Source organism: Echiichthys vipera (assembly GCF_963691815.1).
Source record: "Echiichthys vipera genome assembly, chromosome: 6".
Classification (NCBI taxonomy): Eukaryota; Metazoa; Chordata; class Actinopteri; order Perciformes; family Trachinidae; genus Echiichthys; species Echiichthys vipera.
Genome location: NC_139831.1, coordinates 31,575,512 through 31,647,600, shown reverse-complemented (window position 1 = coordinate 31,647,600; position 72,089 = coordinate 31,575,512). Strand labels below are relative to the sequence as shown.

The window sequence follows — 72,089 nt, the reverse complement described above, 5'->3', positions numbered from 1 at the left end:
TCTTACAGTTAATTGAGTCCTGAATATTGTGACATTACAAACATAAAATTTAAAATTAAATATTACAATCTGGATATTTTAGTGAAGATAAACATCTGCAAAGTTTTAATGGAAACAAAAATTAAATGCAACTTTAATAAAAAATTTCATGAAGCCCTTTATAACCGGGTGACGTGAAATTTCAAAATAAAAGTAGTTGACTGTAGAAAAGGATGATACTTAAAGTCAGTCCAAGAGCACAACAGTCCTGTGACTGATGCATCCTCTAGAAAGGTCAAGTATAACATAAAACATAAAAAATCTGATTTGCAAAATAACACTAGATTAAAAAAAAAAAAAATTTTGGCAGGTGATGAACATCCAACCTGAACAATGCATCTCTGCTGGTTTAGAACAAGGACCGCAACCAGATGTTTACACTGAATGAAGAATCATGCAAACCATGCTGCATCCAACACTCACACACACACATTTATAAAATTGTATTTAAACAACCTAAATCCAGTACGTACTGAAGCATAAACACTGAACTGAAATGTGGCGACTATAGAAATTATGGGGACATTTAATTGCTACAGTCGTAATCTCTTCGCCTCTCCGGGAACCATTGCCTTATCGTGGTGGAGAGGTTTGTGTGTCCCTGTGAACCTGAGGGCTGTGTTGTCTGGAGCTTAATGCTCCTGGTAGGGTCTCCCATGGCAAAGTGGTCTCAGGCGAGGGGCCGGACTAAGAATGGTTCACAAAGACTCAATGGACAAACAACGAAGAGGAAGAGAGACCCTGCCCGGAGGAAGCCCGGGGCCCCCGTCTGGAGCCAGGCCCAGACGGAGGGCTCGCCCGCGAGCGCCTGGTGGCCGGGTTTGCCACGGAGCCCGGCCGAAAAAGTGACGTGGCACCTCCCTCCTCTCCATCCTGTGGGCCCACCACTCGCAGGAGGAACCACTTGGGTCGGGTGCGCTGCTGCACGGGTGGCAGTGGAGGTGAGGGGCCTCGACGGACCAGACACGGGCAGCAGAAGCTGGCTCTTGGGACGTGGAATGTCACCTCTCTGTCGGGGAAGGAGCCGGAGCTTGTGCGGGAGGTGGAGCGCTACCAGTTAGATCTGGTGGGGCTTATCTCCACACACAGTCTCGGTTCTGGAACCGTTCTCCTGGATAGGGGTTGGACACTATTCTTCTCTGGAGTTGCCCAGGGTGTGAGGCGCCGGGCGGGTGTGGGGATACTCACAAACCCCCGGCTGAGCGCCGCGGTGTTGGAGTTCACCCCGGTGGACGAGAGGGTCGCCTCCTTACGCCTGCGGGTGGTAGGGGGGAAAACTCTGACTGTTGTTTGTGCATATGCACCAAACAGCAGTTCAGAGTATTCGGCCTTCTTGGAGACCCTGAATGGAGTCCTGCATGGGGCTCCAGTAGGGGACTCAATAGTTCTGCTGGGAGACTTCAACGCCCACGTGGGCAATGATGGAGACACCTGGAGAGGCGTGATTGGGAGGAACGGCCTCCCTGATCTAAATCCGAGTGGTCGTCAGTTATTAGACTTCTGTGCTAGTCACGGATTATCTATAACTAACACCATGTTCGAACATAAGGATGCTCATAAGTGTACGTGGTACCAGAGCACCCTAGGCCAAAGGTCGATGATCGATTTTGTGATCGTATCATTTGATCTGAGGCCGCATGTTTTGGACACTCGTTGGATCAGAGGATGGGGGAAGATTCTGGACAGACCAGGTAAACCCAAACGAGTAGTGCGGGTGAACTGGGAACGTCTGGAGGAGGCCCCTGTCCGAGAGATCTTCAACTCACACCTCCGGCGGAGCTTTTCTGGCATCCCTGTGGAGGTTGGGGGCATTGAACCGGAGTGGGCAATGTTCAAAGCTTCCATTGCTGAAGCTGCAGCGGTGAGCTGTGGCCTCAAGGTCTTAGGTGCCTCAAGGGGCGGTAACCCTCGAACACCGTGGTGGTCAGGGAAGCTGTCCGACTGAAGAAGGAGGCCTTCCGGGATATGCTATCCCAGAAGACTCCGGAGGCAGTTGCAAGGTACCGACAGGCCAGAAGGGCTGCAGCCTCTGCTGTGTCAGAGGCAAAGCAGCGGGTGTGGGAGGAGTTCGGAGAAGCCATGGAGAAGGACTTTCGGGCGGCACCAAGGTGCTTCTGGAAAACCATTCGACATCTCAGGAGGGGGAAACGGGGAACCGTCCAAGCTGTTTACAGTAAAGACGGGACGCTGGTGACCTCAGCCGATGAGGTGATCGGGCGGTGGAAGGAGCACTTTGAGGAACTCCTTAATCCGACTAACACGCCCTCTTTTGTAGAGGCAGAGCTGGAGGCTGATGGGGAATCATTGTCAATATCCCTGGCGGAAGTCACTGAGGTAGTCAAACAACTCCACAGTGGCAAAGCCCCAGGGGTTGATGAGATTCGTCCAGAAATGCTGAAAACTTTGGGTTGGGAGGGGCTGTCTTGGTTGACACGCCTCTTCAACATTGCGTGGAAGTCTGGGACAGTGCCAAGGGAGTGGCAGACCGGGGTGGTGGTTCCTCTTTTTAAAAAGGGGGACCAGAGGGTGTGTGCCAATTACAGGGGTATCACACTACTCAGCCTCCCTGGTAAAGTCTACTCCAAGGTGCTGGAAAGGAGGGTTCGTGCTATAGTCGAACCTCATATTGAAGAGGAACAATGTGGATTCCGTCCTGGACGTGGAACAACGGACCAGCTCTTCATTCTCGCAAGGATCCTGGAGGGGGCCTGGGAGTATGCTCATCCAGTCTACATGTGTTTTGTGGATCTGGAGAAGGCATATGACCGGGTTCCTAGGGAGATACTGTGGGAGGTGCTGCGGGAGTATGGGGTGAGGGGGTCACTTCTGTGGGCCATCCAATCTCTGTACACCCAAAGTTGAGAGCTGTGTCCGGATTCTCGGGAGTAAGTCGGATTCGTTTCCGGTGGGGGTTGGCCTCCGCCAGGGGTGCGCTTTGTCACCAATCCTGTTCGTGATTTTCATGGACAGGATTTCAAGGCGTAGTGGTGGTGGGGAGGGGTTGCAGTTCGGTGGGCTGAGGATCTCGTCTCTGCTTTTCGCAGATGATGTGGTCCTGATGGCATCATCGGTCAGTGACCTTCAGCACTCACTGGATCGGTTCGCAGCCGAGTGTGAAGCGGCTGGGATGAGGATCAGCATCTCTAAATCTGAGGCCATGGCTCTTAGCAGGAAACCGGTGGATTGCTTACTCCAGGTAGGGAATGAGTCCTTACCCCAAGTGAAGGAGTTCAAGTACCTCGGGATCATGTTCATGAGTGAGGGGACGATGGAGCGTGAGTTTGGCCGGAGAATCGGAGCAGCGGGCGCGGTGTTGCAGTCGCTCTACCGCACCGTTGTGACGAAAAGAGAGCTGAGCCGGAAGGCAAAGCTCTCGATCTACCGGTCAATCTTCGTTCCTACCCTCACCTATGGTCATGAAAGTTGGGTCATGACCGAAAGAACGAGGTCGCGAGTACAAGCGGCCGAAATGGGTTTTCTCAGGAGGGTGGCTGGAGTCTCCCTTAGAGATAGGGTGAGAAGTTCAGCCATCCGTGAGGAACTCGGAGTAGAGCCGCTGCTCCTTAGCGTTGAAAGGAGCCAGTTGAGGTGGTTCGGGCATCTGGTAAGGATGCCCCCTGGGCGCCTCCCTAGGGAGGTGTTCCAGGCACGGCCAGCTGGGAGGAGGCCTCGTGGAAGACCCAGGACTAGGTGGAGAGATTATATCTCCACACTGGCCTGGGAAAGCCTCGGGATCCCCCAGTTAGAGCTGGTTAATGTGGCCCAGGAAAGGGAAGTTTGGGGTCCCCTGCTAAAGCTGCTGCCCCCGCGACCCGACCCCGGATAAGCGGATGAAGATGAGATGAGATGATGAGTCGTAATCTCATTAATTCTGGGCAGAAAATAAATATTTTTTGTATATATATGAATTGACACCGGCTGTATATTTATCCTATAGTTGCTCAAATTAACATTATAAATGCCACTGCTGAATTCAATACTGTCTGTGATACATTTTTGGACTTTTTTTAGTGTATATAATTACAATAAATGTATGGTTTCATACATGGTTTCTACTCATTCATTTAAAGATGTGTAAGTAGTGTGCAACCTACAAGTTGAAAAATGTCCAACCCATAGAGCAGTAGAAAGCTCTGATTGATTAGACATACGTAACAGATGGCATATCTGCTTCAAATTGAAGCTAAACTTATCAATATTTTTACATTAATAATAAATGACTATATGTAATGTGAAAGGTCAGTTAATTTTAAATAAATCACAAAATGAAATCTGTAAATGTTAAAGCAGACAAATTGTGAGATGGTGCCGAGTTGGATCAGCAGACCCATTAGTATGGATTAACAAAGTTTAATTTAATAGCCTTTTAATATTCATTTTGTGATCCAATTTTAGAATTCAATAATCAATAATCATCTAGGCAACAATAAAGAAAACTGTTATTTTGTCACTATTTTTACTTCGATTTTAATGAGGCAAAGTTAATTAACCAGTTTGTAGTAGCTTTTTTTATTTCATCTATTTAATTGGTAATAATTAAACATCAAAAAAGTCGTTATGGCACACTGAAACCATTCTAGAAAGAATTCCGGGACTTTTTGCGGCAGGATGGATCAAACAATGATGCCGTTTGCGTGTTATTTATTAAGGCAAAAGCTGCTAGTTAGCTCCTAGTTAGCAACATTATCAACATAGCAAAGCTTACGTTGTTTTTAAACGTCTCCATCATTTTTCAAACAGTGACAGGGAGTATCCTCAAATTCCTGCATACTTTCTGGTATTATACGTCACTTCCGTCAAGCCAGGGGCTTGTGTCAAGTGAGGGGCTTGTGTCACCTGAGCATTAACAATACAGGATTTTGGAATATTTAGTTGACATACCTGATTTCAGCGCTGGTTTCCAACACAGACAATTCTGCGTTACATGTATTAATATGAAATACTGATGAGTTGTACAATGTAAACAAAGGAATGAAGATGAAATGAACAATTACACCATGTGTAAAAAAACTTAATATTATTCAGAAGGTCTATTTGGATATGCAACATACTAATTTCTCTGAATGGACAGAGTGTGTGAAAACTGGAGATGAGAGTTTAGCATGATCATCATCCTTAACCCCAGCAGCAGCAGATTATTCTCCAAAGGGATTTGGCACACTTCAGGAAGCAGCTGCCTCAACCTCCCACCCTCATCTATAGAGCTGAAACCTTGAACCAGTTGACGATACAAGGGCACAATTATGAGTGAAAGGACAAAATGTACTAAATTGACTAGAAGGTGGAAAAATCAATTAAAGTACCTTTTTATAATACCTTTTTTAATCAGAATTTGAAACTTTACAGACTGTCAGAGGCAGCAAATGGTGTTCTTTCCCTCCAGATGGTTGGTGATGTCAGGCTCTGTTTCTACTACAACACACGTCCAGGATCAGTCACAAAAGCTCCATTCAAAGTCCTTTTGTTGTTCATTGACCACAGCATCCAAGGAGCCAGTGTGGGAAACTGAGAGCAACTTTCTACCCACAAGACTACAAGACAAGAAGACTGTGAAACATCTGGACAGCAAACTGATTATTCTTCATAAGTTTAAAAAAAACTATACTTTTAAAATGCATCATGGGCATCACAGTCATTTGAATACCTGACAGGAATAACTTTCTGAAATATAGTATTAGAATCATTTAAATATTTACGAAAAATGTAAAATCACAATAGTTGAGAATTGTAACTGAATTATGAAGAAAAAATGGAGGATAAATATTGTGGATTGCACTTGCCATAGTTTTAGGTCATGGCACAAAATACAAAATATATATATAAATATAAATGTATATATAAATCGACTGATTATTTAATCTAGCTGTGTAGAGGTTATGCAGCACTTTTTACTCTGGAGGAAATTAATACTGTGTCTGTCCCGCGTGTGTGATGGGATGATGGCCGTGTGCTCAGTCAAAGTCATTGAACCCAGCATCAGGCAGCAGATCTGCTCTCTACAGGGTCACCACTTCCCCAGATTCACAAAGAGCTCTGTGACTCTCTCTTCATCACCCCGCAAGTCCAACACCTGTTCCCCTGAGATCTAACCATTGTCCCCAAGGCAATAACAGCATTAAGTGTGCCACATCCCTTATTGTCTCACCAAGCTCTCTGATTGGTTGAGACTGTGAGAAACTCCAACCAGACCAAGACCCACACATTCATATGGAGATGTGGGACTATAAATAGGAGGGATGAAGCCAGCAGAAATCAGATTCTGTCTACAGAGACCTCTACAGCACAGAGATCCAGACATGGCACCTACAATCAGTGCAGCAATGACCAATTCCGAGGAGCATCTGACTCGGACCCACAAGGTAAATTGAAGATTCAAGAAGATTGAAATTCTGTCAATAAGACGTCGTCTCTGTTCATGCTAACACTATACTCCAGAATAAGTTTATTCATGACTTTGTTCTTCTTTCTGCAGCTCAGAAGGCCTCTGGTGGAGAAGTTACGGAGAGAGCGAATCAACAGCAGCATTGAGCAGCTCAAGTCTCTCCTAGGTCCAGAGTTCCTCAAACAGCAGCCAGACTCCAAGATGGGGAAAGCAGACATCCTGGAGATGACCGTTTGTGTCCTGAGACGACTGCAGCAGCATCCACCTGTGGACTCAGCAGCTGTCAATCAGGGCTACTCCAGGTGTGTCCAAGAGGTGACACACTTCCTGTCCAAAGAGCCAGTGAAGACACAGTCCCAGAAAAGACTAATGAACCACTTCTACAAGCTGCAGTCTTCCTCTGATAACAACCTGAGAGAACCAAATCTGATTGCATCAGCAATTATTATCATACCTCACTGTACTTCATGTATTGGTGGTATAAGCTCTGGTAACTTTTGTTATCTTCTCCTGTTATTGATTATTTTGATCAGAAACTTTAAACCAAATCTAAATGCATCAGCAAGTATTATCATACCTCACTGTACTTCATGTATTGGTGGTATAAGCTCTGGTATCATTTGTTATCTTCTCGTGTTATTGATAATTTTGTATAGAAACTTTCACTGTCCTGTTTTATGGACATATTATCATAATGGACTTTAATCTTTATTACTCATAACTGATCTGTTGTTAGATCCAAATGTTTATCTTTTTTTTCTAAAAGATTTTATTCATGTCACAATTTTCCTGTGACACTTTCTGCCTCACTGCGCGTCATGTGTTGGTACAATGTAGTGCATGGAGATGGTTATTACCTCTGGATAGGTATTGATGATTTTGAATTGATCCAAAAATATGAATTGTCCTTTTTATGGACATTTTGTCATAGTGGACTTTCCCTCACTTTATGTGATTATCGAAAAAAGATCTGTTTTGAGATCAATATGTTTATCTTTCTATTGTAAAAGGTTTGTTTAATGTCACACTGTCACAGTTTTCCAGTGACAATGTAATTTTTACATTTTGATAATTGATTGAATTCAGTGGTTATCAAGAATAATATGAGCTGTTGTAAGGTCAGTTTTTACTACTTTGTGTTTTGTTCATTAAGTTTAAATGGTTGAATCCATTTGTAAAAACATTGTAAAATACAGTGAGTACTGTGTCCTCACATACTGTAAATCCTTTGTCTTTTACAAAGACAGTTGTTCCTTTACTCTCTCTGAGTACAATGTGTCTTGTAGAAATCTACAAGTTGTTGTTGTGATGTATCATCACCTCTAGTTGAAACTTTATACTTTATGTGGCTCATTGTGACTTGTTGTATAAACAAAGATGCAAGATGAAAAATGTCTGCTCTTGAGTTATTTTCCCTAACTGCCATCATTATGTTGATGAAAAAGTGATTATTTTTGATATTTGATTAAATGTATTCTCCTCAGTATTTGTCACCATCTATCATTAGCATAACCCACTTATTCTTTAGAGAGTTGTGAGGGCTGGTGCTGCTACCAGTGGACATTGCAAGAGGCAGGTACAGTCTGGAACGGTCTCCAGTCAATCACAGGGCTGACACACAGAGGCAGATAATCTTTCACACCAGTTATCCTTGTTTTAAGACTAAATCTGAAGCACCCTGAGAAAACCTTCGCAGGCACAGGACAAACATGTAGGCTAAACTTTACACAGAAAAGCCCCAACCAGGTTCAAACCCTGAAACCACCAGTGCACCACACCTTAACATACCACTCTAATTCAAAGTATAAAATATCATCAAATGAGTAAATTCTGTTGTGCTTTTTATTCACATTTTTAAGGAAATTATGTCAAGCATTTGCCTTAAGTCAAGTCAGAAGACAAAATGAGAAAATGGACATTTCAAAACATTTTTTGAGGCAACATGATTTTAGTTAAAACTGTCGGTTTCAGGTATTTTGATGTAAAAACATTAAAGTAAATCCTTTCCTTCTTCAAAGAGGTCAGACAGTTTATCTAATGAGATGCAAAATAAGAAACATTTCTATTGTTCCTCCAGTGAAAAGGCAGAGTGTGGGAAACCAGAGGAAACTCACTCACAGAGCCCTGTGGAACAATAGATCGAGACACAAATTAAAAGATCCTCTGGCTCCAAATATGCTAAATTAATCTAAATCATAGATAAATGTTTTTCAAACAAAACTTTTTAATGTTGTTTTCTTTTAATGATAAAAAAAGAATTACCTGGCTAATCTGTGCTATAAGTTTCTATCAATGAGGTAAATTGAAAAACGATTGTTATTGGAAATTTAAAATATAGAATATTTGGTTTGTTACAGGTTTACAGCCTTATAATATTTTGACAGAATATGACCACAGTATCCCTTACTGACCTTGATATATGTAGGATTTTTTTAAATATTTAAATGACATATGTGATTTCTGCACTGATTTCCAATACAGCCAATTTTTACGTCATGCATGTTTGAAATTAAATGTTTTGGAGTTGTACAATGTAAGAAATCTAAGAAAAAATAAAGGTATGGTCCATTTGGAATTAGGCACATAGCTTACTGTAAAAATGATTGTTTTTGGAAATTTAAAATATAGAATATTTGGTTATTTACAGGTTTACAGCCTTATAATATTTTGACAGAAAACGACCACAGTATCACTTACCTTAGTATATGTAGGATTTTATTGAATATTTAAATGACATTTGTGATTTCTGCACTGATTTCACCATTGGCATTGGTGGAAGCATTCCCAAGATGGCAGCAATTGAGGACTGGGCAGGAGGAGGTACAGATGACTGATCAAATTTATTGAAGAATAGGTTCAGGTCATTTGCCCACTTTTGGTCCCCCACAGCCTGGGTGTTTGGTTCCTTGTGGCCAGAGAAGGTTTTAAGGCCTCTCCAAACTTTGCTGATGTAGTTCTGCTGCAGCTGATCCTTTATCTTCCTTCTGTAACTCTTCTTCCCCTCTTTTATCTTCTGCATCAGCTTCTTCCGAACAGTCCTCAGCTCATCTTTATTTCCTGACTTAAAGGCCCTCTTTTTCTCCTTCAGGGGAGCCTTTAAACCAGGATTAATCCAGGGTCTGTTGTGTCAAAACAGTCCTTCAAAGCCTCGTCAGCCTCGTCGGACCATCTCTTCACTGTGCGGGTCACAGCTGGTGTCCTGTATACCAGAGGTATGTACACAGGCCTAAAATGAACCAGATTGTGGTGAGATCTTCCTAGGGGAGGGAGGGGTGATGAGGTGTATTCCTCCTTGGTGTTTGCATAACACCAGTCATAACAACTGTCCGCCAGCAGCAGCATGAAGCCGTCCACCGCCGCAGCCGTGTCCTGGGTTGGCATAGTCAGCCATGTCTCCATGAACACCATGATACTGGCCTCCGGGTATTCCCTCTGGTGCCGGGTCAACGCTGCTAAATCATCCGTCTTATTGGGGAGAGAGCTCACATTGCCCATGATGATGGACAGGGGAAGAAAGGTCGGTATCTCCTTCTCCTGGCACGGCGAACAGCCCCAGCATGCCCCCCCCCCCCCCCCCCCCCTTCTCCTCCTCTTCAGTTCATGGGGAACATCAGGTCTCTCTTCGGGCAGCACCGCTGTGTTACGAGGGTCAACAGCTGATCCCTACTGTAAACAATAGGGCCATGGCCATGATTTTCCCTTTTTGACGATGTTGAACTAGCCTGGAATTATTTTCATAAAAGCTTAATTTGTCTTGTAAATAAACACGCCCCGTTCCACAAATATAGAATTAAAGGGTGTGACAATCCTTGGTTTACAACCAACCTTACAGATAAACTGCATGAACATAATGCTGCTTGAGCTAGGGCGCGCAACTCTAATCTAGATTCTGATTGGCTTAATTTTAGACAACTAAGAAATAAATGTACCTTTCTCCTACAAAAGGCATAAGTAGCCTTTTACCTGTCCACAACTACAGAAAGCCTCAAAAACCCAAAGAATTTCTGGAAGATCATCAAATCATTGTTGACTATCTGTAACTCTAAAATTAATCTTCCTACCAGTATACTGGTTGATGGCCTCAGGGTAACTGATAGGACAGCAATGTTAAATTATTTTAATCATCATTTTATTTCCTCTGGTTTCTTGATAAGCCTAAAAACACGATTAGAGTCCCATCAATTACTGATAGGATCACTGATAATACTCAGGTTTTTTAACTGCCATCCCTTTACCACAACAGAGGTCAAAAGAACTCTTAAAGAACTTAATCCTAGAAAACCAGCTGGACCACTGTGTTTAATATAACTTTGTTGTAAAATGAAACTTCCAAGGATTGGAAATATGCCCTTCTTAAAAGCTAGTGATCCAATTATTTTAAATACCTATAGAACTAGAGTATGTCTAAACTCTCTATAATGGCAAAAGTGCCCAAATCTCTCGTCAGTGAACAGGTAAAACAATATTTAGCTACCAACTCAATTATGTCACCATTTCAGTCAGGGTTCCGCAAAGATCATAGTACTACTACTGCTGCTGCCTTGAAGGTCATAAATGATATAATAGAAGCTCCAGATAACAAGCAGTGTTGTCTTTCTTTGTTTATAGATTTTTCTAAAGCTTTTGATACTGTTGACCACCTGGCCTTTATTGATCTTCTTACAGCTATTGGTTTTTCTAAACAAGCAGATAGGTGGTTTGTAAACTATCTCTCAAACAGAACCCAGGCTGTTCAATTAGTGGGTCCTGCCCTGGATTTATTTCAAGTACAAAAGGGGGTCCCACAAGGTTCAATTTTTGGACCATTATTGTTTACTATATACAGTATACTGTATATATAGTAATTAACCTTGGACAGGGCATTGGAAACACCGATGACACTGTCATCTACTGCCTCGCACCCACCCCTGCAAAGGCTGCTGAATATCTTCAACATGCTTTTCACAGAGTACAAGAACAGCTTTCTCATCTGCAACTTGTTTTAAACGTAGAGAAAACAAAACGTATGCTCTTCACCACTTCACTTGGTCATTTGTGCATATTCAGTATGTTGTTAAAAATCTGAAGCGCTTATTAGGATTTTATTATAGAAACATGTCTTGCTTTTCTTTTTAAGTAAAACAGAAACTGGTGGAATCGACCTTTTTACCTAGTATGGACTACGGAGATCTGCTGTATATGAATGTATCTGCTACTTGTCTTCACATGTTGGATAGTGTGTATCATGGGGCACTGAGATTTATAACAAACTGTGGTTCTCGCAGTCATCACTGTGTTCTCTACACTATAGTAAACTGGTAAACGTTATACACACGTAAACTGAGTCACTGGTATATGTTAATCTATAAGGCCATTCTGGCTAAAATTCTTCTTTATTTATCTTTACTTTTTGGAATTTGTAAACATGGAGGTAAAAATCTCCACTCAATAGACATTCTGCAACAGGTCGTTCGAAAAGTAAGAACAGAGTTGGGAAAGAAAGACTTCAGATTTTAAGTACATGTTGCTTGGAAATAACCTTTAAACTCAACTACATCTTCAAAACCTTGTACGATGTCTTGTCTTTTTATTTTGCTTACTATTCGTTATGTGTTTTTATACTGTAACTGTATTGCTGCTGTCTTGGCTAGGTCTCCCTTTGTAAAAGAGATATGTGATCTCAATGGGACTTACCTGGTTAAATAAAGGCTAAATAATTTTTATTTTTTTTTTAAAAGCAGTTTCTGGGAAAACGGAAGACAGGACGTATCTAATTTGACATTTCCAACAGATCTCTAATTGGCCCTTTGTATTTTTGCTTGGACTTATATTGTATCAGGCAGATGTAAACATTAAAGTCAGCATCTTCAGTAAAGCCTCCTGTCGTTCACAGTAAAAAAGGTTTTTTGATACAAATTTGGGATTTTAAGACGAGAGAGTATTCTTGATGATGCCTGTGGCGCACAAATGCTATTCCAGGGGATGTCTAATCCTGCTCCTACTTGTTTTAGGTTTCTCCCTGCTGTAACACTACTGAGTGTAATGCTCCGCTCGTTATCAAGCTTCAGCTGCTTGATAGAGCTGAACATTAGACTCCGGTAACATAGGCTAAAATACAGTATGTTAAAAACTTTAAATGCTCTGCACCAGAGGCGATAGGTCACGATCACTCACACTCACAGGCGACATGCTTTACAGTACCCTGGCGCAGCAGCTCCAGCTTCTAGCATTAGCAAGCTGCACATTATGGCAGATAATATGAATGTTGTCGACCGGATTTTGGCAAAGCCATTTATTTGATAGTCTTCCTTACGAAGAGAATATTGGAGAAAAATAGCAGGGCAGATCAACTCCTAGGATTGATTTATTGCAAAAGGTTTCTTCAGGTGTCCTGGTATGACAAGGTGAGCTGGCTGACTGAAAGTGCTGGTCAAAAGTGGGTTTTGGGGATCTATCTGACTTTGACAGGGCATACAAAAGGCATGAAAAAAAGCAATGCACATGTAAGTGCATCTGAAAGGTTAAGTTGCCTGGACAGAGTTAGGGTTGAACATGCAATAAATGAAGGGGCTCGCATTCAAGAAGCAAAACATAATGAAACAGTCAAACAAAACAGGGCTTTCTTAAACCGCCTTATTGATGTGCCTTCCTTGCTTGGCCGTCAGGAGCTGTCATTTAGTGGGTATAAGGAGAGTGGTGAATCATCCAACAAGAGGAATTACAGGGAGTTTACAGAAACATTAGCAAAATATGACTCTGTCCTGGCCACACAATTACAGTCATCAGCTGTGTTTTCTGGGATGTCCCATTCAATCCAAAATGACTTGATCACTGCACTTTTAGCCACTGTTTCTAATGAGATCAAAGATGAAATTCAGGCTGTTCCCTTTTTTTGCATGGCAGGTGGATGAGACAACTGCTATAGCTTGCTGTGCCTAACTCTCTGTCATTATTCGCTATGTGGATGGTGGTGGTAAAATTCAGAACTGCTTTATTGGATTTTTTGATGTTTCTGGGGGAAGAGATGCTCTGTCTGTTTTTGAAGTCTTGAATGAGAACATGCAGGGCTATAATTTCAGGGAGAAACTTGTGGAACAAATCTAGGACGGGGCTGCTGTCATGGCTTGAACTCTCAATGGTTTGCAGGCCAAAGTTAAAGCAATAGCCCCCAGTGCAATGTTTGTGCATTGCTATGCACATAGACTGAATCTGGTGTTATTTCAGGGGGCTGAATGCTTATCTGTTTGCAGATTGCAAAATCCTCAAAAAGCACATCTTTTCTTGAGTCTGCAGGCTGCTCAAGGTTGCCCAGAAACGCTCCTACTCAATGGAATTTTACATCACGGAGAGTAAGCACTGTGGCAAAAATATATGATGCCCTCCTGGAGAATTTTGAGAAGATCATTGCAGGTACGCCCATGGATGATGACACATTAGATTGTGACAAAGGCTTTCTGATGATGCTGGAGGATTTTGAGTTTGTGTTCATATTGTACACATATGAACAAATCTTCTCTGAGACTGATATGGTGTTTGACATTGTCCAGCAGAGGTCTATGGATGTTCTGTACTGCAAGAAAAGAATTGAGTCTCTTCTTGCTTATGTCAAAGAGAAGAGGCCGGAGGGGGTTTCCAGGCTGTCTATGCCAAAGCAGCAGATCTCACATCAGACCCACAAACTGAGCCCCTGAGAAAGCGCCGTCTGTCACAACTGCAGGATCCCAAGGAGCGCTACAGAAATCTGTACATTGGCATCTTAAACAATAATTCAGAGCAGAGCACCTCGGCGTTCTGCTAATTTGGAAAGCATGCGCTTCTTAGAATAAGTCAATCCAGGGAAATTTGATGAGATGAGGGTTAGGGTTAGGGTTAGTGTTTCCAGAAGAGGCGTTTGAGAGTGTCCTCATTTTCTTGAAAAGGAACGAAGGGTAGAATTTACTTATAAATAAACAAACACATCTATGTTTTGTTCTGTTCTTTGTTCATTATCAAGCTCCAGACGCTTGATAACAAGCAGAGCATTAGACTCAGGTGGGTTGGAGCAGAGAGAAACCTAAAATATACAGGACAGTAGCTCTCCAGGAGCAGGATTGGACACCTCTGGTCTATCATGTAATACTACAGCCTTTTTTCCTACTACTACTACTACTACTACTACTTCTACTAGTACTAGCCAACTTCAGCATTTACTACTTTTTACTTTAGCATAGGGATGTGCACCAACTATCAGAACAGGTAAAAGTAAAGCTCACAGTTAAAATTTCTTGTTGAATTTTCTATCTATTATAATTCGGCTGCTTTAGTTGAAAATTACCAATTTCCACATTTGTAAGCTTGTAAGCGTAAAATTGATTGAACTTTTTTATATCATTCATATCTTTCAGGTAAATCACTGGTGAGATTTCCAACATCCAGTGGTTCCACCTCATTATCTTCAGAAATAAACTTCTCTAGTTTCATTGAATGTTATATGTCCCAGCTATTGGCTTTAATGGTCAATTCCTTTTTGAAAGGGCCTCACCCTCTACGCCTGGTGGTGCACACTTCTTGTGAACAGGGCCCTTCAAAGGTCCATTTGTAGAAGGGCACATGCCTATTTAGTGCTAATAGACGGAGTGTGGGAAAACTCTGGAGGGAAGAGTTCAGTGTGAAAGACATCCCTCCCACCAGCAGCAGTAATTCTCCAAAGAGAATTGGCACACTCCAGGAACAGCTGCCCCCCCAGGAAACCTCCCACCCTCATGAGAGCTGAAGTTTTGATCCAGTTGGTCAGAAATGAGGCATGATTATGACTGGAAGTTCACCATCTAGTATGATAATGATTGGGAACTGAAAATGAGATGATAGATGATTTGTGTGACACTTTATAAGAGATTTTTTACCTAAATTTTGAATTTAACAAACTGTCCAGAGTCAGCCAATGGCATCCTTTCCCTCCAGATGGCTGATGATGTCAGACACACAGCCAGCATCTGTCACGGGAGTCTCTTTGTGCTTCATTGAACACACCACACAGGGAGGCAGTGTGGGGAACTGAGCTACACTAGTTACTCACACTGACTACAAGACACGTGTCAAAAGACTGTGCTACATTTGGAAACGTGCGTGATTATTGTCTTTATCTTATTTCAAGTGCCATGCATGGGCATCACACTGTTCTAGAACATCTTACAATGTAGTTTTACACAATGGTGCATTTTTAATGAAGGAAAATTAAAAAAAAAATTTTACTACATTGTCACTTACAGAGAGTGATTTCATCTCCGATATTTTACTTTTTGGCTCAAATAAAGTGCTTGTTAAAAAAAAAAAAACAATCAACTTAGTTGTTTCTATTTTTGTTTCATCCTTCGTGTCATTAATTACATAACACCACAAATTTTCTTCCCTCACTTGTGTGATGGGATGATGGGCGTGTGCTCAATCCCAGTATCAGGCAGCAGATCTGCTCTCTACAGGGTCACCACTTTCCCAGATTCACACAGAGCTCTGTGACTCTCTCTCCATCACCCCCCCAGTCCAACACCTGTTCCCCTGAGATCTAACCATTGTCCCCCAGGCAATAACAGCATTAAGTGTGCCACATCCCTTATTGTCTAACCAACCTCTCTGATTGGCTGAGACTGTGAGAAACTCCAACCAGACCAAGACCCACACATTCATATGGAGATGTGGGTCTATAAATAGGAGGGATGAAGCCAGCAGAGATCAGATCCTGTCTACAGAGACCTCTACAGCACAGAGATCCAGACATGGCACCTACAATCATTGCAACAATGACCAATTCTGAGGAGCATCTGACTCTGATCCACAAGGTAAACTGAAGATTCAAGAAGATTGAAATTCTGTCAATGAGACGTCGTCTCTGTTCATGCTAACACTATACTCCAGAATTAGTTTATTCATGACTTTGTTCTTCTTTCTGCAGCTCAGAAAGCCTCTGGTGGAGAAGTTGCGCAGAGAGCGAATCAACAGCAGCATTGAGCAGCTCAAGTCTCTCCTGGGTCCAGAATTCCTCAAACAGCAGCCAAACTCCAAGATGGAGAAAGCAGACATCCTGGAGATGACCGTTTGTGTCCTGAGTCGACTGCAGCAGCATCCACCTGTGGACTCAGCAGCTGTCTATCAGGGCTACTCCAGGTGTGTCCAAGAGGTGTCACACTTCCTGTCAAAAGAGCAGGTGAAAACACAGTCCCAGAGAAGACTGATGGACCACTTCAACAAGCTGCAGTCTTCCTCTGATAAAAACCTGAGAGAGGCTGACTTCTCTCTTCTGAGCTCCACAGTCCAGACCAGCATCCCCAAAGACAAGAGTCCAGCCAACAGTGCCCTCTGGAGGCCATGGTAGACACTTACACACTGGAGTTACTACCAGACAAACTGACGTGACCATATTGGTCAAAGATGACTGAAACTCAATTCTTTGACACTGAGGAGGTATTTTGATGGTTTTCTTTGTGCAAGATGACATTTCCTGAGGAAATGACAGTACCAATATCTTTTAAGTTGAGAAAGAGAACATCCTAGCATGCATGTTGCATGAACCAAATCTGATTGCATCAGGAATTATTATCATACCTCACCGTACTTCATGTATTGGTGGTATAAGCTCTGGTAACATTTGTTATCTTCTCATGTTATTGATCATTTGGATCAGAAACTTTCACTGTCCTGTTTTATGGACATATTATCATAATGGACTAATCTTTATTACTCAAAACTGATCTGTTGTTAGATCCAAATGTTTATCTTTTTTTTCTAAAAGATTTTATTCAAGTCACAATTTTCCTGTGACACTTTAATGCCTCACTGCACGTCATGTGTTGGTACAATATAGTGCATGGGGATGGTTATTACCTCTGGATAGGTATTGAGGATTTTTAATCCATCAAAATTATTAATTGTCCTTTTTATGGACATTTTGTCATAATGGATATACCCTCACTTTATGTGATTATTGAAAAAAGATCTGTTTTAACATCAATATGTTTATCATTCCATTGTAAAAGGTTTGTTTAATGTCACACTGTCACAGTTTTCCAGTGACAATGTCTTTTTTACATTTTGATAATTGATTGAATTCAGTGGTTATCAAGAACAATATGACCTGTTGTAAGGTCAGTTTTTACTACTTTGTGTTTTGTTCATTAAGTTCAAATGTTTGAATCCATTTGTAAAAACATTGTAAAGTACAGTGAGTACTGTGTCCTCACATACTGTAAATCCTTTGTCTTTTACAAAGACAGTTGTTCCTTTACTCTCTCTGAGTACAGTGTGTCTTGTAGAAATCTACAAGTAGTTGTTGTGATGTATCATCACCTCTAGTTCAAACTTTATACTTCATGTTGCTCATTGTGACTTGTTGAATAAACAAACACTGCAAGATGAAAAATGTCTGCTCTTGAGTTATTTTCCCTAATTGCCATAATTATGTTGATGAAAAAGTGATTATTTTTGACATTTGAATGCAGACATCAAGATTAAATGTAGCCTCCTCAGTATTTGTCACCATCTATCATTAGCATTACCCACTTATCCTTTAGAGAGTTGTGAGGGCTGGTGCTGCTCCCAGCGGACATTGCAAGAGGCAGGTACAATCCAGTCGGGTCTCCAGTCACTCACAGGGCGGACACACAGAGGCAGATAATCATTCACACATGTTATCCTTGTTGTAAGACTAAATCTGGAGCACCCTGAGAAAACCCACGCAGGCACAGGACAAACATGTAGGCTAAACTATACACAGAAAAGCCCCAACCAGGTTCAAACCCAGAAACCACCACTGCACCACCCCTTAACATACCAGTTACTCTAAATCAAATTATAAAATATTATCAAATTAGTAAATTCTGTTTTTATCCACATTTTTTTTATGAAATTATGTCACGTATTTGCCTTAAGTCAAGTCAGCAGACCAAATGACAAAATGGATATTTCAAAATATTTTTTAAGGCAAGATGATTTTAGTTAAAACTGTCAGTTTCAGGTATTTTGATGTAAAAACATTAAAGTAAATCCTTTCCTTCTTTAAAGAGGTCAGACAGTTTATCTAATGAGATGCAAAATAAGACACACTTCTATTGTTCCTCCAGTGAAAAGGCAGAGTGTGGGAAACCAGAGGAATCTCACTCACAGAGCCATGTGGGACAATAGATCCAGACCTTTGCCCTGAAGGGACACAGATTAAAAGACACTCTGGCTCCAAATATGCTAAATTAATCTAAATCATAGATAAATGCTTTTCAAACAACACTTTTTAATGTTGTTTTCTTATCATGATAAAAAAAATTGCCTGGCTAATATGTGCTATACGTTTCTATCAATGAGGTAAATTGAAAAACGATTGTTATTGGAAATTTAAAATATAGAATATTTGGTTTGTTACAGGTTTACAGCCTTATAATATTTTGACAGAATATGACCACAGTATCCCTTACTGACCTTGGTATATGTCGGATTTTTTTAAATATTTAAATGACATATGTGATATCTGCACTGATTTCCAATACAGCCAATTTTGACGTTATGTATGTTTGAAATTAAATGTTTTGGAGTTGTACAATGTAAGAAAACTAAGAAAAAATAAAGGTATGGTCCATTTGGAATTAGGCACATAGCTTACTGTAATGGACAGAGTGTGCGAAAACTGTGGAGATGAGAGTTTAGCATGATTATCACCCTTAACCCCAGCAGCAGCAGATTATTCTCCAAAGGGATTTGGCACACTTCAGGAAGCAGCTGCCTCAACCTCCCACCCTCATCTTTAGAGCTGAAACTTCAATCCAGTTGATGATACAACGGCACAATTATGAGTAGAGGGAAAAAATGTACTTAATCGATTAGAAGGTGGAAAAAGAATTAGAAAAATCAATCGAAGTACCTTTTTTTAATAGCTTTTTTATCAGAATTTGAAACATTAAGGACTGTCAGAGGCAGCCAATGGTGTTCTTTCCCTCCAGATAGTTGGTGATGTCAGGCCCTTTTTCTACTACAACACACGTCCAGGATCAGTCACAAAAGCTCCATTCAAAGTCTTTTTGTTGTTCGTTGACCACAGCATCCAAGGAGCCAGTGTGGGAAACTGAGAGCAACTTTCTACCCACAAGACTACAAGACAAGAAGACTGTGAAACATCTGGACAGCAAACTGAAAATGCATCATGGGCATCACAGTCATTTGAATACCTGACAGAAATAACTTTCTGAAATATATGATTTGAATCATTTTAAATATTTAAGAAAAATATGAAATCACAATAATTGAGAATTCTAACTGAATTATGAAGAAAATATTAAGGGACAAATATTATGGATTGCACTACCTGTATTTTTAGGTGATGGCACAAAAGAAAAAATATATATTATTGCATTCTTTATTTAGTTTAGCTGTGTGTAAGTTATGCAGCACTTTTTTACTCTAGAGGAAATGAATAGTGTGTCTGTCCCATGTGTGTGGTGGGATGATGGGAGTGTGCTCAGTCAAAGTCATTGAACCCAGCATCAGGCAGCAGATCTTCTCTCTACAGGGTCACCACTTTCCCAGATTCACACAGAGCTCTGTGACTCTCTCTCCATCACCCCCCCAGTCCAACACCTGTTCCCCTGAGATCTAACCATTGTCCCCCAGGCAATAACAGCATTAAGTGTGCCACATCCCTTATTGTCTAACCAAGCTCTCTGATTGGCTGAGACTGTGAGAAACTCCAACCAGACCAAGACCCACACATTCATATGGAGATGTGGGTCTATAAATAGGAGGGATGAAGCCAGCAGAGATCAGATTCTGTCTACAGAGACCTTTACAGCACAGAGATCCAGACCTGGCACCTACAATCATTGCAACAATGACCAATTCTGAGGAGCATCTGACTCTGACCCACAAGGTAAATTGAAGATTCAAGAAGATTGAAATTCTGTCAATGAGATGTCGTCCCTGTTCATGCTAACACTATACTCCAGAATTAGTTTATTCATGACTTTGTTCTTCTTTCTGCAGCTCAGAAAGCCTCTGGTGGAGAAGTTGCGCAGAGAGCGAATCAACAGCAGCATTGAGCAGCTCAAGTCTCTCCTGGGTCCAGAGTTCCTCAAACAGCAGCCAGACTCCAAGATGGAGAAAGCAGACATCCTGGAGATGACCGTTTGTGTCCTGAGACGACTGCAGCAGCATCCACCTGTGGACTCAGCAGCGGTCAATCAGGGCTACTCCAGGTGTGTCCAAGAGGTGACGAACTTCCTGTTCAAAGAGCCAGTGAAGACACAGTCCCGGAGAAGACTGATGAACCATTTCAACAAGCTGCAGTCTTCCTCTGATAACAACCTGAGAAGGGCTGACTTCTCTCTTCTGAGCTCCACAGTCCAGACCAGAATCACCAAAGACAAGAGTCCAGTCAACAGTGCCCTCTGGAGGCCGTGGTAGACACCTACACACTGGAGTTACTACCAGACAAACTGACATGACCATATTGGTCAAAGATGACTGAAACTCAATTCTTTGACACTGAGGAGGTATTTTGTTGGTTTTGTTGTACAAGATTACATTTCCTGAGAAAATGGAAGCAACAATATCTTTCAAGTTGAGAAAGAGAAAATCTTGGCATGCATGTTGCATGAACCAAATCTGATTGCATCAGCAATTATTATCATACCTCACTGTACTTCATGTATTGGTGGTATAAGCTCTGGTAACATTTGTTATCTTCTCGTGTTATTGATCATTTGGATCAGAAACTTTCACTGTCCTATTTTATGGACATATCATAATGGACTAATCTTTATTACTCAAAACTGATCTGTTGTTAGATCCTATTGTTTATCTTTTTTTTCTAAAAGATTTTATTCATGTCACAATTTTCCTGTGACACTTTAATGCCTCACTGCACGTCATGTGTTGGTACAATATAGTGCATGGGGATGGTTATTACCTCTGGATAGGTATTGATGATTTTGAATTGATCAAAAATATGAATTGTCTTTTTTATGGACATTTTGTCATAATGGACTTTCCCTCACTTTATGTGATTATTGAAAAAAAGATCTGTTTTAAGATCAATATGTTTATCTTTCCATTGTAAAAGGTTTGTTTAATGTCACACTGTCACAGTTTTCCAGTGATTATGTAATTTTTACATTTTGATAATTGATTGAATTCAGTGGTTATCAAGAACAATGTGACCTGTTGTAAGGTCAGTTTTTACTACTTTGTGTTTTTTTCATTAATTTCAAATGTTTGAATCCATTTGTAAAAACATTGTGAAGTACAGTGAGTACTGTGTCCTCACATACTGTAAATCCTTTGTCTTTTACAAAGACAGTTGTTCCTTTACTCTCTCTGAGTACAGTGTGTCTTGTAGAAATCTACAAGTTGTTGTTGTGATGTATCATTACCTCTAGTTCAAACTTCATACTTTATGTAGCTCATTGTGACTTGTTGAATAAACAAACACTGCAAGATGAAAAATGTCTGCTCTTGAGTTATTTTCCCTAATTGCCATCATTATGTTGATGAAAAAGTGATTATTTTTGACATTTGAATGCAGACATCAAGATTAAATGTAGCCTCCTCAGTATTTGTCACCATCTATCATAAGCATTACCCACTTATCCTTTAGAGAGTTGTGAGGGCTGGTGCTGCTCCCAGCGGACATTGTAAGAGGCAGGTACAGTCCGGTCGGGTCTCCAGTCAATCACAGGGCTGACACACAGAGGCAGATAATCATTCACACATGTTATCCTTGTTTGTAAGACTAAATCTGGAGCACCCTGAGAAAACCCACGCAGGCACAGGACAAACATGTAGGCTAAACTATACACAGAAAAGCCCCAACCAGGTTCAAACCCAGAAACCACCACTGCACCACCCCTTAACATACCAGTTACTCTAAATCAAATTATAAAATATTATCAAATTAGGAAATTCTGTTTTTACCCATATTTTTAATGAATTATGTCACGTATTTGCCTTAAGTCAAGTCAGCAGACCAAATGAGAAAATGGACATTTCAAAATATTTTTTGAGGCAAGATGATTTTAGTTAAAACTGTTGGTTTCAGGTATTTTGATGTAAAAACATTAAAGTAAATCCTTTCCTTCTTTAAAGAGGTCAGACAGTTTATCTAATGAGATGCAAAATAAGACACACTTCTATTGTTCCTCCAGTGAAAAGGTAGAGTGTGGGAAACCAGAGGAATCTCACTCACAGAGCCATGTGGGACAATAGATCCAGACCTTTGCCCTGAAGGGACACAGATTAAAAGACACTCTGGCTCCAAATATGCTAAATTAATCTAAATCATAGATAAATGCTTTTCAAACAACACTTTTTCATGTTGTTTTCTTATCATGATAAAAAAAAATTGCCTGGCTAATCTGTGCTATAAATTTCTATCAATGAGGTAAATTGAAAAACGATTGTTATTGGAAATTTAAAATATAGAATATTTGGTTTGTTACAGGTTTACAGCCTTATAATATTTTGACAGAATATGACCACAGTATCCCTTACTGACCTTGATATATGTAGGATTTTTTTAAATATTTAAATGACATATGTGATTTCTGCACTGATTTCCAATACAGCCAATTTTGACGTCATGCATGTTTGAAATTAAATGTTTTGGAGTTGTACAATGTAAGAAATCTAAGAAAAAATAAAGGTATGGTCCATTTGGAATTAGGCACATAGCTTACTGTAATGGACAGAGTGTGTGAAAACTGTGGAGATGAGAGTTTAGCATGATCATCATCCTTAACCCCAGCAGCAGCAGATTATTCTCCAAAGGGATTTGGCACACTTCAGGAAGCAGCTGCCTCAACCTCCCACCCTCATCTATAGAGCTGAAACTTCAATCCAGTTGATGATACAACGGCACAATTATGAGTAGAGGGAAAAAAAGTACTTAATCGATTAGAAGGTGGAAAAAGAATTAGAAAAATCAATCGAAGTACCTTTTTTTAATAGCTTTTTTTATCAGAATTTGAAACATTAAGGACTGTCAGAGGCAGCCAATGGTGTTCTTTCCCTCCAGATGGTTGGTGATGTCAGACCCTTTTTCTACTACAACACACGTCCAGGATCAGTCACAAAAGCTCCATTCAAAGTCCTTTTGTTGTTCATTGACCACAGCATCCAAGGAGCCAGTGTGGGAAACAGAGCAACTTTCTACCCACAAGACTACAAGACAAGAAGACTGTGAAACATCTGGACAGCAAACTGAAAATGCATCATGGACATCACAGTCATTTGAATACCTGACAGAAATAACTTTCTGAAATATATGATTTGAATCATTTTAAATATTTAAGAAAAATATGAAATCACAATAATTGAGAATTCTAACTGAATTATGAAGAAAATATCAAGGACAAATATTATGGATTGCTCTACCTGTATTTTTAGGTGATGGCACAAAAGAAAAAAATATATATAATTGCATTGTTTATTTAGTTTAGCTGTGTGCAAGTTATGCAGCACTTTTTTACTCTAGAGGAAATGAATAGTGTGTCTGTCCCATGTGTGTGGTGGGATGATGGGAGTGTGCTCAGTCAAAGTCATTGAACCCAGCATCAGGCAGCAGATCTTCTCTCTACAGGGTCACAACTTTCCCAGATTCACACAGAGCTCTGTGACTCTCTCTCCATCACCCCCCCAGTCCAACACCTGCTCCCCTGAGATCTAACCATTGTCCCCCAGGCAATAACAGCATTAAGTGTGCCACATCCCTTATTGTCTAACCAACCTCTCTGATTGGCTGAGACTGTGAGAAACTCCAACCAGACCAAGACCAACACATTCATATGGAGATGTGGGACTATAAATAGAAGGGATGAAGCCAGCAGAGATCAGATTCTGTCTACAGAGACCTCTACAGCACAGAGATCCAGACATGGCACCTACAATCACTGCAGCAATGACCAATTCTGAGGAGCATCTGACTCTGACCCACAAGGTAAATTGAAGATTCAAGAAGATTGAAATTCTGTCAATGAGATGTCGTCCCTGTTCATGCTAACACTATACTCCAGAATTAGTTTATTCATGACTTTGTTCTTCTTTCTGTAGCTCAGAAAGCCTCTGGTGGAGAAGTTGCGCAGAGAGCGAATCAACAGCAGCATTGAGCAGCTCAAGTCTCTCCTAGGTCCAGAATTCCTCAAACAGCAGCCAGACTCCAAGATGGAGAAAGCAGACATCCCGGAGATGACCGTTTGTCTCCTGAGACGACTGCAGCAGCATCCACCTGTGGACTCAGCAGCTGTCAATCAGGGCTACTCCAGGTGTGTCCAAGAGGTGACACACTTCCTGTCCAAAGAGCAGGTGAAGACACAGTCCCGGAGAAGACTGATGAACCACTTCAACAAGCTGCAGTCTTCCTCTGATAACAACCTGAGAGAGGCTGACTTCTCTCTTCTGAGCTCCACAGTCCAGACCAGCATCACCAAAGACAAGAGTCCAGTCAACAGTGCCCTCTGGAGGCCGTGGTAGACACCTACACACTGGAGTTACTACCAGACAAACTGACATGACCATATTGGTCAAAGATGACTGAAACTCAATTCTTTGACACTGAGGAGGTATTTTGTTGGTTTTGTTGTACAAGATTACATTTCCTGAGAAAATGGAAGCAACAATATCTTTCAAGCTGAGAAAGAGAACATCATGGCATGCATGTTGCATGAACCAAATCTGATTGCATCAGCAATTATTATCATACCTCACTGTACTTCATGTATTGGTGGTATAAGCTCTGGTAACATGTGTTATCTTCTCGTGTTATTGATCATTTTGATCAGAAACTTTCACTGTCCTGTTTTATGGACATATTATCATAATGGACTAATCTTTATTACTCAAAACTGATCTGTTGTTAGATCCAAATGTTTATCTTTTTTTTCTAAAAGATTTTGTTATTGTCACAATTTTCCTGTGACACTTTAATGCCTCACTGCACGTCATGTGTTGGTACAATATAGTGCATGGGGATGGTTATTACCTCTGGATAGGTATTGATGATTTTGAATTGATCCAAAAATATGAATTGTCTTTTTTATGGACATTTTGTCATAATGGACTTTCCCTCACTTTATGTGATTATTGAAAAAAGATCTGTTTTAAGATCAATATGTTTATCTTTCCATTGTAAAAGGTTTGTTTAATGTCACACTGTCACAGTTTTCCAGTGACAATGTGATTTTTACATTTTGATAATTGATTGAATTCAGTGGTTATCAAGAACAATGTGACCTGTTGTAAGGTCAGTTTTTACTACTTTGTGTTTTTTTCATTAAGTTCAAATTTTTGAATCCATTTGTAAAAACATTGTAAAGTACAGTGAGTACTGTGTCCTCACATACTGTAAATCCTTTGTCTTTTACAAAGACAGTTGTTCCTCTACTCTCTCTGAGTACAGTGTGTCTTGTAGAAATCTACAAGTTGTTGTTGTGATGTATCATTACCTTTAGTTCAAACTTCATACTTTATGTAGCTCATTGTGACTTGTTGAATAAACAAACACTGCAAGATGAAAAATGTCTGCTCTTGAGTTATTTTCCCAAATTGCCATCATTATGTTGATGAAAAAGTGATTATTTTTGACATTTGAATGCAGACATCAAGATTAAATGTAGCCTCCTCAGTATTTGTCACCATCTATCATTAGCATTACCCACTTATCCTTTAGAGAGTTGTGAGGGCTGGTGCTGCTCCCAGCGGACATTGCAAGAGGCAGATACAGTCCGGTCGGGTCTCCAGTCAATCACAGGGCTGACACACAGAGGCAGATAATCATTCACACCAGTTATCCTTGTTGTAAGACTAAATCTGGAGCACACTGAGAAAACCCACGCAGGCACAGGACAAACTTGTAGGCTAAACTATACACAGAAAAGCCCCAACCAGGCTCAAACCCAGAAACCAAGATGATTTTAGTTAAAACTGTCAGTTTCAGGTATTTTGATGTAAAAACATTAAAGTAAATCCTTTCCTTCTTTAAAGAGGTCAGACAGTTTATCTAATGAGATGCAAAATAAGACACACTTCTATTGTTCCTCCAGTGAAAAGGCACAGTGTGGGAAACCAGAGGAATCTCACTCACAGAGCCATGTGGGACATAGATCCAGACGTTTGCCCTGAAGGGACACAGATTAAAGGACACAGTGTGTCTTGTAGAAATCTACAAGTTGTTGTTGTGATAAATTATCACCTCTAGTTGAAACTTTGAAACTTTATTTGGCTCATTGTGACTTGTTGAATAAACAAACACTGCAAGATGAAATTGTGTCTTCATATTGTTTATTCATTTGAAATTCATTGATAGTCTCCATCATTCCTACCTTTGACTGACACATCAAGATACAATTCAACACGCACAGAAATTGTTTATCCATAATTTATCTATTTAGTGTAAAACTAAGCATAGGAAAGAGTTCAGGAAATGTGTCTGATGAGGAGGAATTGTTCATCTTATGTCACTCTATTCAATGCAGCGAGTCAGTTCATCAAACCAAATTACAAAATGTACATTTGCTCTACCATTATATTCATATTACTGTTGTGTCAGGTGTTTTAATGTTAAAAGTTTAAAGTTAACCATCAAACAGGACAGACATTGTATCTAATGAGATGCATAATAAAACACACTTCTGTTGTTCCTCCAGTGAAAAGGCAGAGTGTGGGAAACCAGAGGAAACTCACTCACAGAGCCCTGTGGGACAATAGATCCAGACCTTTGCCTTGAAGGGACACAGATTAAAAGACCCTCTGGTGTCAAATATGCTAAATTAATCTAAATCATAGATAAATGCTTTTCAAACAACACTTTTTCATGTTGTTTTCTTATGATAAAAAAAAAAAAGAATTGCCTGGCTAATCTGTGCTATAAGTTTCTAACAATGAGGTAAATTGAAAAACGATTTCATTTATTGGAAATTTAAAATATAGAATATTTGGTTTGTTACAGGTTTACAGCCTTATAATATTTTGACAGAATATGACCACAGTATCCCTTACTGATCTTAGTATATGTAGTATTTTTTTGAATATTTAAATAACACTGATTTCACCATTGGCATTGGTGGAAGTATTCCCAAGATGGCAGCCAAGTCATTCCTTTGTTTTGATGTCAGTGTGTGAGGTCGAAGTTTGCATGTTTTCATGTGTTATACACTGTCATTTGAGCCTGAATGAGTTATACTCCACAAGAATCAACTTATTCCATGCAGTCTGGGATTTTTGGATGTCATATTTGTGTCAGATATTATTGGATTGCCTCAGAACTCTGGAATGTAGTGATGGGTAGATGACGCCTCATGAAGCGTTTCGGCACATTAACCCAAACTGTATTGATACTGTGTTGGTATTGTGTTGCTCAATATTGACACCTGTTGGATCTTAAAAACCAAACTAACATACTGATTTAATAACTTTCTATCTAGAAAAAAAAATCTATTTAAGTTATTGTATTTTATATTGTATTATTTCATATCTTAATTTAAGTTTAAATATCTTTGATATCTTTATATTCTGTCAATTAATGTCAACGTGTGTAATAACCAATGACTGTATATAAGGTCATAACTTGAAAATCTAAATAAGTGTTATTTGCTTATGTAAAAAGTGAGAATGCTTATGTATTTGTCCTTGAGGCAGCGAGGGGATTTTTGGGTGATTTTTTTGGGTAAATTTGTATTAAAAAAAAGTCAGATGTTCCAGTGTTTTGGCATTGAGGCGATTCCTTTTTTTTAATAATATTAGATATTCCTTTATTAATCCCAGGAGGGGGCAATTTCTTACTCACAGCAGCAAAGTGGATAGCACACACAGAGGAAGTATCAATATGAAATAAGAAATTGTAGAGAAAATAAAGAAAAAATATGAACAATATAAACACAGGGAAATATAAAAATATAAGAATAACAGGAAGAATATGTACAGAATTTTAAAGTATTTTATATTTACAAATTTACAGTAAGGAAAATAGGAAAAATAAAAGTATTGCACATTATGATTGAAATTGTCATTATTTCTAATTATTGTTTTGGTGTGTGTGGTCTAACTGGAGCAGTGCTCGTCACACACTTTGGGTGACGCAGCCTGTCGCTGAAGGAGCTCTCCAGTGCTGTTAAAGTTTCCTGCAGGGGGTGGGAGTCATTCTCCATCATGGATGACAGCTTTGCCACACTCCTCCTCTCTCCCACCACCTCCACAGAGTCAAGGGGGCGTCCCAGGACAGAGCTGGCCTTCCAGATCAGTCTGTTAAGTCCCTTCCTGTCAGCCGCAGAGATGCTGCTCCCCCAGCAGACCCCTCCATGGAAAATGGCTGATGCCACCACAGCGTCATAAAAGGTCTTCAGGAATGCCCCATGCACCCCATAAGACATCAGTTTCCTGAGCAGATAGAGTCTGCTCTGGCCTTTCTTGTAAAGTGCCATTGTGTTGTGTGGACGCTTGGTGAGGTAATCAAAAAAACAGTATGTGAGGTGACAGTCCACTCCTGCGTGCTCCAGCTTATCCCTCAGAAGTGCAGGCTGTATCGTGTTGAAAGCAAAAAACATGATTCTCACAGTGCTTCCAGGCTTCTCCAGGTGTGATAGAGCTCGGTGTTGGAGGAAAATGACGGTGTCATCCACCCCAATGCCAGGCTGGTAGGCAAACTCAAGCGGGTCCATCAATGGACCAGGGGGCGGAGATGGACAAGGACCAGGTGGGATGTTAGTGCCACCAGCATGTAGCTGCTTAGGTCCTTGGGGTGCGGCGTCTTTAGGACAGCTACCACGCAGGATGTTTTCCACAGCTGTGGTACCCTCCCCAGCTTCAGGCTGGTTTGGTTTCTCGCCTTGGTTTTTGAGCTGGACAGGTTGAAGCAGGGGGGCAGTGTGCTGTAGGGTTTGGGTGCGGGGGTTGGGTTGATGGGTTGAGCAGTGGGAGGTGGCTGCGTGTGAGTGCTGTAGGGAGGGAAGTGGATATGGGGGAAGGGATGGGGGTTGAAAGCAAGTAGAGCTGCAGCATTGAGGACTGGGCCGGGGGAGGGACAGATGACTGATCATATCTATTAAAGAATAGGTTCAGGTCATTTGCCCATTTTTGGTCCCCCACAACCTGGGAGTTTGGTTCCTTGTGGCCAGAGATGGTTTTAAGTTCTGCTGCAGCTGTTCCTTCATCTTCCTCCTGTAACTCTTCTTCCCCTCTCTGATCTTCCTCCTCAACTTCTTCTGAACAGTCCTGCGCTCAGCCTTATTTCCTGACTTAAAGGCCCTCTTTTTATCCTTCAGGAGAAGCTTTAAATCAGGATTAGTCCAGGGTTTGTTGTTAGAAAAACTCCGTACAGTCCTGGTGTGTACAATGTTTTCCACACAGAAGTTGATGTACTCTGTGGTACAGTCAGTGAGACTGTCCATGTCCTCCCCATGGGAATCACAGAGTTTCTCACACAGTTGTGTCAAAACAGTCCTTCAGAGCCTCGTCAGCCCATCTCTTCACTGTGTGGGTCACAGCTGGTTACCTGTGTACCAGAGGTTTGTACACAGGCCGGAGATGAACCAGGATGTAGTTAGAACTCCATAGGGAATGGAGGGGTGATGAGGTGTATGCCTCCTTGGTGTTGGCATAACACAAGTCCAGTATTTTACTGTCTCTGGTGCAGCATGTGACATACTGGGTGAAAGTTGGAGTGGAGGATAGGGAGACTTGATTAAAGTCCCTAGACATAAGAAGGAGGGCCTGTGGGTGCTCTCTCTGCAGCCTGCCTGTGACAGAGTGGAGGACATCACAGGCAGCATCAGCATTGGCAGAGGGGGGGATGTATACAATATGGCCTCATACCAACGGCTAACAGTTCGATGTCCTTACAGCAGAGTTGCTCCTTAATAGTGATTTACCCAGAGTTACACCATCTATCATTAACAAACACTGCCTGCCCTCCACCTTTCCTCTTACCGCTCTCCCTCGTCCTGTCTGTCCGCAGCAGTTTGAAGCCCTCCACCGCAGCGGCCGTGTCTTGGGTTGGCGGAGTCAGCCATGTCTCCATGAACACCATGATACTGGCCTCCCGGTATTCCCTCTGATGCCGGGTCAACACTGCTAACTCATCCATCTTATTGGGGAGAGATATCACATTTCCCATGATGAAGGACGGGAGGACGGCTCTGCATTTCCTTCTCCTCCTCTTCAGTTCACGGGGAACATTGGGTCTCTCGTGGGGCAGCACCACTGTGTACGGAGAATCAACAGCTGATCCCTACTGTAAACAATAGGGCCATGGTTTCGATCGCAAAAAATCGATGCAGAAAACAAAAGAGAGGCCAATTTAAATACGGCGACTTTGGCCTATGGTGCACAAGCACATTCAAAAACCCAAACACCTAAAAAAATATATTAAAAGAAGGAAAAAAGACAAAAGTAGAAGGGAAAGAGCTCAACCGTGAGCTAGAGACGCCAAGAAGACAGGACGTTGCAATGACGATCCAGCTTTGGAAAACACCTGCTCACATGGCACAGATGACAATGGTGTGCAGAGAAATTGTAGGGACTGCTTGAAGAGGTTTGGGGAGGTATTTTTGTGGTTGTCCCAATATTTCAAAGGATCCAAGGATCCAAGGATCTTGCGATGTTGCTTTCTTCCAGGCATCTCTGAACCTCAATTATGGAGTCGGCTGTGCCGTTTGTCGTCTGTCTGGCAATTTCATTGTCCAGGTGCTGCCACAGGTTATCTAAAAAACAACAAATTGGCATTTTAGTACATGATTTGCAAACAAATAAATGCACAAATAAAGCTGAATAACATGCCTGAAGTTGTTGCAGACAGCTGTTCATGCAAAGGTCCAGGCTGTGGCTCAGTCGATGTCCGCCCCATTACAGCAGCACATTCAGAGTTCAGTCTACTGACTGGTTCGCTGCATTTATAGGAACTGCGAAACCCGAGTGATCTCAAGCTGGGGTCTAGAAGTGTTGATAGGGTCAGCACACTTAATGACTCAAGATTGGAAGCAGTGTCTGTGAAGGTGTTCGTGGGGGTGTGTTGCTGCCTTTGTGTGCACATTTGAAGCATTACGCTCAAGTGCGTGATAGCGTATTTTCATCACGGGTATGATCTTTGACACCGAAACTCTCTTCTCTTCAGGGAACTTCACTGTGGCTTGATGGAAAGGAGCAAGCACTCCTATGGTGGTGTACTCATCACCTGTTAGTGGAAGGGACGATTTGGCCTCGAAAGATCTGGGATTCTTTTGGCAGAGATGCATCCCATTGACAGATGCGCTTAGTAATAAATCACAGTTGGCAACGTAGTGACCGGCAAAACAGCAGCCAAATCGGTCACGTGACTTTCATAAAGCGATACGCACCAACATCGGGGTTCGCTCTATGAGCTCGAAAAATGCGCCGACGCATCAGTGTTGCCCGACCCATCACTAGTAGACTGTTTGAGGCCTTGACCTACTCTGAATCCATCGGCTGGAGTTCAGCACCCAAGCTAAACCTGAGTACCCGGCCCTGCCTGCTAACTTCCAGCATCTGGCCTTACAGCACCTGGCCCTGCCTGCTAGCCTCAAGCTATCGGACCTTTATGCAAACCTCCAGCACCTGGCCCTACAGCACGTAGCCCTGCGTGCTAACCTCCAGCTATCAGACCTGCCTGCAAACTTCCAGCACATGTCCCTGCAGCACCTGAGCCAGCGTGCTAGCCTCCAGCTATGGAACCTGCCTGCTAACCTTCAGCACCTGGCCCTACAGCACCTGAACCTGCGTGCTAGCCTCCAGCTATCTGACCAGCCTGCTAACCTCCAGCACCTGGCCCTGCGTCCTAGCCTCTAGCTATCAGACCTGCCTGCTAACCTACAGCACCTGGCCCTGCGTGCTAGCCTCTAGCTATCGGACCTGCCTGCTAACCTCCAGCACCTGGCCCTGCGTGCTAGCCTCCAGCTATCGGACCTGCCTGCTAACCTCCAGCACCTGGCCCTGTGTGCTAGCATCTAGCTATTGGACCTGCCTGCTAACCTCCAGCACCTGGCCCTATACAGCACCTGGCCCTGCCTGCCAGCCTCTAGCTATCGGGCCTGCTTGCTAACATCTAGCACCTGACCCTATAGCACCTGCACATGCACCTAGTGCTGCAAGCCTCCATCAGCAGGCCCTGCTTGCTAACTGCCAACACCTGGTCCTGTCTGCTACCCTCAAGCTATTTGACCTTCCTGTTAGCATCTTCTCAAGTGGAAAAAGGTGGATCTTCTCCTCCTACTATGTCACTAATAAAACTTTTTTTTAATCTTTGTTGGGTTTTGCTAGGAGCCCAAATGGGCCTGTCAACCCTTCTCCCTCTCTGGTCACACTACTTGAGGCTGTGCAGGATGATAACTTTGACAATATAACTTTTTCCCAGAATGTTTGCTATAGATTTACCCTCTCAGCTTTATTTTATTGAAGGTTATAGCAACTGTGGATATATTGAATGGATATTGAATGGATATATTGATGGTTGCTGATGGCTGAGGAGTCTCTTCATTCTTACTGTTAATTAGTTCTGAGAGAACATTTTAATATCAATGAAACCTCCCCGACAGTGAATATATTCACCTCTCTTTTGTTGTGGCCGGCATGGATCCAGGTGGCCCTTTCTGAGACCTTTACTGCGGTTTCTGTGACGAGCAGCACCTGGTAGGGCCCATTCGACCTTTGTGATCACCAAGATTTCCTTCTCAGATCTCGGACCACGACCCAGTCACCTGGCTCCAGGTTGTGCAGCCTTTGTGTGGTGGGTGTCGGCAGTGCGTCTTTCACCTGCTTGTGAATATCAGAGAGACAGAGGTCAGATGTGTACAATATCGCAGCATCTCATCTTCACAACACCCTGTCTCAGGGAATTGCCTTGGCTCAGGCACAATCCCAGTTCGCAAAGGCCGACCGAACAGGATTTCAAACCGGCTGAGATTATTTCTGGACCTGATTCTCCCCCTCATGTACATCAACACGATGGGGAGGGCCTTTGTCCAGGGCAGTTTTGTTTCCTCACAGCATTTAGCGAGTTTGTTCTTTAGGGTCCCATTTTCACGTTCTACTGCCCCGCTGCTTGCCGGATGATAGCTGCAATGCCGCCTCAGGTCAAAACTGAGGTACTGACTAATGTTTTTAATTGCGCCGTTTATAAAAGGGGTCCCATTGTCACTTGATATTCGTGAGGGCACTCCCCATCTGGGAAGTATCTGTGTTAGTAAGGCTTTTGCCACTGCTGACGCATCTTGCTTTGAAGTGGGAAAAGCCTCTACATACTTTGAGAACATGTCGACCATGACGAGGCAAAATTTCTTTCCATCACTTGGTGTTCTATGAAGTCCATTTGTAAGTGATCAAAAAGGTCTTGACGCTGGGGGATGGGCGCTCTGTTTGACCCTGATGCCTCTGCCTGCATTGTTTGTTGCAAAGATCACTAATTTTTTGCAAAGATTTTGGGAGTAAAGTGAGAAACCTTTTGTGAACCAATGTCTTTGGATATCACGTGTTCCTTTCGGATGGCCTGTGTCCGGTCCAGATGCGCCCGGCACTCGGAATCCCTGGCGGTTGTTCTGCCATTGTTCACGCTCCGGGCAATCGTTTCGCCAGTGCCATGCTTCCCGCAGATAAAACAGCTGTCGTCTCGCCCCCTTGGCCCTCGTCCACGCCCTCTGCCTCTTTCGCAACCTCCGTGTCGATTGTCTCTTCCGTCCCAGTTATCTTGCTTTGACCGGGCAGGGGTTTCTCTGTGGCCAGTCATGCCGTTTCCATCATACTGCCTGGATAAAAGCTGGTCACGTCTCTGTCTGTTGGTGTTGTAGCCAGCATACGCATTCAGTTGAGCCATTTGCAACTTGGCCGCTGTTTGCTCTGTCTTGGCTTTCTTCTTTTTGGTGGCTGCTGTCTCAGCATGAATGGCATGCAGCTTGATTGTGTTCAGCCGTCCGGTTTGCTAGCCGACACACCTCTTTCACCTTTACTCTGATTTCTGGCCTCAGTCCGTTGATGAAGCGATCTCGAAGATGAGCTTCCCATGCAGAGAGGATCTGGTCTGGTCCCAGCTGAGCGGGGTGTGGAATGCCGCTGCCAGCCTGGCGAGATATTCTGATGCCAGCTCACCTTCCTTCTGCTCGCAGGAAGATAATTTAGTCACGTCCACCCTGAGATGGAATGTGTCTGTGATGTGAGTGGCCAAGTGCTGGATGGCTGTGACATGGGCGTGGTTATCTGCATGGGCCGAAGTGGGGTTTATCATTTTGAAGTCCTCTTTTGGATAGCCGTCGGCCACCTGGCCCCAGGATGTTCCCATTTGTACCATCAGTAATCTGCGCAACTCCCACATGGTAGGTCGGAAATGTTGGCAAAAAGTCAGGAGCTCCGCTGCATATTTCTATCCCCCATCCTTGACCTTGGGGAACAAGGCGTCAGCCTCTTTCATGTCCGTAAATGTCCAGGGCCTGTGAACCATTTGTACTCTTTGTGCTCCATCTGCTACTTCGACCATGGGTGCGAGTAGGGAGGGGTTTTCGGAAAGTAGTCATCCTGTGTTACGCAGTTCGGGTTTTTGCTCCTGGTGTAGTGGGAGCCCGGCTCGTGCACGTAGGCAGGGGGTGGTGTAGATGATCGCGATCACCAGGGATGGAGTCCTCTGCCGCTGCCCTCTGGGTCTGCCTGTCGTGGTGGTTGAATGGCCTCCTCCCCCTCTCCCCAGTGCAACCATGTCCCCGAGGGGGTAGAGCGGTTGGAGGGCTTGTGGTGCGGGCTGGGCAGGCTCTTGGATCTGGGGCTGAGCCTGCTGAGCCTGCTGCTGGTTGGCTAGTTGGGGAGCCGGCCTGGTCGGAGGAGCCGAGTCGAGGTTGAGGGTCGCATCTAGTTTAAGACAGAGAGAAGAAGGAGGGGAAGGAGAAGATACCCTTTCCCTGCCTGTCTGCTGCCTTCTGTCTCTCAGCCTGGCTTCCTGTAGCCAGCTATCATAGGCGGCCTAATCAGCTTTGAAAGGCTCCTTTCTTCTGCCCCTTCTGCTCTTTTGCTTTTACCTGTCATCTTTCTCCCTTTGCCTGAGGTTCACTTTCAAAATTTCCAATTGTTTGAGACTAAAACTGCCTGTATCAGGAAAACCGCCCAAAATCTGAATTGGTCAACGCAAGATTCACCATAGTTTGTAATCATATACTGGAGGTTTGGGCTTAGGGCTATGCCTTCGTCGCGTTTGCTTTGAGCTGACCCCATCTTTGCCTTAGCTATATTGGTTATGCTAAGCTAGGCTATGGCAATACCCACAGTCTAATTTGATATGCTAGTTTTTTTTGCTCAATGCTAATTAGCTTAGCCTTAGCTATCCTAGTTATGCTAAGCTAGTCTATGGTAATACCCAAAGTCTAATTTAATATGCTAGTTTTTTAGCTCAATGCTAATTAGCTTAGCCTTAGCTCTGCGAGTTATGCTAAGCTAGGCTATGGTAATAGCTGCAATCAATTTTAAATGCTAACACTTAGCTTAGCCTTTCTGGTAGCTATGCTATTTGGGCCTTTAGCTAACTGCTAGGTCCTCTCAGCTGGTTCTATCTGTTGCACTCCCCTCCTGTCTGGCAGTCTTCTAAACCACTCCTGGAAAAAATGACATCTACAAAGAATTTAAACTGCACAACGTTTGATTCAAAATGGCGATTAGGTTTTAAAATGGCGGGCGTCCAATCCACATCTAACTCCTAAATTTCCACTGCGCCACAACTTAAAAATGGCGATTGATAGCACAACCACACTTATTTCCAATTTTCTTCCGCGCCACTGCTTCAAAATGCCGTTTGGCCTTTATAACTTATGAATTTCAATTGTCAAAATGACAAAGCCCGCAAACCCCCATTTGTTTAATTCACAGTATGTATTTGCACAATTTTATTTTGCTGTTTTTCCTCTAAATTTGGACCAGCCGAGCCACATGAACTTTTCTACTTGGAACCACGAAAGCCAGCTGCTCAACATGCAGATAGCAGTTTGCCAAAGCACATACAGTATCTCAATACTTCTCTCCCCAGTCAAAACACCCCTACAAACATCCTTGTTGAAAGTGGGTCAGTCAGTGATTAACCCGTTCAGTCAAAGATTTTCTAGAATTCAGTTTATGGATCTACATATATATTCATAGGTTATAGATAGATTTTTACAGATCTATAAATAGATTTTATTATTTATTTTCAACAGTAACTTTCCATTATTAATTGGTGCTTTACATATCGTGCATGCAGTGGTTATATGAGTTTATATATATTTCTGTGGGAGTTTTCATAAGCAGTGTGTTCCCCTCACCGACTGAAAAACTTTATTTTGTTTGTAGTTATTTATTAGTGTTAAAAATAGTTTCTTCCTATATTATCTTATGCTCTCTGTTCCCTCAAAGCGAAGGAAGAGAGGGTGATGTGACATTGGACTTAAAGCACACACACACACACACACACACACACACACACACACACACACACACACACACACACACACACACAGGGGAAAGAGAAAAAGAGATGCAGATGGGAACAACACACACAGACTTACAAAAAACGCTCTAACATACTGTCCGGAGTCCTATCTTACTTTGCTCATGAGCTAACCCAAAACGTTGCTGTAATTTACCTCAAACAGACTCAAACTGACCGATGTCAGCAGGGATCGGCTCCAGCGCCCCCCCGCGACTCCGACCCCGGGATAAGCGGTTGAAGATGATTGAATGAAACTGAAAAGAGAGCAGCTGATCAAACTGCTGGCCGGCCGGCCCTTGCACAGACTCTCACTGTACGTCAACAACAAGTGGACTGGAACCACTTGCAGAGAAGGGACTCGAACCCTCACCTTCTAGGACGTCAACAACAACCAAAAGAAACTCACCAAGCAATCCTCCACCAAGTTCAGTAGGCACCAGCAGTGAGAGGACATGCCGGCTGTTGGACGTTAGGCCCCAACTTCTCAGCTGAATTTGTGGCGAGGTTGAGGTAGGAGCTTCACTCCACTGTGCACAGGCTTCACCGTCAGTCCTGTCCAGTCCGCGCCTCTCACTACGGGTGCCCACCCAGGGCCGCTAAATTGTTGTGGAAATGGATTTCTTCAATAAAGGTCAACAAACAGGATCAGCTTTTACTCCGTGGTTTATTTTGACAAAGTATTTTCCACTGCAGACAAAAATACGTTCACCCCTGCTTCCTCACAAAGCTCAGGGTTTAGCAGAAATTACTCTGAGCCCACTGGTGCTCAGCCTTTTAGTGGAGGAACGAGCTAAGCCTTGGTTGGGTGACGTCTTTAGACCAAACAAAACATGCCTTAGACATTGCAATCCCCCTCTGAACTTCTCTCATCACAAGGTCTCTAAAACAGGGTCCACATAGGCCATAAAACTGTCACTAGTTATCTACAAGAAACAGGATGTACAGAAGCATAGATATACCATTATACCATGTCATGAGGCAGTTATTTACGTTACCCATTAAGCACAAACAAGCTATGTACTAGTCATGTGATGAGGTTAAACAGAGAAGACACTGAACTGCGTCTGACCTGACAAAACTATGATTATGAATTACAAATATCCAAAATTCCCACAACACTTGTAAGTAAGCATCCCCTTTTCCACAAATATAGAATTAAAGGGTGTGACAATCCTTGGTTTACAACCAACCTGACAGATGTACTACATGAACGTAATGCTGCTTGGGCTAGGGCGCGCAAGTCTAATCTAGAGGCTGATTGGCTTGATTTAAGACAACTAAGAAATAAATTTACCTTTCTCCTACGAAAGGCAAAAGCTGAATTTTACTTGTCCACAACTACAGAAAGCCTCAAAAACCCAAAGAATTTCTGGAAGATCATCAAATCATAGTTGACCACCTGTAACTCAATTAATCTTCCTACCAGTATACTTGTTGATGGCCTCAGGGTAACTGATAGGACAGCAATGTTAATATATTTTAATCATCATTTTATTTCCTATGGTTTCTTGATAAGCCTAAAAACACTATTAGAGTCCCATCAATTACTGATAGGATCACTGATAATACTCGTTTTTTTTTAACTGCCATCCCTTTACCACAACGTAGGTCAAAAGAACTCTTAAAGAACTAAATCCTATAAAACCAGCTGGACCAGATAGCTTGGAGGCTCACTTTTTAAAATTAGCATCTGAAATCATAGCAATTTAACTTTGTTGTCAAATGAAATTCCCAAGGATTGGAAATATGCCTTTGTTATCCCCCTCTTAAAATCTTTTGATCCAACTATTTTAAATAACTATAGACCTAATTTGACATTTCCAAAAGATCTCTGATTGGCCTGCTGAATTTTCGCTTGGACTTATATTGTATCAGGCAAATGTAAACATTAAATTCAGCATCTCCAGTAAAGCCTCCTGTCGTTCACAGTAAAATAGGTTTTTCGATACAAAATCTGTATTTTGAGCCAAGAGAGTATTCTTGATGTTGCCTGTGGCACACAAATGCTATCACATACTGTGACTGGACAAATTTCTTAACTGTTGTCTATTACAGGGGGTGTCTAATCTTGCTCCCACGTGTTTTAGGTTTCTCCCTGCTGTAACACACCTGAGTCTAATGCTATGCTGGTTATCAAGCTTCAGCTGCTTGATAACGAGCAGTTCATTAGACTCAGGTAACATAGGTTAAAGTAGGTCAAAAACTTTAAATGCTCTGCTCATTATCAAGCTTCAGCTGCTTGATAACGAGCAGAACATTAGACTCAGGTAACATAGGCACAGAGAGTGCTGTGATGTATTAAAACACATCTTCAGGATTTTTGTCTTTGTTCATCCGTACATAATCTTAATGCTGAAAGGCAAACACCTCTCCGGGAACCATCACCTTATCGTGGTGGAGAGGTTTGTGTGACCCTGTGAACCTGAGGGCTGTGTTGTCTGGAGCCTAGTGCTGCTGGTAGGGTCTCCCATGGCAAAGTGGTCTCAGGCGAGGGGCCAAACTAAGAATGGTTCACAAAGACTCAATGGACCATCAAGGAAGAGGAAGAGAAAGAGTGACGTGGCACCTCCTTCCTCTCCATCCTGTGGGCCCACCACTCGCAGGTGGAACCACTTGGGTCGGGCGCGCTGCTGCACGGGTGGAAGTGAAGGTGAGGGGCCTCGACGGACCAGACAAGGGCAGCAGAAGCTGACTCTTGGGAAGTGGAATGTCACCTCTCTGTCGGGGAAGGAGCCGGAGCTTGTGCGGGAGGTGGAGCACTACCAGTTAGATCTGGTGGGGCTTATCGCCGCAAACAGTTTCGGTTCTGGAACCATACTCCTGGCTAGGGGTTGGACCCTATTCTTCTCTGGAGTTGCCCAGGGTGTGAGGCGCCGGGCGGGTGTGGGGATACTCACAAACCCCCGGCTGAGTGCACCCCGGTGGACGAGAGGGGTCGCCTCCTTACGCCTGCGGGTGGTAGGGGGGAAAACTCTGACTGTTTGTGCATATGCACCGAACAGCAGTTCAGAGAATTCGGCCTTCTTGGAGACCCTGAATGGAGTCCTGCATGGGGCTCCGGTAGGGGACTCCATAGTTCTGCTGGGAGACTTCAACGCCCACGTAGGCAATGATGGAGACACCTGGAGAGGCGTGATTGGGAGGAACGGCCTCCCTGATCTAAATCCGAGTGGTCGTAAGTTATTAGACTTCAGTGCTAGTCACGGATTATCTATAACTAACACCATGTTCGAACATAAGGATGCTCATAAGTGTACGTGGTACCAGAGCACCCTAGGCCAAAGGTCGATGATCGATTTTGTAATCGTATCATCTGATCTGAGGCCATATGTTTTGGACACTCAAGTGAAGAGAGGGGAAGAGCTGTTAACTGATCACCATCTGGTGATGAGTTGGATCAGAGGATGGGGGGAGATTCTGGCCAGACCAGGTAAACCCAAACGAGTAGTGCGGGTGAACTGGGAATGTCTGGAGGAGGCCCCTGTCCGAGAGATCTTCAACTCACACCTCCGGCGGAGTTTTTCTGGCATCCCTGTGGAGGTTGGGGGCATTGAACCGGAGTGGGCAATGTTCAAAGCTTCCATTGCTGAAGCTGCAGCTGTGAACTGTGGCCTCAAGGTCTTAGGTGCCACAAGGGGCGGTAACCCTCGAACACCATGGTGGTAACCGGTGTTCAGGGAAGCTGTCCGACTGAAGAAGGAGGACTTCCGGGATAAGTTATCCCGGAAGACTCCGGAGGCACTTGCAAGGTACCGACAGGCCAGAAGGGCTGCGGCCTCTGCTGTGTCAGAGGCAAAGCAGCGGGTGTGGGAGGAGTTCGGAGAAGTCATGGAGAAGGACTTTCGGGTGGCACCAAGGTGCTTCTGGAAAACCATTCGACATCTCATGAGCGGGAAACGGGGAACCGTCCAAGCTGTTTACAGTAAGGACGGGACGCTGGTGACCTCAGCCGATGAGGTAATCGGGCGGTGGAAGGAGCACTTTGAGAAACTCCTTAATCCGACTAACACTCCCTCTTTTGTAGAGGCAGAGCTGGAGGCTGAATCATTGTCAATATCCCTGGCAGAAGTCACTGAGGTAGTCAAACAACTTCACAGTGGCAAGCCCCAGGGGTTGCTGAGATTCGTCCAGAAATGCTGAAAGCTTTGAGTTTGGAGGGGCTGTCTTGGTTGACATGTCTTTTCAAAATTGCGGGAAGTCTGGGACAGTGCCAAGGGAGCTGCAGACCTGGGTGGTGGTTCCTCTGTTTAAAAAGGGGGACCAGAGGGTGTGTGCCAATTACAGGGGTATCACACTACTCAGCCTCCCTGGTAAAGTCTACTCCAAGGTGCTGGAAAGGAGGGTTCTCGATCTACCAGTCAATCTTCGTACCTACCCTCACCTATGGTCATGAAAGCTGGGTCATGACCGAAAGAACGAGGTCGCGGATACAAGCGGCCAAAATGGGTTTTCTGAGGAGGGTGGCTGGAGTCTCCCTTAGAGATAGGGTGAGAAGTTCAGCCATCCGTGAGGAATTTGAGTAGAGCCGCTGCTCCTTTGAAAGGAGCCAGTTGAGGTGATTCAGGCATCTAGTAAGGATGCCCCCTGGGCGCCTCCCTAGGGAGGTGTTCCAGGCACGTCCAGCTGGGAGGAGGCCTCTGGGAAGACCCAGGACTAGGTGCAGAGATTATATCTCCACGCTGGCCTGGGAACGCCTTGGGATCCCCCAGTTAGAGCTGGTAAAATTTGGCCCAGGAAAGGGAAGTTTGGGGTCCCCTGCTAAAGCTGCTGCCCCCGTGACCCGACCCCGGATAAGCGGATGAAGATGAGATGAGATGAGATGAAAGGCAAACATAAGATTCTGTCACATGAAGGGGTAAGGAGTGGCTGCTGGTAAGTGTGTGTATCAAAGCTGCAGTGGAAAACACAGGATTACTTTATCATTATCTTTTTTTATTAATGTACTTTTAATTTAATTTAGTCAATGTACTATAACTGCTTCTTATTTATATTTAATTTAATTGAGTCAATGTACTAAATCTGCTTTATATTTATTTATTTTTAAATTAATTTAGTCAAAGTACTCAATCTACTTTTTATTTTAAATTAAGTTGGTCAATGTACTAAAACTGCTTTTTGTTTATTTATTGTTAAATTAATTTAATCAATGTACTAAATCTGCTTCTTGTTTATTTTTGAATTGGCCCAGACAGAGGGCTCGCTGACAAATTTCTTAACTGTTGTCTATTACAGGGGGTGTCTAATCCTGCTCCTACGTGTTTTAGGTTTCTCCCTGCTGTAACACACCTGAGTCTAATGCTATGCTCGTTATCAAGCCTCAGCTGCTTGATAAGCTTCAGCTGCAGTTCATTAGACTCATGTAACATAGGTTAAAGTAGGTCAAAAACTTTAAATGCTCTGCTCATTATCAAGCTTCAGTAAAATCTATCATCCAGCAAAGTCCATACTAGAGGACTGCTCAGAGCATGACAAATCAAACTTCAGGAGCTTAGGCTGGGTTGGAAATGCAAAAGCTGAAAGCATTGGTTTATGTGACGTGCAGTATATCTCCAATGTTCCTCTACCGGAAATTCCGCCCTCATTGTTCCAGATGCCTTCAGTAGATTTTAATATTCAGCAGAAGCTCAACAAGAAGACAAGGCAGGGAGATATTGGAGTAATAGTGCAAAAAATACATTGAACAGAATTATCCAAATAGAGTGTCAATATTTACAGATGGATCAAAAGAGCCAGAAAATGGATGCAATGGGGCTGCAGTGTACATTCCAGAGTTAAAAGTGGCAGTTAAGCAGAGAGCAACAGATCATGCATCAGTATACACAGTTGAACTCCTGGCTATCACACTCGCACTGAGATGGTTAGGGGGAGACAACAGGGCCAATGCACTCATTGCATTAGATAGCTGGGCAGCCCTCAGTAGTATTAGGACCATGAAGTCATGTAGGCAAGATCTAATCATGGAGATCCATCAAATGCTTCAAAACAGGGGGAGGACTGTCAGTTTTCTGTGGGTTCCTGCTCATGCAGGGGTCGAGGGCAATGAGGATGCAGATATACTGGCAAAACAAGCACTCAGATTACAAACAGTAAACAATATCCCACTAGGGAAAGCAGAACGAAAGACAGTCATTAAAACACAAATGCAAAGGGTTTGGCACGAATATTGGGACATAAATGAGACAGGAAGACACTTTTACGGTATACAAAAACTGGTGGGAAAAGGAGGAGTGGTGGGCGGGAGCAGGAAGGAGGAGGTGGTCATTACCCGCCTCAGATAGGACACACAGGGCTTAACAGCACGCTACACAGAATTGGTAAACATCCTACTGGTAAATGTTGACTGTGTGATCATCCTGAAACTGTGTAGCATGTTCTTATGGAATGCAAGGGATATGAGAGAGAGAGGAGAGATATAAAGTCAGCACTGCAAAGGGAAAAAGTGAGCTTTACGGTAGAGAACATGTTGCAAAGATCAGAAAGCATTAGGAGGTATGTGTGTAAATACTTGAGGGAAACAGGCTTAATGGATAGGGTTTAAGGTTGTTTTGTTTTTTTCTGTCATCTAATGTTCCACACTCCAGTCCGGTAGGTCCAGGAGGACAGCTACTTACTCAGTCTCTTCCTGTTAATCCGTCACTATGGCAACCTCGTTATTGGTTTTGTTTTATGAATGTAATAAAGTAGATTTAGTACATTGACTAAATTAATTTAAATATAAATAAACAAAAAGCAGATTTAGTACATTGACTAAATTCATTTAAAAAGAAACATTAGAAGCAGATTTAGTACATTGACTAAATTAATTTAACAATAAATAAACAAAAAGCAGATTTAGTACATTGACTAAATTAATTTAAAAGTAATCCTGTGTTTTCTACTGCTGGCATCCAGCTTATAGGTGCATTGCCGCTAATCAAATCCAGAAGAAGAAGAAGAAGCTTCAGCTGCTTGATAACGAGCAGAACATTAGACTCAGGTAACATAGGCACAGAGAGTGCTGTGATGTATTAAAACACATCTTCACGATTTTTGTCTTCGTTCATCCTTACATAACCTTGATGCTGAAAGGCAAACATAAGATTCTGTCACGTGAAGGAGTAAGGAGCTGCTGCTGGTAAGTGTGTGTATCAAAGCTGCAGTAGAAAACACAGGATTACTTTATCATCATCTTTTTTAATTAATGTACTTTTAAATTAATTTAGTCAATGTACTAAATCTGCTTTATATTTATTTATTTTTTAATTAACTCAGTCAAAGTACTAAATCTACTTTTTATTTTAAATTAAGTTGGTCAATGTACTAAATCTGCTTTTTGTTTATTTATTGTTAAATTAATTTAGTCAATGTACTAAATCTGCTTTTTGTTTATTTATTGTTAAATTAATTTAGTCAATTTACTAAATCTGCTTCTTATTTGTTTATTTTTCAATTAATTTAGTCAATGTACTAAATCTGATTTTTATTTATTTTTAAATTTGGTCAATGTACTAAATCTATTTTTTTTGTTTATTTTTAAATTAATTTAGTCAATGTACTAAATCTACTTTATGACATTCATAAAACAAAACCAATAATGAGGTTGCTATAGTGACGGATAAACAGGAAGAGACTGAGTAACATTAGCTGTCCTCCTGGATGCCTCTATGTTTAGTTTTTCATGATGGTGTCAAACATAGCGTTACCTATCTGATCAGTCTTTATAGTTTTGTTTGAGTAAATGTGTCAGTCGCGTTCTGTTTGTTGCTTGTTGTTACGGTAACAGGAAGAGAGAGAGTAACTGCTTAACATTTAAACATCAACTAGTTCTACTCAAGCACTCACAGCTCTCCTTCTTTCGACCACTTACTTGCTGATTAGACGTTACACGCTGTTAGCCACTTTAGCTGAGCAGTTAGCTTCTCGGCTGGTGATGGCTTCCCCCAGTGACACACATGCTAAGGAAACAACACTGGTTATTGGCAGCTCCATTCTGAGAAACGTAAACTTAGCGACACCAAGGACCATAGTAAAATGCGTCCCAGGGGCCAGAGCGGGCGACATTGAGTCCTATTTGAAACTGCTGGCTAAGGATAAACGTAAATATAATAATAATAATAATTCATTTATTTTATATAGCGCTTTTCAGAGACCCAAAGTCGCTTACAGAGTAGGACAGGTAATATACAGACGATAAACAACAGGAGACAAGGATGACAAGGATGACAGGGAAACAAGGCGAAGGGGGCATGGGGTAATGGTGATACAGACAAATAGCCAGAAACAGGTACAACAATAGAGGTGGGGGGATGGATTGAAGAGCAGTGGGGGGGGGGGGGGTCAGGGGGAGGGGCTGAATGGGTGAGGAGAGCGGAAGGAGGGTGGGGGGGGGGGTCGGGGGGAGAGGCCAGGATTGAATGTAGTTATGGGTAGGGGAGGTTGTAGGCTTGTGAGAAAAGGAAGGTTTTTAGACGGGATTTAAATGTTGTGAGTGATGGAGAGTCGCGGATGGGCTGGGGGAGAGAGTTCCAGAGTCGGGGTGCAGTTCTAGAGAAAGCTCTGTGTCCGAAGGTTTTGAGTTTGGAAGGTGGCATGGTCAGAGTTAGGGAGGAGGAGGATCGGAGGGCTCGGGAGGGGCGGTGGGGGGTAAGGAGGTCAGAGAGGTAGGGTGGTGCCAGATGGTGGAGAGCTTTGAAGGTGAGGAGGAGTATTTTGAAGTCGATGCGTTGTTTGATCGGGAGCCAGTGGAGGGTGTAGAGAATGGGGGTGATGTGTTCACGGGAGCGGGTGTGAGTGAGGAGGCGAGCAGCAGAGTTCTGGACCATTTGGAGTCTATGGAGGGAATGGGAGGTGATGCCAGTGAGGAGGGAATTGCAGTAGTCGAGACGTGAGGAGATGAAGGCGTGGATGAGGGATTCAGCGGCAGGGGGGGGGAGGCAGTGTCTGATTTTGGCGATGCGGCGGAGGTGGAAGTAGGAGGTCTTGACGATGGAGCGGACGTGGTGATCAAAGGAGAGCGTGGGGTCCAGGATAACACCAAGGTTGCGTGCAAGGGGGGAGGGAGAAATGATTGAGCTGTCAATGGTAAGTGAGATGGGTCCGGTTTTGTTTAAAGTGGATTTGGTGCCAATGAGGAGGAGTTCTGTTTTGTCACTGTTGAGTTTGAGGAAGTTCTGGGACAGCCATGTTTTTATTGCAGAAATGCAGGTTTCAATGTGGTTGAGTGGAAGATTTTGGGTGGGTTTGGTGCGGATGTAGATCTGGGTGTCGTCAGCATAGCAGTGGAAATCGAGGTTGAGTGAGCGGATGAGGTGACCAAGGGGGAATAGGTAGCAGATGAAGAGAAGGGGGCCAAGGACTGAGCCTTGAGGGACCCCCTGCGAAACAGGAGAGAGGGTGGATGTGTGGCCGGAGAGGGAGACGAACTGTTGCCTGTTGGTGAGGTAGGAGGTGAGCCAGTCGAGGGCAGTGCCCTCAACACCCTGCTGGCGCAGCCTTTCGAGGAGGATGGAATGATTGATAGTATCGAAGGCTGCGCTGAGGTCGAGTAGTAGCAGGATGTTGAGGGCACCAGAGTCTGCAGAGGCGAGGAGGTCATTGACAACTTTGACAAGGGCAGTTTCGGTGCTGTGAAGTGGGCGGAAACCGGATTGGAGGGGTTCATAGAGGTTGTTTGACTGGAGGTGGGAGTGAAGTTGGGCGGCAACAATGCGTTCCAGAGTTTTGGAGAAGAACGGCAGGTTGGAGATAGGACGGTAGTTGGAGAGGTTAGCTGGATCAAGGGTGGGCTTTTTAAGGATGGGGGTGATGGAGGCAAGTTTGTAGGTGGAGGGAATGAGACCAAGGGACAGAGACTGGTTGAAGAGGGTGGTGAGGTGGGGGATGAGGACGGGGAGGCAGGCCTTGGTTAGAGCTGTTGGTAGGGGGTCGAGGGAGCAGGTGGTTGTTTTGGACGCAGAGATGATGTCCAAGATGTAGGAGGGGTCGATGGGGGAGAAGGCAGTGAGAGAAGGGGGGGGGCGGGTGGTCAGGGAGGGGGGAGGGGACTGGGATGGTGTTGGTGGAGGAGTTGCCAACAGTGGCAGTCAGGAAGCTGTTGATTTGGGAGATTTCATTGTTAAAGGCGAGGAGGAAAGAGTTGCAGATGTCGGGTGACAAGGGAGGGTTGTGGTCTGGGGGTTGGAGCAGTTTGTTGACGGTGGAGAACAGGATGCGGGGGTTCCTATTGGTGCTGTTGATGAGGGTGGAGAAGTGGGCGGATTTGGCAGCGTGGAGAGCATCACGGTAGGAGGAGATGTGGTGTTTGTAGGCTTCAGCGTGAACGGTGAGGTGGGTTCGTTTGAGGAGTCGTTCGATTTGTCGGCCGGTCTGTTTCATGGTGCGGAGTTCGGGGGTGTACCAGGGGGCAGAGCGGGTGAATGAGACAGAGGACGTTTTCCAGGGGGCAAGGGAGTCAAGTGAGTCAGAAAGGATGGAGTTGAGCATGGTGGCGTAGTCATCAGGGGAAGAGGGGGCAGAGTCGGGGGGGGAAGGCAGAGGATATGAGCTGGGAGAGGGAGAGTGGATTGACTGATTTGATGTTACGGTAGGAGATGGCACGCTTTTTGGGATTGTGGGGGGAGGGTAGAGGGGCGGAGAAGATGATGCAAAGGTGATCAGAGAGGGGAAAGGGGAGGGGATGTGGGTTAGAGACGGGGAGGGAAGCAGAGCAGACGATGTCGAGGATGTGGCCTTTGGTGTGGGTGGGGAAGTCAATATGTTGGGTTAGGTGGAAACAGTCAAGAAGAGAGAGGAAGTCAGATGTCAGTGGGGCGTTGGGCTGTTCGATGTGGATGTTCAGGTCACCGGTAAGTAGGAGGCGGGGAGAGAGGGAGGACGCAATAGTGAGGAGGTCGGACAGATCAGAGAGAAAAGATGGGTGTGGCTTCGGGGGACGGTAGATTAGAACAGCAGTGATAGAGTTGGGAAGGGAGAAGGCAAGGTGTTCGAAGGATGAGATAGATGGGAGGTTGAGATTGAGTTCAGTGATGGTCAGGGATTGTTTATGGAGAACGGCAACGCCTCCCCCTCTGCCGGAAAGGCGGGGTTTGGCGATGTAGCTGTAGTGGGGAGGAGTGGCTTGGTTGAGAGCGTAGTAATCCAGCGGCTGTTGCCAGGTTTCACAGAGGAGGAGTAGATCGAGGTTATTGTCCAGTAACAGTTCAGATATAACAGGTGATTTGTTGGAGAGGGAGCGACAGTTCAGTAGCGCAAGGGAGATGGATGGAGGAGCGGGGGAGGGGGAGCGGAGGTTGTTGAGGTTGGCAGTTCGGGAAGTGGGAGCGGGGGGGGGGGGGGGGGGGGGGGCGAGAGTTAGTCCAGAATGAGGGGATAGGTGAGCCAGCGGGGAGGTGATGGTTGCGGGGGGGGCCAGGGCCTCGGTGGATGAAGCGCCGATTACGGTGGATCCCAGCTTTGCTGGCTGCGGTGGCAGCAGCAGCAGGAAGGCGATGGTTGTTGTTGAGGCGGTGGAGATCGGCAGCAGTGTAGGTGAGAGGGGGAGGAGTTGGTGGAGTGGAGGAAAGGGTCGAGAGAGTGTGAAGTAGCAGAGGTGAAGATCCAGGGTGTAGATGGGTCAGTAATGGTGAAAGGAGGCGAGGTAGGATGTTGGCAGTGGCTAGCATCTGGGTAGCTAGAAGCTGGTAGGCAGTGAGTTGTGTGGCCGCAGCAGTGAACCAGGGGTTGAAGTCGGTGGAATGGGTGGTGTTGGTTGGCCCGGACCATTCCCGGGCGGTAGGCAGAGCCCACATTGCCGTGTCAGCAGTTAGCCAGGCGAGCTGATGGAGAGTGGGGATTCCCCCCAGGTACGCCTGCTTGGTGGTGGTAAGCTAGGCAGACAGCTAGGCTACCGCTGACGAGCAGGAAGGGAGTGGGGGTTCCCCCCCTGAACGCCGGCAAGATAGCTACACAGCTGAGCTAATGTTTTTAGCGGGGCACTCAGCTAGGCTGCGTCGGACGGACTGGCAGGGAGTGTGGCTAATGTTATTAGCAGCAGACGTAGCGGGACGGTCACAGGTTGCCACATTCACCACCACAAGCACACGACTTACTCACCCCGGTCCAGAGCAGGCGGTCCACACAGACAGAGAGACACAGGCAGACGAAGTGAAGGCGATACAGATACAGATAAATCCAGTCTTTCACATTCAACCTGGAAAACTGTGCAGCAAATTAAACTTGTTATAGTGTACCGTGCTCCTGGTCCGTACTCTTTCTATCTGAATTCTCAGTTTCTGTCAAATTTAGTCCTTAAATCTGATAAAGTAATCATTGTAGGAGATTTTAATATTCACATGTACATTGATAATAATAACCTTATTACTGCGTTTATCTCTCTATTAGAGCTTGATCACACTGTCCTTTTGGCCGCGGCCAAAACCGTTTTTTCAGCTAAAGCCTAGTACCTTTAAGCCATGTGAGTGCACCCTCTCCGCGCTCAACTGCGGCCAGCGGACCGTCCACGGCCCGCTTGAAAGAGGTGGGCTTTAGCGGAGCCGTTTGCACATGTACGAGCACGAGCGTGCGCACGTGTGCGAGCAAGAGCACGAGCCCTACGCCAGTAGCGTTATGTCCGCCTGTTCGGACATGTAAATAGAAGGACGGACCATGCGCGGACATTTAACAACAACAACAACAATGGTGGTGAAAGGTTCACGTTGGTGTGATGCGGAGGTGGAGTGTTTACTGCAGATTTGGTCGGATGAAAATATTCAAAAACAGTCGACAAGACGCACAAAAACTCCGAGGTCTATGGAAAGATTTGTAAACAAAGCCCCACACACGCGATCAATGCGTGTGACGTGTTACGGCGTGATGGCGTATGGACAGCAAGAAGCATTGGCCGAGGGCCTGGCAGTGTGAGTACAAACGGGGCTGGGGCGCGGGGGGGAGAGGGAGGGGTCCGGGTCTCGGCCCGGGAGGACAGTGTGAGCACGCCCTCAGATTCGATTGGTTTTAGTCAGAGTGAACATAAACCTACTCACTGTTTTAATCACACCCTCGACCTTGTTTTGGCTTATGGTGTGAAAATCAATGACTTAATAGTCTTTCCACAGAATACTATTTTCTCAAAGTTATTTAATAACTTTTGAATTCGTATTACAGGACTACTCACCTCTGGGCAAAAGTTTCTACACTAGATGTTTATCTGATAGTGATATAACTAAATTTAAGGAATCGATTCCATCTGTATATAATTTAATGCCTTATCCTGAAACGTAAGTTTCTCTGAAATTGATCACCATGTTGACAGTGTTGCAGGCTCACTACGAACAACACTTGACTGTGTTGCTCCATCAAAAAAAGGAAAATAATGAAACAGAGGAAGTTAGCTCCGTGGTATAACTCACAGACCCCTGAATCAAAACAAGTATCGCGAAAATTAGAAAGCAAATGGTGCTCTACGAAATTGGAGGAATCTCGCTTAGCTTAGCATGAAAGTCTAAAAACATATAGGAAGGCCCTCGGTAATGCCAGAGCAGCTCATCCACCAACCCAGGAACCAACTGTGCGACCTGATATGTGCTAGGACTGCTTTTCTACAGTCGACCCTAACAAATTAACATGTACTATTTCAGCATCTAAGCCCTCTTCTTGTCTCCTAGACTCTATTCCAACTAGGTTACTTAAAGAAGTGTTACCTTTAGTTAGCACTCCTGTATTAGATATGATTAACATGTCTTTATCAGCAGGTTATGTACCACAGTCTTTTAAAGTAGCTGTAATTAAACCTCTTCTTAAAAAGCCCAGTCTTGATTCTGAGGTACGAGCCAACTATAGACATATCTAACATTCCTTTTCTCTCTAAGATTCTCGAGAAATTAGTCGCCATTCAGCTGTATGACTTTTTACATAATTAGGAATTATTTGAGGACTTCCAGTCAGGATTTAGAATGAATCATAGCACTGAGACAGCACTGGTAAAGACAAAGGAACTGTACTTGTTTTACTAGATCTTAGTGCTGCCTTCGACACTATTGACCATCATATCCTGCTACAGAGACTGGAGCATCTAATTGGCATTAAAGGAACCGCACTGAGCTGGTTTAAGTCATATTTATCAGATAGATCTCAGTTTGTACATGTTAAAGACAAATCCTCCAATCACACTAAAGTTAGTCACAGAGTCCCACAGGGTTCTGTCCTTGGACCGATTCTATTCACCTTATATATGCTTCCCTTAGGAAATATTATAAGGAAGCACTCCATAAACTTTCATTGTTATGCTGATGATACACAATTATATTTGTCGATCAAACCAGACGAAACCGATCAGTTAGATAAACTTCAAATGTGCATTAAGGAAATTATAAGCTGGATGACCTGCAATTTTCTGATGTTTAACTCACATAAAACTGAAGTCATTGTACTTGGCCCCAAAGGCCTCCGAAACTCATTAGCTAAAGACATTGTTACTCTGGATGATGTTGTGTTGTTCTTCAGCACCACAGTCAGGAATTTGGGTGTTATTTTTGGGAGGATATATCCTTCGATTCTGACATATAACTTACAACAAGGAACGCATATTTTCACCTGCGTAATATTGCGAAATTGTCTTATTGGTCAGGCTCCGTCGTATCTTAAAGAGCTCATAGTACCGTATTACCCGACTAGATCGCCGCGCTCTGAGAATGCAGGGCTACTCGTCATTCCTAGAGTCTCCAAATGTAGAATGGGAGGCAGAGCCTTCAGCTACCAAGCTTCTCTCCTGTGAAACCAACGCCCAAGTGTTATTCGAGAGGCAGACACTGTCCCCATATTTAAGAGTAAACTTAAAACTTTCCTTTTTGATAAAGCTTACAGCTAGGGCTTATGAGCCCTAAGCAATGTTGTTATTTTAAAGCTGATTTTGTTCTGCTTAATTATGCTGCTATAGGCCTAGTCTGCCGGGGGATAATACTTTTCCAGATACTCTGAGCTTCTCTCCTCTCTGTTTGTATCCTTCATGTCTCATCAATGCATGTTACTAATTCAACTTCTTCCCCGGGTTGTTTGTGCTTTGTCGTCTTGCAGGTCTCTGCTGATCGTGGTGGTGCCTGCTGCCGTGGTCCTGCATGACGCTTCCTGCTTCTATTATAATCTATAACCTTAGCTGTGCTTGTTTCTACTACTCTGCTGTATTAACTGCCATAACATGTAAGTAATATTCACATTACTATAGATAATATTATAGTTACTGGAAGTCTGTCTCTGTCTTTGTCGCTCTCTGTCCATCTGTCCGTCTTTTCTCTCTTTCTCTCTCCTTTTCTTCCTCCCCAACCGGTCAAGACAGATGGCCGTCCTCCACAGAGATTAGTCTGTCTGACGTTACTGCCTGTTACAGGGAAGGTTTTCGTTGCCACCGTACTCTACGGAGGAATTGTTGGGTCCATGTTTATCAAAATTAAGTCATAGAGTGTGGTCTTTACCTAGTTTGTAATGTATCCTGAGATAACTTTTGTTATGATTTGGCACTATAAATAAAATTGAATTGAATTAAAATACAGTGTTAAAAACTTTAAATGCACTGCACCAGAGACTGCAAGCTTCTCTTAAAATGTCACCAAAAAACAAAAGAAATTGTGAATTATGTACTGCTGTGTGTTCATTTCATTGACAAAATACATGCTAGAAAGCCTTCATCTTTTGTTCAGAATAAGCTGCTTATCACAGGTCACGATAACTCACACTCACAGGCGGTCACACTTCACAGGAGCCTGGCGAAGCAGCTCTAGCTTCTAGCATTAGCAAGCTGAACATCATGGCAGATAATATGAATGTTGTCGACTGGATTTTGGCAAAGCCATTTGATAGTCTTCCTTACGAAGAGAATATTAGAGTAAAAACAGCAGGGCAGGTCAACTCCTAAGATTGATTTAGTGCAAAAGGTTTTTTTCAGGTGTCCTGGTTTGACAATGTGAGCTGGCTGGCTGAAAGTGCCGTCACAAATAGAATGTACTGTTGGCCATGTCTCTTGAGAAAACCATCTCAGGGATGTGTTGACCGGTCCAAAGTGGGTTTTGGGGATCTATCAAACTTTGACAGGACATACAAAAGGCATGAAAAAAGCATGTGCAAGGTTAAGTTGCCTGGGCAGAGTCAGGGTTGAACATGCAACAAATGAAGGTGCTCGCATTCAAGTAGCAAAACATAATGAAACAGTCAAACAAAACAGGGCTTTCCTAAACGGCCTTATTGATGTGACTTCCTTGCTCTGCCGTCAGGAGCTGTCATTTAGGGGGCACGATGAGAGTGGTGAATCATCCAAAAGGGGGAACTGCAGGGAGTTTACAGAAACATAAGCAAAATATGACTCTGTCCTGGCCACACAATTACAGTCATCGGCTGTGTTTTCTGGGATCTTCCATTCAATCCAAAATGACTTGGTCCCTTCTCTTTTAACTACTGATTCTGAGGGGATCAAAGATGAAATTCAGGCTGCTCCCTTGTTTGCATGGCAGGTGGATGAGACAACTGATAGAGAGTTGGCCACAGCCATGTCATTGTTTGCTACGTGGATTGCAGGTGAAATTCAGAAGCGCTTTATTGCGTTTTTTCATGTTTCTGGGGGAAGAGATGCTCATTCTGTTTTTGGAGTCTTGAATGAGAACATGCAGGGCTTTAATTTCAGGGAAAAACTTGTGGCACAAACCTATGATTGGGCTGCTGTCATGGCTTCAGCTCTCAATGGTTTGCAGGCCAAAGTTAAAGGAATAGCCCCCAATGCCATGTTTGTGCATTGCTATTTACACAAACTGAATCTGGTGCTGTTTCAGGGGGCTAAATGCTTATCTGAGTGCAGAATTTTTTTGTATCTCTCTCTGGGTTTGTCACATTTTTCTCAAAATCCACAAAAAGGACGTCTTTTCTTTAGTCTGCAGGCTGCTCAAGGTTGCCCAGAAACGCTCCTACTCAATGGAATTTTACATCATGGATAGTGAGCATTGTGGCAAACATTTTTGATGCCCTCCTTGAGACATTTGAGAAGATCATTGCAGATAAGACCATAGATGATGACACATTAGATTGTGCCAAAGGCTTTCTTTTTAAATTGGAGGATTTTGAGTTCATGTTGTACACATATGAACAAATCTTCTCTGAGACTGATGTGGTGTTTGGCATTGTTCAGCAGAGATCTATGGATGTTTTGTACTGCAAAAAAAGAGTTCTTCTTGCTTATGTCAAAGAGAAGAGGTCAGAGGGGGCTTTCCAGGCTGCCAATGCCAAAGCAGCAGATCTCACATCCGACATGCAAACTGAGCTCCTGAGAAAGCAGTCTGTCACAACTGCAGGATCCAAAGAAGAGCTTAAGAAATCTGTACATGGCCATCCTAGAAAATCTTTGAGAGCAGATACCTCGGAGTTTTGCAAATTTGGAAAGCATGTGCTTCTTAGAATTAGTCAATCTAGGGAAATTTGATGAGATGACCCAATTGTTTACAGAAGAGGCGTTTCAGGGTGTCCTGAAAATGTTTGTCCACTTCTTCGATTCAGGGAGAATGAGGTCTGAACTTCAGGTCCTTTATTGAAACCAGCACTTGCAGGGCAACAGGGGACAGCTGTGTGATTTCTTGCTGTTTCTGAAAGAAATGGGGTTGGACAGTGCAATGCCTCAGCTGTACCAACTGCTGTCATTAGTAGTACCAGTTGGAGTTACATCTGCAGGTGCAGAGAGGAGCTTCTCCTGTTTAAAGCGGCTCAAGTCTTACACCTGCAACACAATGGGCCATGGTCGTTTAAGCAGCCAAGCTCTGCTGGCCATTGAAACAATTTACACTGGTCAATTCCCTGTGAAAGACGCCTAGTTGGCCAAGGCCGTTTAAGAAGCCAAGCTCTGCTGGCCATTGAGAGGACACTGGTCAAGTCCATGTAAAAGACGCCTAGTTGGTACGACAAGGTCACAGATAATTTTCTTGAAAAGGAACGAAGGGTAGAATTTGCTTATAAATAAACAAACACATTTATGATGTAGGCCGGAAAAATTAGCACCAGATGTTTGATGACAAGCAGAGCATTAGACTCGGGTGTGTTGGAGCGGAGAGAAACCTAAAATATGCAGGACAGTAGCTCTAGGAACAGGATTGGACACCTCTGATCTATTGTGTAATACTACAGCCTTTTTTACTACTACGTCTTCTACTTGTACTAGCCAACTTCAGCATTTACTACTTTTGACCTTAGCATAGGGATGTGCACCAAGTATCAGAACACGTAAAAGTCAAACTCATATGTAACCCTCGGTTCGGAGAATGACACAGAACTCCAGTATAGCATTTAAAACAGCACGTGTTTCTTTATTCATACAAAAGTTAGGCTCAAATCTATTTATTTATTTATTTATTGGCACATAAAGGAATTGTTGCAAGCAACAATGACTAAAACATCTCCCCTAAAGATTTGGTTCACAGCCGGCCTGGCTCCCTCGGGCTTACTGCGGGCGAGAGAGGGGATAAGCAAAACGGTGATTAATAATGCTACACACGCACCTGGCAGTAACTATAACACAACACCTCTATCGAGCAACCATAACCACTGCACCCACTCAAAACACCACTCCTGCCGGTGTACACAGCAAACCCCTAGGCCCCTCGCTTTAAGGCAGGCTGAGCACCCTTGGAGACTTAAAGCCGACTGCTTACCCTGGTCAATAGGTGGGAGACTGGTCAAAACAAACAAAACAAACAAAATAAATGATGGTTCAGCTGAACAGCTCTGCTCCGTGTTATCTTAACACGAGGCCATACAAAGGGGCGCAATCCCGCTCAGGGATAGCTGCTCAACTGAACACATCAACCAAACAAACAAATAAGAAGAGGAAAAGGAACAGCAGTCAGGCCATACACCGCTGCTCCTCATGCACCTACAATACAAAACAAATACTTTTCACCAACAACATATAGCAAGCCAGCAGTACAAAATACAAGCTATAAAACATCTTAAAATATCAAAACATAAACTACAATGCAAGCATTACATACCATACGACTGTCACAGGGTTTAAACACTGATCTGCCCAACACTCATTGGCTCACTTCCCTCCTGTAACTGTTTGTGGCATCAAACATGCAACCTGGTCAGCATTAACATATGCATACATACACACAACCTGCTTCCTAACAGAATCGGCAGTGCCCTCACAATGCTCCTCACCAGCCTGCAGCAAATTACCTGGTGAGACTCCAGACAGACAGTAACCCATCTGCCTGATTAGGGCATCCTTAAATCTGCCTGTCCAAATTTATAACCCCGCCCTCCTCTGGCAGCTACACATAGTTAAAATTTCTTGTTGAATTTTCTAGTTATTATTCTGCTGCTTTAGTTGATAATTAACAATTTACACATTTATCAGCTCAAACATTTCAAGTATGGTTGTTACTTTAAGAGTATGCATTTTACATACTTCGTTGTTCAAACATTAAACAGGTCACGAGACTTGGGAGATTTTAAGATTGATTCAACTTTTTTATATCATTCATATCTGTCAGGCAAATCACTGGTGAGATTTTCAACATCCAGTGGTTGCACCTCATTATGTTCAGAAATATAATTCTCTAGTTTAATTAAATGTTATGTGTCCAGCTATTGGATTTAATGGTCAATTATTTTTTGTGAGGGACTCAACCCCTACGCTTGGTGGTGCACACTGCTTGTGAACAGGGCCCTTCAAAGGTCCATTTGTAGAAGGGCACATGCCTATTTAGTGCTAATAGACGGAGTGTGGGAAAGCTCTGGAGGGAAGAGTTTAGTGTGAAAGAAATCACTCACACCAGCAGCAGTAATTCTCCAAAGGGGATTGGCACACTCCAGGAACAGCTGCCCCCCAGGAAACCTCCCAACCTCGTGAGAGATGAAGTTTTGATCCAGTTGGTCGGTAATGAGGAATGATTATGACTGGAGGTTCAACATCTAGTATGATGATGATTGGAACTGAAAATGAGATGATAGATTATTTTGGTGACACTTTATAAGACATTTTTTACCAAAATTTTGAATTTAACAAACTGTCCAGAGTCAGCCAATGGCATCCTTTCCCTCCAGATGGCTGATGATGTCAGACTCACAGCCAGCATCTGTCACAGGAGTCCATTTGTGCTTCATTGAACACACCATACAGGGAGGCAGTGTGGGAAACTGAGCTCCACTTGTTACTCACACTGACTACAAGGCACGTGTCAAAAGACTGTGCTACATTTGGACACCAGCGTGAGTTTTGTCTTGACTTTATTTCAAGTGCCATGCATGGGCATCACACTGTTTTAGAAATCTTTAAGATTTAAGAAAAATTTAAGATTTTTTTTTTTACTAAATTGTAAATTACAGAGAGTGATTTCATCTCCGACATTTTACTTTTTGGCTCAAATAAAGTGCAAGTTAAAAACAAAATAATCAACTTAGTTCTTTCTATTTTTGTTTTATCCTGCGTGTCATTATTTACATAACACCATGAATGTTCTTCCTTCGCATGTGTGATGGGATGATGGGCGTGTGCTCAGTCAAAGTCATTGATCCCAGCATCAGGCAGCAGATCTGCTCTCTACAGGGTCACCACTTTCCCAGATTCACACAGAGCTCTGTGACTCTCTCTCCATTACTCCCCCCCCCCCCCAGTCCAACACCTGTTCCCCTGAGATCTAACCATTGTCCCCCAGGCAATAACAGCATTAAGTGTGCCGCATCCCTTATTGTCTCACCAAGCTCTCTGATTGGCCGAGACTGTGAGAAACTCCAACCAGACCAAGACCCACACATTCATATGGAGATGTGGGACTATAAATAGGAGGGATGAAGCCAGCAGAGATCAGATTCTGTCTACAGAGACCTCTACAGCACAGAGATCTAGACATGGCACCTACAATCACTGCAGCAATGACCAATTCTGAGGAGCATCTGACTCTGACCCAAAAGGTAAACTGAAGATTCAAGAAGATTGAAATTCTGTCTATGAGACGTTGTCTCTGTTCATGCTAACACTATACTCCAGAATACACATGACTTTGTTCTTCTTTTTGCAGCTCAGAAAGCCTCTGGTGGAGAAGTTACGCATAGAGAGAATCAACAGCAGCATTGAGCAGCTCAAGTCTCTCCTGGGTCCAGAGTTCCTCAAACAGCAGCCAGACTCCAAGATCGAGAAAGCAGACATCCTGGAGATGACCGTTTGTGTCCTGAGACGACTGCAGCAGCATCCACCTGTGGACTTAGCAGCTGTCAGTCAGGGCTACTCCAGGTGTGTCCAAGAGGTGACACAATTCCTGTCCAAAGAGCAGGTGAAGACACAGTCCCAGAGAAGACTGATGGACCACTTCAACAATCTGCAGTCTTCCTGTGATAACAACCTAAGAGAGGCTGACTTCTCTCTTCTGAGCTCCACAGTCCAGACCAGCATCACCAAAGACAAGAGTCCAGTCAACAGTGCCCTCTGGAGGCCGTGGTAGACACCTACACACTGGAGTTACTACCAGACGAACTGACATGACCATATTGGTCAAAGATGACTGAAACTCAATTCTTTGACACTGAGGAGCAACAATATCTTTCAAGTTGAGAAAGAGAACATCTTGACATGCATGTTAGATGAACATAATCTGATTGCATCAGCAATTATTATCATATCTTACTGTACTTCATGTATTGGTGGTATAAGCTCTGGTAACATTTGTTATCTTCTCATAATATTGATCATTTTGATCAGACACTTTTACTGTCCTGTTTTATGGTCATATTATCATAATGGACTTTAATCTTTATTACTCAAAACTGATCTGTTGTTAGATCCAAATGTTTATCTTTTTTTTCCAAAAGATTTATTCATGTCACAATTTTCCTGTGACACTTTAATGCCTCACTGCACGTCATGTGTTGGTACAATATAGTGCATGGGGATGGTTATTACCTCTGAATAGGTATTGATGATTTTGAATTGATCAAAAATCTGAATTGTCCTTTTTATGGACATTTTGTCATAAGGGACCTTCCCTCACTTTATGTGATAATTGAAAAATGATCTGTTTTAAGATCAATATGTTTATCTTTCCATTGTAAAAGGTTTGTTTAATGTCACACTGTCACAGTTTTTCAGTGACAATGTCATTTTTACATTTTGATAATTGATTGAATTAAGTGGTTATCAAGAACAATGTGACCTGTTATAAGGCCAGTTTTTACTACTTTGTGTTTTGTTCATTAAGTTCAAATGTTTGAATCCATTTGTAAAAACATTGTAAAGTACAATGAGTACTGTGTCCTCACATAATGTAAATCATTTGTCTTTTACAAAGACAGTTGTTCGTTTACTCTCTCTGAGTACAGTGTGTCTTGTAGAAATCTACAAGTTGTTGTGATGTATCATCACCTCTAGTTCAAACTTTATAATTTATGTGGCTCATTGTGACTTGTTGAATAAACAAACACTGCAATATGAAAATGTGTTCTCATATTGTTTTTTCATTTTAACCTCATTGATACAGGTCTCCATCGTTCCTACCTTTGACTGACACATCAAGATACAGTTCAGCACACACAAAAATTGTTTATCCATAATATATCTGTTTAGTGTTCAACTAAGCATAGGAATGTAGTTCAGGAAATGTGTCTGATGAGGAGCAATTGTTAATCTTATGTCACTCTATTCAATGCAGTGAGTCAGTTCATCAAACCAATTACTAAATGTACATTTGATGTACCATTATATTCATATTACTGTTGTGTCAGGTGTTTTAATGTAAAAAGTTTAAAGTTAACCATCAAACAGGACGGACATTGTATCTAATGAGATGCATGATAAGACACACTTCTATTGCTCCTCCAGTGAAAAGGCAGAGTGTGGGAAACCAGAGGAATCTCACTCACAGAGCTCTGTGGGACAATAGATCCAGACCTTTGCCCTGAAGGGCCACAGATTAAAAGACACTCTGGCTCCAAATATGTAAAGTTCCTAACTACTTTCAAATCATAGATTAGTTCAATGTTTCGTTGTGTTGAGAAAAATATCCCTGCCAAAGTCGTTCTTTAAGTTTGTCAGTGAGCTTAAAACTAGACTACTGTTGGGTGTTTGAAATATTTGGTTTGTTTCAGCACTAGCCTGATTATGATGCACCATGTGTGAAAAAAATAATTAATAATAATCTGAAGGTCTGTTTGGATATGCAACAGACTAATTTCTTTGAATGGGCAGAGTTGTTTGAAAACTGTGGAGATGAGAGTTTAGCATGATCATCATCCTTAACCCCAGCAGCAGCAGATTATTCTCCAAAGGGATTGGCACACTTCAGGAAGCAGCTGCCTCAACCTCCCACCCTCATCTATAGAGTTGAAAACTTGATCTAGTTGATGATACAACGGCACAATTATGAGTGGAAGGACAAAATGTACTAAATCGACTAGAAGGTGGAAAAATCAATTGAAGTACATTATTATTATATCCTTTTTATCAGAATTTGAAACTTTACAGACTGTCAGAGGCAGCCAATGGTGTTCTTTCCCTCCAGATGGTTGGTGATGTCAGGCTCTGTTTCTACTACAACACACGTCCAGGATCAGTCACAAAAGCTCCATTCAAAGTCCTTTTGTTGTTCATTGACCACAGCATTCAAGGAGCCAGTGTGGGAAACTGAGAGCAACTTTCTACCCACAAGACTACAAGACAAGAAGACTGTGAAACATCTGGACAGCAAACTGAATATTCTTTATAAGTTTAAAGAACTATACTTTTAAAATGCATCATGGGCATCACAGTCATTTGAATACCTGACAGAAATAACTTTCTGAAATAGAATAGAATAGAATTACTTTAATGATTCCAGACTGGGAAATTATTTTGTAACATAACATAAATAGAATCAAATATATACATAGTGTATATATACAGTGCACAGTGTGCTATAAACAATAAACAATAATAATATATACAACAAAATATGGAAAATATACTATAACAATAATAATATATACAAAAAAAAACAGTAGAGAGAGCAGAGTTCTCTGTCATGCAGAGGTGAGAGAGTTATTATAAAAAGTGATGGATTGTGGCAGGAAAGATTTCCTGAATCTTTTGCTACGACAGCGAAGCTGAAGCAGCCTTTTGGAGAAGGTGCTCCGCTGTCTGACCACTAAATATTTTAAATATTTGCAAAATCACAATTATTGAGAATTGTAACTGAATTATTAAGAAAAACTGGAGGATAAAAGAATAATTACCTGGCTAATCTGTGATTTAATGTGTTTCTGTTCTGTTTCTGTGTTTCTATCAGTGAGGTTGATTGAAAAACGATTGTTATTGGAAATTTAAACTATAAAATATTTGGTTTGCTACAGGTTTACAGCCTTATAATATTTTGACAGAATATGAACACAGTATCACATACTGACCTTAGTATATGTAGGAATTTATTTAATTTTTAAATGACATATGCTATTTCTGCACTGATTTCACCATTGGCATTGGTGGAAGCATTCCCAAGATGGCAGCCAAGTCATTCCTTTGTTTCGATGTCATTGTGTGAGGTCTAAGTTTGTATGTTTTCATGTGTTATACACTTTAATTTGGGCCTGAATGAGTTATACCCCACAAGAATCAACTTATTCCATGTGATCTGGGATTTTTGGATGTCATATTTGTGTCAGATATTATTGGATTGCCTCAGAACTCTGGAATGTTGTGATGGGTAGAAAAGGGCCTCATGAAGCGTTTCCTCACATTGACCAAACTGTATTGAAACTGTGTCGGTACTGTGTTGCTCAATATTGACACCTGCTGGATCTTAAAAACCATTACAGGCAACCCAGTTGACACACCCAACTGACATACTGATTTAATAACCTACTATCTATAAGTTATTGTATTGTATATTGTATTGTTTATTATATTGTATTTTGTTTTATTATCACGACCCGACCCCGGATAAGCGGTTGAAGATGAGATGAGATAAGATTGTATTATTTCATATCTTAATTTAAGTTTAAATATATTTGATATCTTTATATGCTTTCAAATAATGTCAACGTGTGTAATAACCAATGACTGTATATAAGGTCATAACGTGAAACTCTAAATGAAAGCGAAGGGAGCTGCAGCATTGAGGACTGGGCCGGGGGAGGGACAGATGACTGATCAAATTCATTGAAGAATAGGTTCAGGTCATGCCCACTTTGTGTCCCTCACAGCCTGGGAGTTTGGTTCCTTGTGGCCAGAGATGATTTTAAGTTCTGCTGCAGCTGTTCCTTCATCTTCCTCCTGTAACTCTTCTTACCCTCTCTGATCTTCTGCCTCAGCTTCTTCTGAACATTTCTCAGCTCATCTTTATTTCCTGACTTAAAGGCCCTCTTTTTCTCCTTTAGGAGAGCCTTTATATCAGGATTAATCCGGGGTTTGTTGTTAGAAAAACACCTTACAATCTGGTGTGTACAATGTTTTCCACACAGAAGTTGATGTACTCTGTGGTACAGTCAGTGAGACTGTTGATGTCCTCCCCATGGAAATCACAGAGTTCCTCCCACACAGTGTCAAAACAGTCCTTCAGAGCCTCATCAGCCTCCTAGGGGAAGGAGAGTTGATGAGGTGTATGCCTCCTTGGTGTTGGCATAACACAAGTCCAGTATTTTACTGTCTCTGGTGCAGCATGTGACATACTGAGTGAAAGTTGGAGTGGAGGATGGAGAGGCATGATTAAAGTCCCTAGACATAAGAAGGAGGGCCTGTGGGTGCTCTCTCTGCAGCCTGCCTGTGACAGAGTGGAGGACATCACAGGCTGCATCAGCGTTGGCAGAGGGGGGGGGGGGGGGGGTGTACGCAGCTATCCCGATAATGTGCCAAAATTCCTGCGGCAGGTAGTATGGCCTCATACCAACAGCTAACAGTTTGATGTCCTTACAGCAGAGTTGCTCCTTAATAGTGATGTACCCAGAGTTACACCATCTATCATTAACAAACACTGCCTTCCCTCCTCTTTTCCTCTTACAGCTCCCCCTCGTCCTGTCTGCCCGCAGCAACTGATCCCTAGTGTAAACAATAGGGCCATGGCTGCGACCGCAATCCCCAGACACGGACGTGAGAAATGCAGAAAACAAATGAGAGGCCAAGTTGAATCCGGTGACTTTGGTCTATGGTGCACAGGCACATTCAAAAACCCAAACACCTAAAAAAATATATTAAAAGTAGGAAAAAAGACAAAAGTAGAAGGGAAAGAGCTCAACTGTGAGCAAGAGCTGTTTTAATAGGCTGCCACTAGCACGACGCCAAGAAGACAGGACGTTGCAATGACGATGCAAGATCTCAAGCCTTGGAGAACACCTGCTCACATGGCACGGATGACGTTGGTGTGCAGAGAAATTTTAGGGACTGCTGGAAGAGGTTTGGATTTGTATTTTTGTGGTTGTCCCAATATTTCAAAGGATCCTCGGATCTTGCGATGTTGCTTTCTGCCAGGTATCTCTGAACCTCAATTATGAAGTTAGCTGTGATGTTTGTGGTCTGTCTGGCAAATTCATTGTCCAGGTGCTGCCACAGGTTATCTAATAAACAACAAATTGGCATTTTAGTACATGATTTGCAAACAAATAAATTTACAAATAAAGCTGAATAACATGCCTGAAGTTGTTGCAAACAGCTGTTGTGGCAAAGGTCCAGGCTGTCGATGTGCACCCCATTACAGCGAAAACATTCAGATATCAATCTATTGACTGCTTCGCTGCATTTATAGGAACTGCGAAACCCGAGTGATTTCAATCTGGGGTTTAGAAGTGTTGATAGGGTCAGCCCACTTAATGACTCCAGATTGGAAGCAGTGTCTGTGAAGGTGTTCGTGGAGGTGTGTTGCTGACTGTGTGTGCACATTTGAAGTGTTACACTCAAGTGCGTGATAGAGCATATCCATCATGACCTTTAGGGATGACCTTTGACACTGAAACTCTCTTCTCTTCAGACAACTTCACTGTGGCTTGATGGAAAAGAGCAAGCACAAAAAGTGCTTGCTGGAAGGTTGATGGTTTAAGGAAGTAATAAAAATCTCTGATAGATCAAGTGGAAACTGGGAGTTACAGGAAGAAACAACAAGGAAATAAAAACAAATACCTTATTTGCTGTGTCACATTTTTAATCTAACTTTGCTGTCAAATTAAATTTTGCCTTTGTTATCCCCCTCTTAAAAGCTGGTGATCCAACTATTTTAAATAACTATAGACCTATAGTATCTCTAAACTCTCTGTAATGGCAAAAGTGCCCAAATCTCAGGCCAGTGAACAGGTAAAACAATATTTAGCTAACAACTCAATCCTGTCACCATTTCAGTCAGGGTCCTGCAAAGATCATAGTACTACTACTGCTGCCTTTAAGGTCATAAATGATATAATGGAAAATCCTGATAACAAGCAGTGTTGTCTTTCCTTGTTTATAGATTTTTCTAAAGCTTTTGATATTGTTGACCACCTGGCTTTAATTAAACTTCTTACAGCTATTGGTTTTTCTAAACAAGCAGTTTGGTGGTTTGTAAACTATCCCACCAATTGAACCCAGGCTGTTCAATTAGTGGGTTCTGCCTCTGATTTATTTCAAGTACAAAAAGGTGGTCCCACAAGGTTAAATTCTCTGACAATTATTGTTTACTATATACAGTATACTGTATATATAGTAAATAACCTTGGACAGGGCATTTGAAACTAAACCTTTTATTTCTATGCTGATGACGCTGTCATCTACTGCCTAGCACCCACCCCTGCAAAGGCTGTTGAACATCCTCAACATGCTTTTGACAGAGTACTAAAACAGCTTTGTCATCTGCAACTTGTTTTAAATGTAGAGAAAACGAAACATATGTTCCTCACCACTTCAAAAACAGCACGATCAGCACTGTCTGGGAAAATTTTAACAAGAAATGGTCAACAAATAGAGTTGGTATCTACTTTTATATTATTTAGGATTTTTAATTGATGACCATTTGTCTTTTCAGGAGCGTATTCAGTATGTTGTTAAAAATCTGAAGCTCTTATTAGGATTTTATTATAGATAACAAGTCTTGCTTTTCTTTTTAAGTAAAAAAGAAACTGGTGAAATCAACCTTTTTACCTGTTATGGACTACGGAGATCTGCTGTATATGAATGCATCTGCTACTTGTCTTCACATGTTGGATAGTGTGTATCATGGGGCACTGAGAGTTATAACAAACTGTGGTTCTCGCACTCATCACTGGGCTCTCTACACTAAAGTAGGCTGCTTATCGTTACATGCATGTCGCCTCAGTCACTGGTATATGTTCATCTATAAGGCCATTCTGGATAAAATTCCTCTTTATTTATCTTTACTTTTTGGAATTTGGAAACAAGGAGGATACAAACTCCACTCAATAGACATTCTGCAACTGTTTTTTCCAAAAGTAAGAACAGAGTTGGGAAAGAAAGCATTCAGGTTTTTAATACCTGTTGCTTGGAAACAACCTTTAAACTCAACCACATCTTTAAAACCTTGTACCATTTACTGAATTTAAAGACCTGGTGAAAACTGGAGTCCAGCATCTCTGTATGCAAGTGTTTTAAATTATTATGTTTTTGTGTTTTTATTTTGCTTACTATTTGTTGTCAGTTTTTATACTTTAACTGTATTGCTGCTGTCTTGGCCAGGTCTCCCTTTGTAAAAGAGATATGTGATCTCAATGGGACTTACCTGCTTAAATAAATGCTGAATACAATATAAATAAAAAACTGTTTCTGGGAAAACAGAAGACAGGACGAATCTAATTTGACATTTCCAACAGATCTCTGATTGGCCCTTTGTATTTTCGCCTGGACTTATATTGTATCAGGCAGATGTAAACATTAAAGTCAGCATCTCCAGTAAAGTCTCCTGTCGTTCACAGTAAAATAGATTTTTTGATACAAATTTGGGATTTTGAGCCAAGAGAGTATTCTTGATGATACCTGTGGCACACAAATGTTATCACATCCTGTGTCTGGACAGATTTCATAACTGTTGTCTATTACAGGGGGTCCCTAATCCTGCTTCTACGTGTTTTAGGTTTCTCCCTGCTGTAACACACCTGAGTCTAATGCTCTGCTCTTTATCAAGCTTCAGCTGCTTGATAACGACCGGAACATAAGACTCAGTTAACATAGGCTAAAATACAGTATGTTAAAAACTTTAAATGCTTTAAACTTTAAAGGCGATTGCTCTAAGACTGCAAGCTTCCCCTAAAATGTCGTAAAATGTCAAAAAGTTGTGAATTATGTACTGCTGTGTGTACATTGACTAAATACATGCTAGAAAGCCTTCATCTTTTGTTCAGAAAAGCTACTTATCACAGGTCACAATCACTTACACTCACAGGCAGTCATACTTCACAGTAGCCTGGCGCAGCAGCTCCAGCTTCTAGCATTAGCAAGCTGCACATCGTGGCAGATAATATGAATTTTGTCGACAGGATTTTGGCAAAGCCATTTGATAGTCTTCCTTTCAAAGAAAATATCAGAGTTAAACAGCAGGGCAGGTCAACTCCTAAGATTTATTTAGTGCAAAAGGTTTTTTTCAGGTGTCCTGGTATGACAAGGTGAGCTGGCTGACTGAAAGTGCCGTCACAAATAAAATGAGGAAACCATCTCAGGGATGTGTTGTCTGGTCAAAAGTTGGTTGGGGAAACTTTGACAGGGCATACAAAAGGCGTAAAAAAAAGCAAATGAACATGTGAGAAAAAGCATGTGCAAGGTTAAGTTTCCTGGGCAGAGTTAGGGTTGAACATGCAATAAATGAAGGTGCTCGCATTCAAGTAGTGAAACATAATGAAAAAGTCAAACAAAACAGGGCTTTCCTGAACAGCCTTATAGATGTGACTTCCTTGCTCTGCCGTCAGGAGCTGTCATTTAGGGGGCATGATTAGAGAGGTGAATCATCCAACAAGGGGAATTGCAGGGAGTTTACAGAAACATTAGCAAAATATGACTCTGTCCTGGCCACACAATTACAGTCATCAGCTGTGTTTTCTGGGATGTCCCATTCAATCCAAAATGACTTGATCAGTACTCTTTCAGCCACTGTTTCTGATGAGAACAAAGCTGAAATCCAGGCTGCATCCTTTTTTGCATGGCATGTGGACGAGACAACTGCTATATCTTGCTGTGCCCAACTCTTTGTCATTGTTCGCTATGCGTATAGTGCAGGTAAATTTCAAGAGTTTTGAAGTCTTGAATGATAACATGCAGGGCTATAATTTCAGGGAGAAACTTGTGGCACAGACCTATGATGGGGCTGCTGTCATGGCTTGAGCTCTCAATGGTTTGCAGGCCAAAGTTAAAGCAATAGCCCCCAGTGCAATGTTTGTGCATTGCTATGCACATAGACTACATCTGGTGCTATTTCAGGGGGCCAAATGCTTATCTGAGTGCAGAATTTTTTTTTATCTCTCTTTGGGTTTGCCACATTTTTCTCACTGGATTTTTCTCTTGCACTCTTTTTCTTCTTGAGTCGGCAGGCTGCTCTAGGTTGCCCAGAAACGCTCCTACTCGATGGAATTTTACATCAAGGATAATGAGCAGCGTGACAAACAAATTTGATGCACTCCTGGAGAGTTTTGAGATTATCATTGCAGATAAGACCATAGATGATGACACATTAGATTGTGCTTAAGGCTTTCTGATTAAATTGGAGGATTTTGATTTTGTGTTCATGTTGTACACATATGAACAAATCTTCTCTGAGACTGACGTGGTGTTTGACATTGTTCAACAGAGATCTATGGATGTTTTGTACTGCAAGAAAAGAGTTGAGTCTCTTCTTGTTCATGTCAAAGAGAAGAGGTCAGAGGGGGCTTTCCAGGCTGCCTATGCCAAAGCAGCAGATCTCACATCCAACATGCAAACTGAGCCCCTGAGAAAGCACCGTCTGTCACAACTGCAGGAACCCAAGGAGCGCTACAGAAATCTGCACATGACCATCCTAGACAATCTTTCAGAACACATACCTTGGTGTTTTGCCAATTTGGAAAGCATGCGCTTCTTAGAATTAGTCAATCCAGGGAAATTTGATGAGATGAGTCAAGTGTCATTAGTAGCAAAAGTTGGAGCTCCATCTGTAGGTATAGAGAGGAGCTTCTTCTGTTTAAAGTGGCTCAAGTCTTACACCTGCAACACAATGGGCCATGGTCGTTTAAGCAGCCAAGCTCTGCTGGCCATTGAAACAACTTACACTGGTCAAGTCCCTGTGAAAGACGCCTAGTTGGTACGACAAGGTCACAGATCATTTTCTCGAAAAGGAACGAAGGGTAGAATTTACATATAAATAAACAAACACATTTATGATGTAGGCCGGAAAAATTAGCTTCCCCTCCTTGAAAGACCAGCAGCTGCCACTGCTCTGCTTATTATCAAGCTCCAGCTGCTTGATAAGAAGCAGAGCATTAGACTCAGGTGTGTTGGAGCAGAGAGAAACCTAAAATATGCAGGACAGTGGCTCTCCAGGAGCAGGATTGGACACCTCTGGTCTATCATGTAATACTACAGCCATTTCTACTACTACTACTACTTCTACTACTACTGCTGCTACTACTACTATTTCTACTCGTACTAGCCAACTTCAGCATTTAGTTTTGACCTTAGCACTTGGTCCCCAAATGTGCACCAAGTATCAGAACAGAAATTTCTTGTTGAATTTTTTGGTTATCATTATTCGAACAACCATACATTTCATGTATGGTTGTTACTTTAAGAGTATGCCTTTTACAAACTTCATTGTTCAAACATTAAACAGGTCACGAGACTTGGGAGATTTTAAAATGTATTCAACTTTTTTATATCATTCATGTCTTTCAGGCAAATCACTGGTGAGATTTTCAACATCCAGTGGTTCCACCTCATTATGTTCAGAAATATAATTCTCTAGTTTTTTTTTTTTGTTTTTTTTTTATAACTTAAATTTTTTATTGATTTTTCACATTTATATACACAAAAACAATACAACAAACAAGTTACAAGTAAACATAACAATAATAAAACTAACAAGCTGTCTGGAGATATCACTATTCAGTCCACTTATCTATTCGGCATTCGTTCAGTTGGTGTCATGTCTCATATAAATGTTCCATTTTTTCCAGTTCTTTTCAAATACATTCCCCCTGAGTCTCAAGAGATATGTCAATTTTTCCATAACTAGGATTTCCTGAACAATTTCCAGCCACTGCTCCTGATTTGGAGCGTTCACATTGAGCCAGTTTCTTGTGACCACTTTCTTGCTTGCTGCGAGTAAGACTTTAGTCAAGTACAGATCTTCTTTCACTACAACCTTCTCAATATTCCCAAGATACATCACTGGGCAAGTATTAGGGATTTCATATCCCAACACATTTTTTATAGCTGCATTAACATTTTGCCAATATATCCTTATTTTTGTACAATTCCAGAAGACATGTGCGTGATCTGCCTCAACACTCCCACATAATCTCCAGCAGTCTTGTTGTATAGCGAGTTGCCTAGATTTTATCTTTGGTGTTATAAAATAGCGAGTTAGGTTCTTCCAGCAGAACTCCCTCCATATTAATGAATTTGTTGATGTACATTGTGTCTCACACATGTAGTACCACTCCTCCTCTTGTATTTGGATTTTTAGTTCTGCTTCCCATTTTGCTTTTATATAAAGTGTTGATTCCTTCCTGCTCTCTCCCAAAGCCCGGTAGAAAGCAGAGATGGGCCGAGACCCCTTCTGTTTGTATGATTCGATAATAACTCCAATCACCTTATTTATTGTTTCATTTGACCTTATCTCTTTTGTAAAATAGTCTCTTAACTGCAAGTATCTATAAAAGTCTTTGTTTTCGAGGTTGTATTTTGTCTTCAGATCTTGGAAACTTAGAAAACGTCCACCTTCTGATACTGTGCATATTGCTGTCGCACCCTTTTGTGTCCATTCTTTGAATGCTGGGTCGTACGTCCCTGGCTTAAACGTTGAATCATACGCAAACCACCTCAGAGTGCCTATATCCCTCTTAAGTTTGTATTTTCTTACAACGGTGCTCCAAATTTCAAGTGTTAATGCTACTATTGGGTTCACAGTAAGTCTCAAAGCATCTATCAAATTTTTATCCCCCACCAATATCTGGGTTTGAAAGCCCTGAACTTTTCTTTCTATTTCTTTCCATTTAGACTCATAGTCAGGTCTACACCAACAGGCCAGATACCGAAGTTGTGCTGCATAAAAATATTCTGATAGGTTGGGTACAGCCATCCCCCCTTGCTTTTAGGTAGTTGAAGTGTCGTGAATTTTATTCTTGGTTTTTTACTGTTCCAAATGAATCTAGAAATCATCTTGTCCCAGGTTATGAATTTGTTTTGGGGGATCATGATTGGAAGAGCTTGAAATAGTTATAACAATTTAGGTAAAATATTCATTTTGACTGCCCGTATTCTAGCACTGAAGTCTAATGGGAGGGTAGACCACCTTTCAAAATCTTTTAGGATATTTTTTTCAATTTCACTATAATTGTTTTCAAACATGTCAGAAAGGGCTCTACTCAGAGTTACACCAAGATACTTCATTGTTTTAGAATTCCATTTCAAATTATATGCATCTCTTATTTGTCGGGATGGAGAATAGTTTAACGGGAGAATTTGTGTTTTTGATATATTCAGTTTATACCCTGAGTAGTATTCATACTTTTCCAGAAGAGACATTAGGTTTGGGAAACATTTATCTGGTTGTTCAAGGAAAATAATGACATCATCTGCGAAAAGACCAATGCGATGTTCAGTCTCCCCTACAGTGACACCCTGCAGCTCCCCACTCTGTCTTATTGCCTGTGCTAAAGGCTCAACATATAAAGCAAAAAGAGTAGGAGACAAACAACAACCTTGTCTTGTCCCCCTCTCCAACTGAGTCGAATTGGACAGGCTTCCATTTACTCTGATCCTAGCTGTGGGCTCTTGATACATAGTTTTAATACACTGGATTACCTTTTCATTGAAGCCAAATGCTTTTTCTGCATCTAAACTAATCAGAATTGTACTTTTACCACATTTTTGGGCATTGTCTAGAATATGGAGGGTTCTTCTAATATTATCGTGTGTTTGACGTCCTTTAATAAAACCCGTTTGATCTTCATCGATCAAATCTGGTATGAAGGCCTCGAGTCTTTTACAGATAATAGATGTAAATAATTTGTAGTCTACATTTAATAGGGAAATCGGCCTATAGTTTTTGCAGTCTTCTTTATCTTTGCCTTCTTTAGGTAGAACTGTGATGATCGCTTCCTTCCACGATGGGGGGCCACCACCCTTTTCAAGGATCCAATTCAAACAGGACAAAGCAAAGGTGTTAGCTCCTTCTGAAAGGCCTTATACCATTCTGAGGGGTACCCATCGCTACCTGGTGATTTGCTAGTCTTTAACCTACTAATTGCAGCTTCCAGCTCCTTAGCTGTGAATTGTGACGTAATAGTGTCATTCTGTGTCTCACCAATAGATGGCAGGTCAAGTGTGTCAAGAAAACTTCTTACTGTTTTTTCATCAGCTGATAATGGTTTAGAATAGAGTTTCTTGTAGTATTCTTCAAATATCCTAGTTGGTTGGTTTGAGGGTTCCTTATTTTATGGATTGTGTTAATGGCCTGCTGTTTCCGCAATCGTCTAGCTAAGAGCCTTGTTGCTTTTGGGCCTGCTTCATAGTATGTTTGCTTTACAAATCTTGCCCTCTTTTCTATATCTGTCCTGAGTAACTCATTTATCTCTTCCCTTGCTGTCTTTATTTGTTGTAAAACAGACTGATTTTCTGAATTCTTATGTTTCTTTTCCAATTCTTGCAAATTTTCTACTTTGTGTTTATATATAGCTATCCAAGCCTTTTTTTGTGATGTTGTCAGAGCAATTAATTTCCCTCGAATGACTGCCTTCATACCGTCCCACAGAATTGCAGGGTTTACTTCCCCATTATCGTTCTCTACTATATACCTTTTTATTTCTTCTCTTATCTGTTCCACATTAGTCTGGTTGTTCAAAATGCCCACATTTAGCCTCCATACAGTATTTATTTTCCATTTATTCAAGTGTATTGTCAAGCTGATCCCACAGTGATCTGATATATCTGCCACCCCGATTTTACATTCTGTGACCCTATGAATTTCACCTGCGTTAATCAAAAAGTAATCAATTCTAGAGTAGACAGAGTGAGGCACCGAGTAGTGTGTATAGTCCCTTTCTAGTGGGTGGAGTTCTCTCCACACATCAATTAGTCCCATTTCCTGCACTGATGTATTAATAAACTTGGTTAGATGCTTCTTGCTTCTTTTGGGG

General features: G+C 42.5%; 5 protein-coding genes across 5 annotated transcripts; all 5 read left to right on the top strand.

Annotated features, from left to right (window-relative positions):
• Positions 1–6,275: 6,275 nt before the first annotated feature.
• LOC310948368 (transcription factor HES-5-like) lies at positions 6,276–7,468 on the top strand (the record flags this gene model as incomplete). Its single annotated transcript, XM_083915461.1, has 3 exons — positions 6,276–6,398; positions 6,512–6,881; positions 7,458–7,468. The coding sequence occupies 3 exons, from the start codon at positions 6,276–6,278 to the stop codon at positions 7,466–7,468; spliced, it is 504 nt and encodes a 167-aa protein (XP_083771587.1).
• Positions 7,469–16,092: 8,624 nt separating this feature from the next.
• LOC310948420 (transcription factor HES-5-like) lies at positions 16,093–16,748 on the top strand (the record flags this gene model as incomplete). Its single annotated transcript, XM_083915540.1, has 2 exons — positions 16,093–16,215; positions 16,329–16,748. 2 exons carry the CDS (start codon positions 16,093–16,095, stop codon positions 16,746–16,748), a joined length of 543 nt encoding a protein of 180 aa, XP_083771666.1.
• Positions 16,749–20,159: 3,411 nt separating this feature from the next.
• On the top strand, positions 20,160–20,815 carry LOC310948300 (transcription factor HES-5-like; the record flags this gene model as incomplete). The annotated part of the gene is made up of 2 exons (XM_083915375.1): positions 20,160–20,282; positions 20,396–20,815. 2 exons carry the CDS (start codon positions 20,160–20,162, stop codon positions 20,813–20,815), a joined length of 543 nt encoding a protein of 180 aa, XP_083771501.1.
• A 3,406-nt stretch (positions 20,816–24,221) lies between these two features.
• On the top strand, positions 24,222–24,877 carry LOC310948299 (transcription factor HES-5-like; the record flags this gene model as incomplete). The annotated part of the gene is made up of 2 exons (XM_083915374.1): positions 24,222–24,344; positions 24,458–24,877. 2 exons carry the CDS (start codon positions 24,222–24,224, stop codon positions 24,875–24,877), a joined length of 543 nt encoding a protein of 180 aa, XP_083771500.1.
• A 32,743-nt stretch (positions 24,878–57,620) lies between these two features.
• Positions 57,621–58,270, top strand: LOC310948298 (transcription factor HES-5-like; the record flags this gene model as incomplete). The annotated part of the gene is made up of 2 exons (XM_083915373.1): positions 57,621–57,743; positions 57,851–58,270. The coding sequence occupies 2 exons, from the start codon at positions 57,621–57,623 to the stop codon at positions 58,268–58,270; spliced, it is 543 nt and encodes a 180-aa protein (XP_083771499.1).
• Between the last annotated feature and the right edge of the window lie 13,819 nt (positions 58,271–72,089).